Source organism: Nycticebus coucang, chromosome 11 (assembly GCF_027406575.1).
Source record: "Nycticebus coucang isolate mNycCou1 chromosome 11, mNycCou1.pri, whole genome shotgun sequence".
NCBI lineage: Eukaryota > Metazoa > Chordata > Mammalia > Primates > Lorisidae > Nycticebus > Nycticebus coucang.
Window position 1 is genome coordinate 35,310,323 of NC_069790.1, and position 72,089 is coordinate 35,382,411.

The 72,089-nt window shown below is 39.7% G+C and overlaps 1 protein-coding gene and 2 pseudogenes across 6 annotated transcripts; all 3 read right to left on the reverse strand.

Moving 5' to 3' along the window:
- Positions 1-559: 559 nt before the first annotated feature.
- On the reverse strand, positions 560-32,483 carry CCDC126 (coiled-coil domain containing 126). 5 transcript variants are annotated; one of them, XM_053609080.1, is made up of 6 exons: positions 32,261-32,468; positions 31,788-31,870; positions 22,946-23,065; positions 21,852-21,920; positions 17,849-18,229; positions 560-2,617 (listed from the first exon to the last, which is right to left on the reverse strand). In XM_053609080.1, the coding sequence occupies exons 5-6, from the start codon at positions 18,084-18,086 to the stop codon at positions 2,433-2,435; spliced, it is 423 nt and encodes a 140-aa protein (XP_053465055.1). In that variant the 5' UTR covers positions 18,087-18,229; positions 21,852-21,920; positions 22,946-23,065; positions 31,788-31,870; positions 32,261-32,468; the 3' UTR covers positions 560-2,432. The 5 variants fall into 5 exon arrangements, with proteins under 5 accessions (XP_053465055.1, XP_053465054.1, XP_053465056.1 ...); XM_053609079.1 differs by having other exon boundaries at positions 22,946-23,084; XM_053609081.1 differs by lacking the exon at positions 22,946-23,065.
- LOC128598560 (cytohesin-2-like) lies at positions 27,913-28,831 on the reverse strand (annotated as a pseudogene). Its single transcript, XR_008383658.1, has one exon. The product of XR_008383658.1 is annotated as a cytohesin-2-like (transcript).
- A 29,802-nt stretch (positions 32,484-62,285) lies between the features above and the next one.
- LOC128560120 (mitotic spindle assembly checkpoint protein MAD2A-like) lies at positions 62,286-63,051 on the reverse strand (annotated as a pseudogene).
- Positions 63,052-72,089: the final 9,038 nt, after the last annotated feature.

Below are 72,089 nucleotides of genomic sequence, written 5' to 3' on the forward strand. Positions count from 1 at the left end.
TGTAGTCCCAGCTACTCGGGAGGCTGAAGCAAGAGAATCACTTAAGCCCGGGAGTTGGAGGTTGCTGTGAGCTGTGAGACACCACAGCACTCTACTGAGGGCAATAAAGTGAGACTCTGTCTCTACAAAACAAAAAGAACAAAAAAACTAATTAGACCTAAGTTACCCTTAAGTACTCAAAAAATAATGTTAAAATTATTTATAATCAGTATATATGTTTCTTCAAAGTAAACCCACAGTAAACCAAAGATACCCTAATAGAAATTTGAAAGTTTTTAGTACCTTTAGTGATAACATCTGTATAATGTCCCAATTAAGTATGGTTAAATTAAGACCAGTAAACTTCAGCTTGAGGGTACAAACTTAGGAACTACCTCCAATCACAATCACCAGACTTGTTCCCACCTATCTTTGCACTCAGACTCTCCAGTCATAGGCATCAAATAAGAGGCACTACTGGGTAACCTTGAATATTTCTTTTTTGAAAAAGCTATCTGGGAATTGATGAAACAAACCCCCAAATTATCCTAAGATTCTATTCAATCATTTGTCATTTATTAAATGCACAACTATTGTGAAAGAAAAAAACACTTCATAAATACAAATGATATATTTTATTTCATCCCTGAAAACAAAAACTAAAAATGTCTATGTCTGATAAAAGAGACTGAACACTATTCCAAGCTTCACCTGGCAATGGTATATAATTAATTTCTTCACATAAAGGTAAAGTACAGAGAACAGAGTTTGGAAATTATCTTTCATGAAATAGTATTTTCACATACTTATTTTAATAAAATATTACAATTATTGCTACTTGTGGTAGCATATTATATAATAACGAACAATATAATATCCCAAACTAAATCCAATATATTCTGAATCTAGAAGCTAGCTGCACTTAAGCAGTTATTACAAAGAATAAATATTATAACATACAGGGCACCATATGGCAATTAGATCTGCTAAAAGAGAAATTTAAATAAAGGTGTACTTTATTCTATACTAGAATTACCCAAGATCATAATTTCTTATATACAGCAGCTTTTTTTCTTGAAAAGATAGTCAATCTTCATAATTTATATTTTAAATGTTCTTAATTAAGTGGTCATTAAATAAAATGATTCTTTAATGTATTTTATACAAATCCAAATTTCATAAAGCAGGATACTCTTATACAATATAATGTTAACATTTTCCAAGCAATTTATTGTAGCACAAGTACCCTTATTATATACATCTGGCCAAAGAGTCCCTTCTTCCCTTACCAACATAATAAAAGCAAAAATTACTCAAATATGGAAATAATGTGCTTTCTTGATAGCACAGAAACTTGAAGTGTTAAACTTTTAACATTCACGTAAGTGAAAAATCATGAATACTTTATTTTTAATCTCATGATAAAAAATATCTTTTACTCTTCAGAATATAAGAAAATTTTTAGTATAAGATTACTGTTTACTACTTTTTTTTTTTTTTTTTGTAGAGGCAGAGTCTCACTTTATGGCCTTTGGTAGAGTGCCGTGGCGTCACACAGCTCACAGCAACCTCCAAATCCTGGACTAAGTGATTCTCTTGCCTCAGCCTCCCGAGTAGCTGGCACTAACAAGCGTCCGCCACAACACCCAGCTATTTTTTTGTTGTTGTTGTTGCAGTTTGGCCGGGGCTGGGCTTGAACCCACCACCCTCTTTATATGGGGCCAGCGCCCCACCCACTGAGCCACAGGCACCGCCTTGTTTACTACTATTTTAATGTTGTTAATAAACTGCCCCAGTATTTGGAAAAGTTTACACACAGTGGCTGCTACCCACTTCAGAAAGATTATAAATTACAAATGCAATTTTTTTAATAGACAATAATTAAACCTTCAGTTATTGTGAAGAATAGTGCAAATGAACACATTCTTTGGGTCATGGTTTCAAAACATTATTTTCAACATTATATTTCATTCCTCTGCTCATACACTTACTAACAAAACATAGTACTGGAAGTAAGCACATTTTCTAATAGGCTTTATCTAACAGTTCTATCTACTGAGAACAAATAACAGAAATGATCAAACAATATTCTTCACTTATCTGAAAAACATGTTTTATACTTAAATAAATATTTTACTGAAATGAATCCACATCTTTTAGTGTTTTTGTTTCAGCTTTATCTCAAAACACAATAGATTTAAACAAAATCATCTATATCTGCTCACTATGTCAACCATGTTACCAAATTCCCTTTAAGGTACAGTACAGCTGTGAAGAGACTTGCCTGAAAGCAAACTAATTACTTTTAAAATTTTATATACAGAATTAGAGTTCCATGAATCCAGCATATTCCTTGAAAGCATGTAGAACTGTCCTAGCCAGCGATTAAAAAGCTTTTCTGCCAAAGGATACAATCCACAGTGGATATAGCAGCACAAGGTGATCTTCGACTGCTATCTGATGCTGCCTGACGCATTTGTTCTTTTATTTGCAGTTACTGGCACCAAATTCCCACTAGTCCCATTGGTACTGTTGGCTGCTGAGCCATTCACAACAATATAGTCGACTTTGTTTTCTAGCTTCACCAAGCGCTGCAAAATATCATCCAGAAGGACAGCAATTGTTCTTTTCAGGTCCGCTAGGGGAAAAAAAATCAGAATAAAACATATTAAACATTAATAAAGCACTTATTTGTATTTTTGTAGTTTGAGAGGAAAAGACGAATCCAAAAAGGGTTATCCAGGAAAAAACATAGGCTCATACCACAAACAGGAAAAAGTCTACATTTTAATCACATACGGAATTCCCAAAAAGGCATTTCAGAGTTGCAGATGTGGGGGAAATCCTCATTTTCTAGTGCAACGGATTTACAGTCTGGTTCAAAATGATATCTCTCTCTAACCCATTTACCTTAAGTTTCTTGAGAACTCCACTACTGTGGATGAGGCAAGTAAAATGAAAAGCTAGCTAAGTAAGAAAGTCAATGAAATGCAGAAACCGGGAACCTAGGGTCCCAGGCAAATGCCAGGTAGTGCAGTAAACACAGTAGTAGTAGTTCTGACTTAAATTTCCTCTAGAAAAATGATGCACAAGACTGTATCTTCTAACATCTTTGGAAAGTTATGGGGTGTTGGAATTTACCTTGCAACAATAAAATTATGAGCTTTTTGTCTTAGAATTCACTTTCCTCAGACTTCCCAAAATCACCTACCTAGCCTATATCAGGTACATAGTTAGTGGTGAGAGAGCCGGAGTGATGCCATTTTGTCTGTAATGTTAACCCACCATCTTAAGCTTGCCTCTGCAGCAAACCCAGAAGCTTGGCCAACGACCACCAGTTCCTGGAAAAACCATAGAATGCATCCAGTGCACCCCTCCCTAATCTGCCCTAGGCTTAGCACCCAGTCCAGACCTATCAGGGACTACTACCCATACCCGGCCCCTACCGGCCTATCAAGAACACCAGAAGCTTGAAGTCTAACTCCCAAACCCCCCCCTCCCCACAGAGGGAGCCTATAAATAGACACCCAAAACCTTCCCTGGGCCGACCACCTGGACTGTGTCTGTGGTCTCGGCCAGAGCATATGCTTGAATAAAACTTCGCTCCTTTGTACTTGCATGTGTGTCAAGTGGTCTCTCAGGGGCGGCAAGGTCCTAACATTGGCAACTAATATTGTTATTTTTTGTTGATCCTAGACCAACCAGATAAGCAGGCCACACCCTAACCTGTGATCACCAGCGGGTGTATCACCTAACAACTGGTAAATCTGCTAATGGTTCTGTTACTAAAGTATCAAAAAAGCATGAGCAACAAAAGAAAAAAATAGACAAAGTGGACTTCATCAAAATTTAAAACTTTTGTGCACCAAAGGACATTATGAAGTAAGTGAAAAGACAACCTACAAAATGGGAAAAAATATTTGCAAGCCATATATCTGATAAAGATCTACTACCCAGAACATATAAAGATCTTTCACAACTCATGAACAAAAAGATAAACCAGTTTTTAAAATAGGCAAAGGACCTGAATATACATTTCTCCAAAGAAGATATGCAAATGACCAATAAATACATGAAAAGATGGCCAACATCACTAGTCAACAGGGAATGCAAAGCAAAACCTCAGTGACATAGCACTTCATACCTAGTAGGATAGCTATAATCAAAGTAATGGAAAATACGTGTTGACAAGGATTTGGAGAAATTGCAACTTTCATGTTACCAGTGGGAATATAAAATGGTAAAGCTGCTGTGTAAAAGTCTGGAAGTTCCTAAAAAAGGTAAACATAGAATTACCTTATGATTCAGGAATTCCACTCCTAGGTATATACCAAAAAAACAAAATCAAAAGCATGGACTCAAAGAGATACTTACACACCAATGTTCATTTCAGCTTTATTCACACTAGCAAAGAAGTGGAAACAACTTGGGGTCCATCAATGGATAAATGATATGCAAGATATACATATATTAATCAGACACTGCTCAAACACAAAAGGAATGATATTCTGATATATGCAATAACATGGATGAACTTTGAAGATATATGCTAAGTGAAGTAAACCAGACATCAAAGATCAAATATTGTACAATTCTATATATATGGACTATCTAGAATAGGCAAATTTATAAAAATAGAAAGTAGATTAGAGGTCACCAAGGGCCAGGTGAAGGAGGGAATAAAGATATTGCTTAGTGGTTATAAGTTTCCTATTTGGAGTAGTGAAAGTTTTGGAAAGAGACAGTAGTGATGGTGGTACACACTATGAATGTAGTAAGTACCAACGAACTGTACACTTAAAAAGGATTTAATAAAAATTTTTATGTTACAGATAATTTACCACAGGTTTTTTTTTTTCTTTTTAAGAGACAGAGTCTCACTTTGTTGCCCTCGGTAGAGTGCCGTAGCATCACAGCTTACAGCAACCTCCTGCTCTTGGGCTTAGGCAATTCTCTTGCCTCAGCCTCCCGAGTAGCTGAGGTTTTTAAAAGAGAAAAAAAGATACGAGGAAAATGTAGTAGAGTAGTGGCAGCAGGTGGTACAAAAGGATGATCAGAAAATGCTTATCAAAAAAATATAAATTAAAGGCCAGGCGTGGTGGCTCACACCCGTAATCCTAGCACTCTGAGAGGCCAAGGTGGGTGGACTGCCTGAGCTCATGGGTTTGAGACTACCCTGAGCAACAGTGAGACCCCATGTCTAAAAAATAGCCAGGCATTGTGGCGGGTGTCTGTAGTCTCAGCTACTTGGAAGGCTGAGACAAGAGAATCGCTTGAGCCCAAGAGTTTCAGGTTGCTGTGGCACTCTACCAAGGGTGACAAAGTGAGACTCTGTCTCAAAAAAAAAAGAATATATATATATACACACACACACACACACACACACATATATAAAACTATTTGGAGGAAATCTAGTCATGAAGAATGAGACTTTCCAAATAGTAACAAAAAGAAATAAGCAAAAATATTTGTATATGGAGAGAAGAGAGATAAAGCAGACATGGGAAAAAAAATGTTAACAAATGGTGAGTCTACACGAAGTATATACGATGTTTACCATACATTTTTTTAAGTTTTCTATAGAGTTCAAAATTTTTTAAATAAAAGATTGAAGAGAGGAGACATTTATTTCTTTTTTTCTTTTTTTTTAAGAGACAGGACAGAGTTTATTGACAGAGCAGGGGAACCCAAGTAGCAAGTCCCCTAAGACATTTCTTTATTAAGACTTTTCAGTCAAGATGTGCAATCATATTTGGTATATAGGGAACTACATATTTTTTTAATCCTTCAACAGTAAGACAAAAATGATAGGGCCGCACCTGTGGCTCAAGGAGTAGAGCGCCGGCCTCATATACTGGAGGTGGTGGGTTCAAACCCAGCCCCAGCCAAAGACTGCAACAACAAAAAAAGTAAGACAAAATGATAAATATTAGATCTCACCTCCTCTGTAATATTTGAAGAAGTAGCAACGTAGGCCAAAGAAAGCTACATAGACTAATGGGACACACTATTAATAAAACATAGACATAAAATGAAGCTAAAACTCTAAGGAAGTTTGACACCAAGCTGAAATGTGACACGGATTATAAAGGTATAACCTAATCATCGATTAGAGTTAGGGTTAGGAATTAGCAATTAAAGAAAAAGTTAGGGGCCGGGCACAGTGGCTCATGCTTGTAATCCTAGCACTTTGAGAGGCTGAGGTAGGTGGAGTGCCTGAGCTCACAGGTTCAAGACCAGACTGAGCAAGAGCGAGACCCCCGCCTCTAAAAACAGCCAGGCGTTGTGGCAGGTGCCCGTAGTCCCAGCCACTTGGGAAACTGAGGCAAGAGAATTGCTTGAACCCAAGACTTTGAGGTTGCTGTGTGCCGTGACCCCATGGTATTCTACAGAGGACGACAAAATGAAACTCTGTCTCAAAAAAAATTTTAGGGTAAATGGGAAACAACTATATGATTACTTTAACAATCTTCTAAATGATTATTAAAGAACTCCTTTTAAATTTTCTGAATCAATTGTTGTAATAAAATATTACAAAACAGGAGACTAAGAGATTATAACTACTTTGCTCCATGATATCAAAGCACTTAGTTGAAAAACCTGAACAAAACTACTGTTTTGTGAACTTGGGAGTTCTCCAAAAGTCCCCCTTTCTCTATATTCACAACTTATGTTCACATGTGTTGGGACTACATATTTATGGGAATTATATGCTTATATTATATGGAAGTTCATAATACTCCCCCATAAGGCCTGTCTCACCCATCTTTACCCATTTGGAAAAAAGAACCTACATCTCTTACTGTTTGCACCAGAAATCCCAACTGTATTACAATAAATGTAAAACGAACAAACAAAAAGCAATAATATATGGAAGTTCTAGAGAAAAAAATTTAAGCATAAAATTAAACCACCACAAGTAACACTTTACTACATAAAATTTGTTTGTTTTTGATACAGTCTCGCCCTGTCACCCTGGGTAAAACAAACAAAAACCATAATATATGGAAGTTCTAGAGAAAAAAATTTAAGCATAAAATTAAACTACTACAAGTAACACTTTACTACATAAAATTTGTTCGTTTTTGAGACAGTCTCGCCCTGTCACCCTGGGTAAAACAAACAAACAAAAACCATAATATATGGAAGTTCTAGAGAAAAAAATTTAAGCATAAAATTAAACCACTACAAGTAACACTTTACTACATAAAATTTGTTTGTTTTTGAGACAGTCTTGCCCTGTCACCCTGGGTACAGGGCCATGGCATTGGGTTCAAGCCATCCTTTTGCTTCAGCCTCCTGAGGAGCTGGGACTAAAGGTGCTTGCCACAACATCCAGCTACATTTGTCTATTTTTTAGTAAAGATGGAGTCTGGCTCTTATTCTGGCTGGTCTTGAACTCCTGAGCTCAGGCAATCTACCCACCTCAGAGTGCTAGGATTACAGGCATGAGGCACATGACAGCACTAACATCTTTATAAAGAATCAATAAATTAATAAACACATATCCCACTCAGCACCCATAGCTTAGTGGTTAGGGCACCAGCCACATGCACCAGGGCTGGTGGGTTCGAACTCAGCCCAGGCCTGCTAAAACAACAATGACAACAACAACAAAAATAGCCGGGCATTGTGCTAGGTGCCTCTAGTCTCAGCTACAGGCTAAGGCTTGCAAGAGAGCCGCTTAAGCTCAAGAGTTTTAGGTTGCTGTGATCTGTGATGCCACGGCACTCTATGGAGAATGACATAATGAGACTCTGTCTTAAAAAAATAAAATTAATAATAATAACACATATCCCGTTGAAAAAATTATTGAAGGACTCAATTCATTCTCATACATACAAAAATACAAATAGCTAACAAACTTATGAAAAATCTTTTAATCTCCTTTGAAAAAAAATAAGTGCAAAGAAAATAATGAGATGCCATTTAAAATTAAACAAAATTGGTTACAATCGCCAAAATGTGGAAACAGCCTAAATGCCCACCAACCCAGAAATGGATTAACAAGCTGTGGTATATGTATACCATGGAATACTATTTATCTATTTAAAAAAATGGAGACTTTACATCCTTCGTATTAACCTGGATAGAACTGGAAGACATTATTCTTAATAAAGAATAATTTATTATTCTTCTTCTCCATTCTCGTAAAGCATCACAAAAATGGAGAAGCATGAATCCTATGTACTCAATTTTGATATGAGGACAATTAATGACAATTAAGGTTATGGGGGGAGAGGAAAAGCAGAAAGAGGAATGGAGGGAGGGGGGTGGGGCCTTGGTGTGTGTCACACTTTATGGGGGCAAGACATGATTGCAAGAGGGACTGTACCTAACAACTGCAATCAGTGTAATCTGGCTTATTGTACCCTCAATGAATCCCCAACAATAAAACAAATAAATAAAATTAAATTAAATTAAACAAAATTGGGAAAGTATGCATAAACTGACATTTGTCCACTGGTAAGAAAGTGGTAGTATGACGGTAAATTAATAGAACCATTCTAGAGGACAATCTGACACATGTATAATAAATTTAATGTATGCATATCCTTGACCCCAAAACTCCACTATTAGAAAAAATCTATCCTGAAACACTCACACAAATATGAAATATACACACACTTATATGCATATATTTCATATACATACACACACACGTACATTGTAGCACTGAATAAAACACACAAAAAAGGGCAGCACCTAATTCATCATTACAGAGTAAGTGAAAGAAAGGCATATTTATGAAACAATGTAAGTCAAGAAAAAGGATGGGATAGACTTACATGTATAACATGGAAATATATCCACAGTTATTAAGGAAAAATAAGTAATTTGCAAACCGGTATGCATCTTATAACCCCATTTTTGTTCAAAATAAAGCAATATATTAGAATATACATATACACTATAAACTGGCAAACTACACCTGGCTACCTATCTTTGAAAAAAACAGTTTTTTGTTTTTTGAGATAATCTCAAGCTGTCGCGCTGGGTAGAGTGCTGGCGCATCACAGCTCACAGCAACCTCAAATTCAAAATGCCTGGCTATATTTTGGTTGCAGTTGTCGTTGTTTAGCAGGCCTGGGCCAGGTTCGAACCTGCCACCCTAGACGTATATGGCTGGCGCCCCGCCAACTTGAGCTACAAGCACCGCCTGAAAATAAAAGTTTTATTGGAACACAGTCATGCTCATTTATTGTAACATATACCACTGAAGGGCCCAGGGGCAAATCCTAACCCTGAGGTGGGGTGGAGGAGTGGGGGAAAAGCGCTATGGTTTTAAAAGACCTTTCTTTTTCTCTAGTTCTAAATGAGTAATTGACCTTGGGTCTTCTGCGGAATGCCAGCACCTTATCTCAAAACTACTTGTAACATAGCAACCACAGTTTTTTTAGCAGCCAGGAAAAATAGTTTTTAGTTGCTAGAAAGAGAGGGTTCTGACTGCAACACTACAATGTTAACTAACTCCCACCCACCCAGAGATGTTAAGGGCAATGGGAGACATAGGGGATATAAGAGAGAGAGAAGATAAAAAGGCTAGTTAGCAGGGTGAGGAAGGTGGGGAGGGGCAGAGTTGGTCATTCACCAGGGGCTGAGAGATTCTCAGCGGCCACCCCCTGGGTGAAATTCGGCCCTGGTGCCCCAGCCACACCCAGGGAAAGCCCGCCCTCCTGAGTCTCACAGCCTCCAGGTAGGACCAGTCCCAGATAAAGCCAGCCAATCCTAAACCTCCTAAGTTACCTCAGTCCCTGTGCCAACCAACCCCCCAACTTATTCCCGGTTTCCCTCCAGGAAACCCAAAATGCATCATGCCAAAGAATATAAAACCTGCCATCATTTCTACCTTGGGGTTATCCCCTCTGAGAAGAGTTCTGCCGGAGGTACAGCCCAAGCATGCTTGAATAAAGTCACTCCTTTGTTTTTTGCATGTGTGTCTGGTGATCTCTCAGTGGCAGAATTTGGTCTTAACACCATATGACCCACAAAGTCAAAATATTTACTATTTAGTCCTTTAAGAAAAAAGTATGCTGGCTTGGCGCCTGTGGCTCAAGCAGCTAAGGCGCCAGCCATATTCACCTGAGCTGGCAGGTTCAAATCCAACCTGGACCCACCAAACAACAAGGACGGCTACAACCAAAAAAATAGCCAGGCATTGTGACAGGTGCCTGTAATCCCAGCTACTTGTGAGGTGGAGACAGGAGAATCACTTGAGCCCAGGAGTTGGAGGTTGCTGTGAGCTGTGATGCCACAGCACTCTACCCAGGGCAACAGCTTGAGGCTCTGTCTCAAAACAAAAAAAAAAGTATGCCAATCCCAATATATACCAAATGAACTAAAATTTTCTCCACTCTACTTTTGCTTATCTGTCATGTATTTCTGTAATATTTGAATATTTATAATAAACATTTTAAAATCAGAAATTTGTAAAAAAAATTTTCAAGGAACTATTTAAATACCATGTGGCCATTAAAAATATATATATATATATCTGCACTGACACAGAAATATCCCTGCCATATACCAAGTATTAAAACACCGTTTCTAAAATACGATGTGTAGTGCAGAGTTCCAGTTCTGAAATAATAGCACAGAAGCAAACTGGTTTCATTTCCTCTCAAAAGAAAACTAAAAATAAACATGCAGTGCCAAAATTATAAACAGAAATATCCCTGAACTCAAATATGAAGGTAAGACAGTTCCTGAGGCCACCAAGAACTGAAAAAACTCAGAGGAGAGTAAGGAAATAGGACTTCCATACCTATGATACTCCTCTCTCTAATCTGCCCCGCATAGATGTGGAAAACTTCCCCCAACACATGGTTTCTACACTGGAAAAAGTGAGATTGAAGTAGATAGCCAGCTTAACTACCATCCCTGGCAAGAAATCTGTCCCTCTTCAATCCACAGGAAGCATCAGGAGTGCCTGATGGGAGAAATATCCTGATGACAACCAGAGACAAAAAAGGGAGACAGGACAACCATTTCCAGCTCTGGAAATTTTGTCCTATAATTTCGCTAAAGAAGATGCTAATCACAGTGGCTGTTCAACAGCACCATACTGTAGGTTTGTTCTACAAGTCCCCTAGGCATGAACCTCTCCCCACCAACCCTTCCATACACCAGGCTATCCCCTTTGGGACTTTCCCATTCCAGAAGAAGGGTACTCTGTTCTCTATAACCAAGGCAATCCTGGATTTAAGATGCCACCTAGCACTGAAGCAGCAGCAACCAAGTGAGAAAAAATAAAAATACATTTTTAAATTTAAAGTTAATATGAGGGTACAAACAACTAGGTTACTATATTCGCATATGTTAGGTAGAGTTTGTGCTACATACTCTTACATTGTGCCCAGTAAGTGGGAGCACACCAATTCCCCCATCTCTCTCCCGCTGAGATATATTTTTTGAAGGGAATAAAGCAGTTGAGGGCCTGGGTACCACACTTGAAACTAGGGGAGTAAATGAAAGCTTACACAGTGAGTGCTGAGACCACCCCTTCTCAACCACCTCTTCTCACTCAGATCCCAGAACAGGTCTACGCTCTCCAACAGCACCTTAGAAGTACTTCTCTATGGTATCTAACCAGTTCAAGAGGAAAGACCTAAATATGCTGATATTAGAGATAATTCCAAAGAATAAAACACACCAATACTGTATAATAAAGAATTTAGCTGGTCTTTGTCTCTGGTTCCTGGGAAGTAGCCACTAAATGCTTGGAATTTCCTGAGGGATGAATGTCTTTGTTAGTCATGGTGGGTGGACCTCTGAGACTACACCTATTAGCTTACATCAAGGAGGTGACTCAAAGTAAGCCCCTAGATATTTTATGCTAATAAGATAACCCAGGGAGCTGGGGCTGGCCATGCCAGAAAGACAAACCAGGTGATCAGAGGGCTGAAGGATTTTCAGCCAACTTCCAGGTTTGGGAGGAGAGCTGGAGAATGAGTTTAACCACAGGGTCAATGATTCAATTGATCACACCTACATAATGAAACCCCAATAAAAACTCCATACAGAGAAGTTTGGGAGAGCTTCCTTAGATAGCAATACTCTGCACATTATCATACAATGATGTGTCTTGATGTGCCAAGAAGGTAATGTGTCCTGACTCCATGAGAAGAGGATAATAGAAACTGCATTTGGAACTCTTCCAGACCTTGCCCTATGCATGCCTCCCCTTGTCCAGACTTTGCCCTATGCATGCATCTCTCTGGCTGGCTTTGATTTCTACCCTTTTGCTGTAATTAATAGCTTCATATCTGCAGATGATTGGTTCCAGGGCTTCCCATGGATACCAAAATCCACAGATATGTAAGTCCCTTAATTAGCCCTCCAAATCCATAGGTTCTGCATCCATAGAGTCAACCAACTGCAGGTTAAAAATTCAGTATTTACATTGAAAGTGCTACATGGTACTTTCAGTGAGTTCTGTGAGACATTCTGGTGAATTACCAAACATGAAGGGGTAACGGGAACTCATGAATTTGTAGCCATTTTGTCAGAAGGGAGAGTGGCTTGGGAATGAATGCTCAAACTAGTGGCTGGCTTCTAAAGTGAGAAAAGTCTTGTAGAAGACTGTGCTCTTAACCTATGAAATTTGGCCTAACTCCAATAGCTGCCATCAGAAATCATTACAAATATTAAAGATATTCCTAAGGAAATGTCTCAGCTAGATCGCCTTATGTTGAATACCACCCAGCAACTCAGCACTTGCCATCAACCGTTTAGTGTCCCACTCTTAAATATGGGCAAAAGGCTAAGGATCACCAAACATTCTGGAAGAAACATAAAAACACTTCAGAAAAGCTACTACTAATAACCTCAGAGAGAAAACAAAAAAGAACTCTTAGAAATTAAAAATAAAAGAGGCAAAATGAAAAACTCCATAAAGAGTTATAAAAATAAAGCTGAAGAAATTTCTAAAAAAAATTTAAGAAAAAGAAAGACAAAGAGATGGAAAATAAAGTAAATAAGGGAAAATTAGAGGACTTCAGAGGGCTCAAATGCAGAATAACAAAATTCCAGAAAAAACAAAAAATAGAAAGCACCTAAATAATTTAAGAAAGTCTCCCCTAATTGAATGACATCAATTGCAGGATATAACATATCCACTGAGAACCCAGTATGTGTATAAAAGAAATCCACATCTAAGCACACATCATTGAGAAGTTTCAGAAAATAAGTCACATACAGAAGACAAATTGGAATGGCATTCATTCTCAAAAAGAACACTGAAAGCTAGGGGGATAAAAAGAAAAAAAAAAAAGAACAGAACAAAACCTTTAAAAGTCTAAGGGGAAGTGATTGCCAACTTAGGATGCTATGCTCAGCCAAACACATAACTAAGCACACGGGTCAAGTAGGAAAAGATCTTTTCAGATAAACAAGGACGCAAAACTTTTACTTCTCTTCCACCTTTCTCAAGTACCTACTGAAGGATGTGTTACCCTAAAATCAGGAGTAAACAATAAAGGTGAAACTACAGAATTCAAGGAAACAGGATATCCAGCCCAAGAGAATCCCCAGGATGATGAGATCCATTCACCCACTGCTGCAAGCCTAGAGAGCAAACAGTCCAGACCAGAGCCTATCAAAAGGCTCCCTACAGATTTCTTCAAGATAAAGTGACAAAATACCTTATGTGTCTGAATACACCAGGAGCGTATCTGAACGACTATACAGAATGAGGTAGAAAACTAGGCAAAGAAATAAAAATTAATATTTATTAATTCTAGGGTAAAAAATAAAGTACAGGAAAGGGAAAATAATCATAATGTAATACAGGAATACCTCATTTTATTATACTTTACGTACTTCACATACTGTTATTTTTTACAAATTGAAAGTTTGTAGCACTGAGCAAGTCTATTGGTGCCACTTTTCCAACAGCACATACTCACTTTTGCGTCTGTCACTTTTTGGTAATTCTTGCAATATTTTAAGCTTTTTCATTTATTATGGTGATACATGATCTTGAACATTACTATTAAAATTGTTCTGGGAGGCCTAAAACCATACCCATATAAGGCAAACTCAATCCATAAATGTGTGTTGTTGCCCCACCAACTGGCTATTCCTCCATCTCTCCACCTCCCTTTGGGCCTTCCTATTTCCTAAGACACAATAATAGTGGTGGCTCACACTTGTAATCCTAGCACTCTGGGAGGCTGAGACGGGAGGATTGCTTGAGCTCAGGTATCTGAGAGCAAGACTTCATCTCTACTAAAAATAGAAAAAACTTAACCAGGCATGGTGGCAGGTGCCACTTAGGATGCTGAAGGAGGAGGATCACTTGATGCCAGGAGTTAGAGGTTGCAGTGAGCTATGAGTATGCCACTGTACTGTAGCCAGGGTGACAGAGCAACACTCTATCCCTAAATAAAGAAAGAGAGAAAAAATGAAATTAATCCAAGCAATAAGCCTACAATGGCCTCTAAGTGTTAAGTGAAAGGAAGAGTGACACATCTCTCACTTTAAACTAAAAACTAAAAATGATTAGACTTAGTGAGGAACTCATATCAAAAGCCAACATAGGCAAAAAGCAAGGGCTCTTATGCCACATGTTCAAGTTGTAACCGTAAAGAAAGTTCTTTGAGAAAATAAAAACCGCTACCCCAATGAACACATGAATGATAATAAAGTTAACCAGCCTTACTGCTGATATGGAGAAAGTTTTAGTGGCTTGGATAAAAAATCAAATCAGCCACAACATTCCCTTAAGCCAAAATTTAATCAAGAGCAAGGCCCTAAATCTCTTCAATTCTATGAAGGCTGAGAGCAGTAAGGACCTGTAGAAGAGAAATCTAAAGCTAACAGAGGTTAAGGAAAGAAGCCATCTCCATAACATCAAAGTGCAATGTAAAGCAGCAATTGCTGATGTAGAAGCTATAAAGCAAGCTATCTAGAACTTCAAGCTAAGATCATTGATAAAGGGATAGACTAAACAACAGATTTTCAGTGCAGACAAAAACCAGCATTCTATTGGGAGATAATCATCTGGAACTGTCATAGCTGGAGAGAAGTCAATGCCTGGCTTCAAAGCTTTGGAGGACAGGCTTACTCTCTTGTTAGGAGTTAATACAGCAGGGGGATTTTAAGTTGAAGCCAATACTCATTGACCATTCCAAAAATCCTAAGGTCCTTAAGAATTACGCTAAATTGGGCGGCGCCTGTGGCTCAAGGGGTAGGGCACCTGTGGCTCAAGGGGTAGGGCGCCGGTCCCATATGCCGGAGGTGGCGGGTTCAAACCCAGCCCCGGCCAAAAAAAAAAAAGAATTACGCTAAATTTACCCTGCCTGTGCTCTATAGATGGAACAACAAAACCTAGATAACAGCACATCTGTTTACAGCATGGTTTACTGAGTATTTCAAGCTCAATGTTGAGACCTACTGCTCAGGTTCATTCATCTGAAATGAATATTTGTTTCAAGTTCATTTCAAAATATTATCGCTCATTGACAATGCACCTAGTCATCTAAGAGCTCTTATAGAGAAGAAATGTATGGAAAGACTAATGTTTTCCTGTCTGCTAACACAATTCTGCAGCCCATGGATCAAGGAGTCGTTTCAACTCTCAAGTCTTAATATTTAAGAAATATGTTTTCATAAGACTGTAGAGGCCATAGATAGTGCGTGATTCCTCTAACGGATCTGGGCAAATAAACTGAAAACTTTTTGGAAAGATTCACCATTCTAGATACCAGTAAGAACATTCGTGATTCATAGAAGGAACCAAAATATCAACATTCACAGAGGTTTAGAAGAAATTGATTCTAATCCTCATAAATGATTGAGAGGTTCAAGATTCAATAGAGAAAGTAACTGTAGAATTAGAAGTAGAGGCTGAAGATATACTGAATTGCTTCACTCATGATAAAAACTTGAATGAATAAGGAGTTGGTTCTTACAGATAAATAGAGGTAACTTTTTGAGATAGAATCTATTCCTAGTTTTGAAGATACTGTGAACATTGCTGAAATGACAACAAAAGACTTAGAATATTATATCAATTTAGTTCATATATCAACAGCAGTGTTTAAGTGGACTGACTCCAGTTTTGAAAGTTCTACTGTGAGTAAAATGCTATAGCATCACATGCTACAGAGAAATCCTTCCTGAAAGAATAATCAATCAGTGCAGCAAACTTCACTGTTGTCTTATTTTAAGAAATTGCCACAGCCGCCCCAACCTTCAACAACCACCAACCAATCACCAGCCACCAGCATCAAGGTAAGACCCTCCACCAGCAAAAAAATTATGACTTGGGTGGCTCTTGTGGCTCCTGTGGCTCAAAGGAGTAAGGCGCTGGGGCCCCATATACCAGAGGTGGCAGGTTCAAACCCAGCCCCAGCCAAAAACTGCAAAAAAAAAAACAAAATTATGACTCACTGGAGGCTTAGATGATTAACATTTTTTAGAAATGAAGTATTCTTTAAGGTATGTACATTTTTTACATACATAATGCTGTTGCATACTTACTAGATTATAATACAGTATAAACATAACTTTTATATGAACTGGAAAACCAAAAAATGTGTGTGACTCCTAGCTTTACTGCTAGGAGTAAAATATTCATTTTATTGCAGTGGTCTGAAACACAACCTGCAGTATCTCTGAAGTATGCCTGAACATGGCTCAGTAATGAATACCATTAACACAGTAATAACAGTGCAAACGCTGAATATTAGCCTAATAAAAACTATGAAGGTAGCTCAGCACCTGTGGCTCAAACAGCTAAGGTGTCAGCCACATACACCTGAGCTGGAGGGTTCAAATCCAGCCCGAGCCCGCCAAACAACAACTACAACTAAAAAATAGCCAGGCGTTGTGGCAGGCACCTGTGGTCCCAGCTACTTGTGAGGCTGTGGCAAGAGAATCGCTTAAGCCCAGGAGTTGGAGGTTGCTGTGAGTGGTGATGCCACAGCTCTCTACCCAGGGTGACACCTTGAGGCTGTCTCAAAAAAAAAAAAAAAAAAAAAAAACTATGAAGGTAAAATGGCAAGACAAGAAGGGCATGTACATGCATTCCAGCCTTGGGGTGGATGGAATGCATTTCTGAGTGAAAAAGAAAACTGAACTCTTGCATAGTGGGAAGTTAACAGATAATGCTTGTAACTGAAAACCAAAATGTACCTCACAGTGCACATTATTTAGATATGCAGTAAATGCCAAAGACATGAAATAAAAGAATTTAAAATGGGTGGCTCTAAAAATGAGAAATCTGTGGACTATTTGGAGTGGGAAAAACTACCTTTTTTTATTATAGAAATTACAAACAGAACCATTCTGTTCTCTTTTTCTTTGAAGTCTTGCAGGCAACAGATAACATGGCATGATAAGGAACTAAAAACACAGCAGGAATCCAGCATGGAAAAGAGAGAATAGCAATATACAATACTGGTGATACAGGCAAATCCTCCTTCTTAGAAATAATAAATGCTATACAACTAATTGCTTATATTGGGATAATCAGGAAAATTTAAATGTAAACTAGGTACAATAATGTTATTGTATTAAGTAGAAGGTTCTTTTTAAATATATAGGTTAAAGAGATACATGTCTAGCAATATAAAGTTATCATTTCTATAATTTATTTTAAAAATTCTTGAGCCACAGGGGCTGCCCTATTTTAAAAATTCTTCAGTTAGATTAAAAAGTATAAAATGTTAATAATTATTAAATTAGGTGATGAACATATGAGTATTTATCATATTATCTCTGTTTTTCAGGACGTTTGAAGATTTTCAAAATAAAAACATAAAAACTACTTTATAAACACCTATGCAGAAAGTAATGAGTTCAATTTCCATGACTATCTTTAAATGGGGACAGAAGGAAACTAAAAATATTCTAGTTATCTTACCATATCCTGCCATAGAAGCACCATTCTCGACATCCACTGTGTTCTTGTTTTCCTCTGCTAGAGCTTTAACATATCTTTTGCTCAAATCTAGTATTTGTTCACGTAACTTGACACTGCTTTGATGTCTTGGTTGTTGAAAAGTATAGTGTAGTAACATCAATCCCCAAATGAGTCCAAATACAAGCAACAGTAAACTCAATTTCTGAGACATATTTTTTCTTGAGATTGTAAAAAACATTTCTGATGGAGCAAACAGACTTGGCTGAAAAATGATAACTGGAGACAAGCCACCAAACTACACTTTTGAAAAGAAAAAAAAAATATTTCCTCTAATATTGTATACTCTTCATCTTCACCAAGGTTGTATCCATTCTATTATCTCTGTAAAATTAAGGGGAAAAAAAGTGATTAGTCTTAATCTCTATCAATAATAAAACAGACAATGATAAAGAAAAGATCCTACAGTTTTGATTTGGAACTCTATCCTCTTCTTTGACAACTTTCTCCAACACTAAGTAAGCTTTTTGGTCTTTTATCAATTTTATTTACATACCTTTTCAAAATTTAAATCAGAAATAAATGTTAATTCATTGAAAATATCTGGAAAAATGTCCCCATCGTCATAAAAATCTTTGTTGTTTTTTTTTGAGACAGAGTCTCATTATGTTGCCCTCGGTAGAGTGCCATCGTGTCACAGCTCATAGCAACCTCAGACTGTTGAGCTTAAGCAATTCTCTTGCCTCAGCCTCCCAAGTAGCTGGGACTACAGGAGCCCGCCACAATGCCCAGCTACTTTTTGGTTACAGTTGTCATTGTTGTTTAAGCAGGCCATGCCAAACTCGCCAGCCCCAGTGCATGTGGCCAAAGCCCTACCCATTGAGCTACAGATGCCAAGCCAGTCATAAAAATCTTTAAATGATTTCTCATTTACAACTAAAACCATGAACATATAGTAAGATTTGTAAGAGATCTCAGTCTATTCAAATAAACGTCACCAATGTAAATGCCAAAAACTAGAGCGGGATGTGGTGGCTCACTCCTGTAATCCTGGCACTCTGGGAGGCCGAGTCGGGTGGATTGCCTGAGCTCACGGGTTACAGACCAGCCTGAGCAAGAGCAAAACCCTGTCTCTAGTTGTGGCAGGTGCCTGTAGTCCCAGCTATGTGCAAGGCTAAGGCAAGAGAATTGCTTGAGCCTAAGAGTTTGAGGTTGCTATGCGCTATGACGCTATGGCACTCTAATAAGGGCAACAAAGTAAGACTCTGTCTCCAAAAAACAAAACAAACACCTGGTATAGTATTCAATCAGCAAACATTTATTGAGCTAGCCCTTAGGCTAGGCATTAGGGATATCCTAGAAATTAGCTTTCAAATCAATTTTTTAAATGAGAAAAAAATATTTTTTAGGCTCAGCACCTGTAGCTCAGCACCTAGGACACCAGCCACATACACCAGAGCTGGCAAGTTCAAATCCAGCCTGGGCCTACCAAACAACAGTGACAACTACAACAAAAAAATAGTCGGGCGTTATGGTAGGCGCCTGTAGTCCCAGCTACTTGGGAGGGTGAGGCAAGAGAATCGCTTGAGCAAGCAGTTTGAGGTTGCTGTGAGCTGTGACGCCATAGCACTCTACCAAGGGCAACATATTAACACTCTATCTCAAAAAAAATAAAATAAAATGACAGGCTGCTCACCACCTTGCACTCTGTTTAAAGGATGAGTGGTGGTACTAGCACCGGAATAGAAAGCAAGCACACGTAGAGGAAAAGGCAGAGGCCCAGCTGGTGAACATACAATAAATTGTAGGGAATAAAGAGGCCTAGTTTCAACCAAGTGTTATTCAATGTTAGGGGCCCAAAGATCTATGTAGCAAGCTTTACATAAAAAGCTCATATTGCTCTATGTTGATTGTATATTTAGGACTGATTGTGCCACTAGATTCAGAAAAGAGGCCTTGATGAATGAAAGGTCTCCACAGTCTTGACTATATGGACTGTGTCTGCTCAGCACAGACCTCAACAAAATAAAAGCATGCCAGATGCCTTTCTTGGAGGGAAATCAGACCTGGCATGGTGGCTCACGCCTGTAATTCTAGCACTCTGGGAGGAGGAGGTGGGTGGATTGCCTGAGCTCAGGAGTTCAAGACCAGCCTGAACAAGAGCAAGACCCCCTCTCTAAAAATAGCCAGGCTTTGTGGCTGGTGCCTATAGTCCCATCCATTTGGGAGGCTAAGGCAAGAGAAATGCTTGAGGCCAAGAGCCTGAGGTTCTTGTGAGCTATGATACCATAGCACTCCAGTGAGGGTGACAAAATAAGACTTATCTCAAAAAAATAAAGAAGGAAGTCAGGAACTTCTACATGGGCTACTACAGTAACCAATTTAAGTTTTTAGTGTTTGTTACTAACTTTTTAGTGTTTGTTACATGTTTTTCTATAGTAGTAAGAAGTAAGATGTTTAATACAAAAAGAGTCTGTCTTTGGGAATAGCAAACAGGTAAGAAGTTGGAAGCACTTAATCCCTTTTGCGCTAGAACACCAAGGAATAAAAGGGGTTATAGGAACTACCAAGAAGAAAGGATACTCTGGAGACTTCTCCAAGTTAAAAAGATGGCTCTGAGTCAATCTGTGCCTGATAGGCTAAGCACTTCAAAAGCTCATAAGGATTACCTAAAGCAACCCAAGAAAGCCTGAAAACTACTGTATCTAAGGTTTACTTCCACAAGCAATTCCAAGCAAGGCCAGTAGAAGTGACAAAGATTTCTAAAAGGAGACAATCCTGCCTTTGCTTTCTTCTCAGGGAGTGCTTCTCATTAAAATCACCTAGACAGTTTTTTGTCTTTAAAATTACATCTTATACAAATTAAATTAGGATGTCCGGGTGTCTACCCAGGGTGATGTGAGTCAGGCATCAGTATTTTTTTTTTTTTTTAGGCATCAGTATTTTTTAAAGAACACTAAGTAACTCCACATACAGCAAAGTTTGAGAACCACCATCTAAATCTCAAATATTTTCATGAGGCAGCAATGAAAGCTGTAGTAGGGCTACTACTACAGTTCATCAACTGTGACACAGGCATCCTGCTATTAGACTTCATAATGACCTCAAAGGCAAAGGGGGAGGAGGACAAAAAACAGGTGACCTTTGCTGGTACCAAAGTCATTTCTGCCAGAGCAGTCCAGTCCTCATATTTACTAGGCAAGGGTGGAGGCAGAGTGAAGAGAAAGCAATCTCGACTGGTACCTCTTCAGTGCTTAATATCACCCTGAATACACTTGCTCTATTCTCTGAAAGCTATGTCTCTGATTTCAATAAAAAGAGAGAGAGACAATAAGTTTTAAATTCTTTAGCAACTGCAGGTAATTTAATTTAGTGATTAGAAAGAAAAAATAATTCAAAGCCTCAATCTTTAGGAAAGACTCAATGTCTCTTCTTTCTGTTCAATGTTCAAAGCTGCAAATAAGAAAAAAGAACTTGTACTTTGAACCTCTCCAATTTTTCTTTTTCTTTTTTTTTTTTTGTAGAGAGTCTCACTGTACCCCCCTCCGGTAGAGTGAGGTGACGTCACACGGCTCACAGCAACCTCTAACTCTTGGGCTTACCCGATTCTCTTGCCTCAGCCTCCCGAGCAGCTGGGACTACAGGCACCCGCCACAATGCCCGGCTATTTTTTTGTTGCAGGTTGGCGGGGGCTGGGTTTGAACCCACCACCCTCGGCATATGGGGCCGGCGCCCTACTCACTGAGCCACAGGCACCGCCCTCTTTTTTTTTTTTTTTAATAGAGACACAGTGTCACTTTATCGTCCTAGTTGAGTGCCGTGGAGTCACATAGCTCACAGCAACCTCCAACTCCTGGGCTTAGGTGATTCTCTTGCCTCAGCCTCCCAAGTAGCTGGGACCACAGGCGCCCGCCACAACACCCAGCTATTTTTGTTGGTGTTGTTGCTGTTTGGCTGGGGACGGGTTTGAATCCATCACTCTTGGTATATGGGGCCGGATCCTTACTGCCACGGGCGCCATGCTCCGCAATTTTTCTTTATGTTTCAAGTATTGACCCAGCGCCAGGAAGGCCACCTAGATCAAGACAAAGTCACTAACTAAAAATGAGCTACCATTTAGGCACAGTCTTTAATACAGAGTCCTTCTTCCACCAAAATAGTCTACACTCTTAATAAATTTTTAATCTTAACTTCCAGACCACTGTATTGTTTACTAATCACTAAGCAAACAAACAAACAAACTTACTTCAAATTCACTCCAAATAACAACTGGATTGTTTTAAGGCAAAAAATAAAATCATCACCACCTTCATCATCTTTATTATTCTGGCCTAAGATAAACTTCTGAATATTTTTAAGATTCCCAAGAGAAAGTTCTTACCCAGCTGCATAAATTACAAAAGAAATTAAAGTCTAAATGGCACAAAGGTAGAAGAATCAAGGAGAAGAGCCACACTTAAAATGAAATGCCAGGAAAGAAGGGCAACAGAGTGTGGTCCAAGTATCATCACCTCCAACTGGATTCCTAAGCTGCATCTCAGATGATTTCCCAGATTTACTCTCCATCCCCACTTCAACCCATTCTCTTCAGAATAGTCAAAATTTCTTTCAAAAGCAAAAGTCGTGATTTGAAAAAAACATTTTGCCAATAAAAAATACTCAACATCACTAATCACTAGGAAAATGTAAATTAAAATCACTATGACATAGCAATTCACACCCCTTAGGATGGCTTTTTTATCCAAGACAGAGTCTTACTTTGTCACTATTGGTAGAGTGCCGTAGCATCTTAGCTCACAGCAACCTCAAACTCCTGGGCTTAAAAGTGATTCTTTTGCCTCTGCCTCCCAAGTAGCTGGGACTACAGGCGCCCGCCACAATGCCTGGCTATTTTTAGTCACCCTCGGTAGAGTGCCATGTCCTCACACTGCTCATAGCAACCTCCAACTCCTCGGTTTAGGCGATTCTCTTGCCTCAGCCTCCAGAGCAGCTGGGACTACAGGCACCCACCACAACGCCCAGCTATTTTTTTGTTGCAGTTAGGCCAGGGCCTAATTTGAACCCGCCACCTTCGGTACATGGGGCTGGCACCCTATTTACTGAGCCACAGGTGCCGCCCAAGGTCTTGCTCTTTATAGGCTGGTCTTGAACTTCTTAGCTCAGGGTATCCACCTGCCTCAGACTCCCAAGTGCTGGTATTATAGGTGTGATCTATGGCACCTGGTCCCCATTAGAATGGCTATTAAAATAAAAATAAAAAACAAAAACAAACAAAACTCCCCCAGAACAACAAGTATTGGCAAGGATATGAAGAAATTGAAACTTCTGCACCTGAGGTGGGAACGTAAAATGGTGCAGCTCCTGGGGAAAACAGTCTAGCATTTCCTCAAAAACTTAAACACAGAATTAAGATATGATCCAGAATTCTATTTCAGAATATATACATAAAAGAATCAAAAGAAGAAACTCAAAGGGATGTATACCTTTACGCCAATGTTCACTGCAGCATTTTGGGGTGGGGTACCTGTGGCCTCCTAAATCCTTGAATGTGGCCTTTTGACTGAATCCAAATTTTGCGGACCAAATATTTTCTTTTTTTTTTTTGAGACAGAGTCTCAAGGTGTCACCCTGGGTAGAGTGCCACGGCGTCACAGCTCACAGCAACCCCAAACTCTTGGGCTTAAGCAATTCTCTTACCTCAGACTCCCAAGTAGCTGGGACTACAGGTACCCACCACAATGTCCAGCTATTTTTTGGTTGTAGTTGTCATTGTTGTTTGGCAGGCCAGGCTGGATTCGAACCCGCCAGCTCCTATGTATGTAGCTGGCACCCTAGCCACTGAGCTACAGGCGCCAAGCCTGAACCAAATACTTTTAATAAAGGGATCTCTTCTATGAAGTTTGGATTTGGTCAAGGGGCTGCACATGGGGATCTGGAGAGAGCCACATGTGACCTTGGGGCCACAGGTTCCCCACACGTAAATGGAGAGTTATGATTTAACAGATATAGAAGTTCAGTGTGAAATGATGAAAAAGTCCTAGAGATGAATGGTGATGATGGTGGCAAAATGATGTGAATGTACTCAATGTCACTAAATTGTACACTTAAAAAAATGATTAAAATAATAAATTTTAGGTACCGTATTTTTTATCACACATACCCATAAAAGCGTATCACTTTTAAGTAAACTGCTTAAAATCTTTCAACAGTTTCCTACTGACCTTAAAATAACATTCAAACTCTTTACTAGAGGCCACAAGGCCCTACATAATCTGACTTCTACCCACCTCTCTGTGTCTTTCCCTTTGGCTCACAGTGCTGTAGCCACACTAGGCAAAACACACTACATTCTTTCTGACTTGCCCAGCTCAGGGCTTCTACCTGTAATCCTAGCACTTGGGGAGGCTGAGCCAGGTAGTTTGCTTGAGCTCAGGAGTTTGAGACCAGCCTGAGCAAGATTGAGATCCCGTCTCTACTAAAAACAGAAAACTAGCCGGATGTTGTGGTGGGTGCCTGTAGTCCCAGCTGCTGGTAGGCTGAGGCAAGAGGATCACTTGAGCCCAAGAGTTTGAGGTTGCTATGAGCTACGACCGCATAGCATGCTACCCAGGGTGACAAAGTGAGACTCCGAAAATTAAAAGAAATAAAATTAAAATTAAATTAAAAATAAAATAAAATAAATTCTTTCTGACCTCAGAGTCTACACAATTGCCATTCCTTGCCCTGAATGTTCTTCCCATGACATGTTCCTTTGCATCCTTTAGTACTGAGTTGAAATATCAATTCTTCAAGATGTAGCAAGCACTCTCATTCCCATCCCACCTCCAGCCTCAAGGTATTCTCTATCGTTTTCCATATACATTACTCCCTAAATCCTGATGTCCTCATTTATATAATGGGGACAGTAGTACCCACTAATACTGGTGAATATTAAATGGCACTTCATATTAATCAATAAATATTAATCTTTATTATTAATACTCATGTAACAATGCTACTAATTCTTATTAATATTAATAACTAATATTAATCTGAGCAATATTAGTTATTAACAATATAAGAGATGTGGAGGTTTTTGGTTTTTAATTTCAGATTAATATGAGGGTTCAAACAGTTAGGTTACAAAGTTTGCATTTGTTAGCCAAGATCCCTGTTGTAGCTGTGCCCCTCCCCCAGGAGGTATGCCATATATCCCTTACATTGTGCCCATTAGGTGAGAGCACACCAATCCCCTCTCTCCCCCTCTCTTCATCCCTCCTCCCCCCAACTTGAATTAAACTGAGATTTTCTCTTGTGTGGGCATGCATTAGTTCATCTACTAGCTTCATGTTAGTATTGAATACATTGGATACTTGCTTTTCCATTCTCATGATACAGAGAATCTTCTCCAACTCTATCTAGGTTAATACAAAAGATGTAAAGTCTCCATCTTTTTTTTTTTTTTGGTAGAGACAGAGTCTCACTTTATCACCTTTGATAGAGTGCCGTGGCGTTACACAGCTATTTTTTTTGTTGCAGTCCGGCCAGGGCTGGATTTGAACCCGCCACCCTCAGTATTTGGGGCCAGTGCCCCCAGACTGAGCCACAGGCACCACCAAGTCTCCACCTTTTTATGGTTGAATAGTATTCCATGGTAAACATGTACCACGGTTTATTAATCCATTCATGGGTTGATGGGCACTTGGGTTGATTCCACATCCTGGTAACTGTAAACTGAGCTGCAATAAACAATCTAGTGCAAATGTCCTTATGATAAAATGACTTTTTTTCATCTGGGTAGATACCTAGTAATGGGATTATAGGATCAAATGGAAGGTCTATTTTGATTTATTTGAGGATTCAACAATGTAGGAGATGTTTTAATAGATCCAAATAAAACTCTTCTAATTAGTTCTCATGGGCCTCCATAATCTGGTCCCCAAAGACCACATTTATTTCTCATTAGTCATAAAAATATCTCCCTCAATCAAGCCAGTCTTCTCTGTGCCTCATACAATAGTTATAATTATACCTTATATTTATATGATATTTTTATTTACCCAGCATGTTTCCTTACATGTTTCCTAATATTCTCTCCTTTAGTTCGTAAGAGTCAGCTCTCAGAGAGGTTGCAGGCTTGAAAAGGTTTTGACTTAGAATTTGTGGACAAATGAAATATTTCATTAGTATTAAGTCACTGAAGAATTATCCAGTCCTAAAAGATAACATAACGCCATGCTGCTGCTAAGAACAATTCATTCTCCAAATAGCCTAAAAGGGGACTAGAAAGATTATCTGTTTAAGTGCTACCTCAGCTGGAAGGACTTCAAAACCTCATTACCTTATTCCACCCCACATTGATCTTCTAACTTCCACAGCACATTTGCTCTCTACCAATTGATTTTACATATCATATCATCCAATCATGTGTGTGAGCCTTGTTTCCTTAATTAAGTACCAGGTCCCTTACAGACAAGAATATCATGACTTACACTGAGGCCATATCCCACTAAGAGCCTGGTAAACAATCAGCAGTCACTAAGAAACACCTTATTATTTACTTTTAAACACAACCCTGAACCTACTCCCACCTTCTCCCAAGCAGCAATGTGACCTTCCTGCAATGATTTTGGGGAATAGAGATGCAGAGGACAGAAATCTTCAATTATCCATTTGGGAGCTGGAAGAACCTGAGAAGAAATTCTAATCCTCTCAGATTTCAAATAAAGAAACTAAAAGCCCTGAGATGTTTAAGGATCTTGCCTAAAATGAAACAACCAGTTAGTAGCAGAAACTGTATTGACTAAGAATATAGGCCCTGACTCACTGTCTAGTTTTCTTCTACACCAGAGTACCTCTCTCCCTTATCTCCACTATAAAGATTATATTTGTAAAGACTGGAAGAATTATAACATCAAATGAAGCTTTATTCTGTTTTGCTTTAAAACAATGTAAACAGAAAATGTAAAGGTAGTTTAGGACAATGATCCTAAAATCCTGAATATGCTGAACTTGGGCTATTTATTAATTGGCCCATTTATCAATTGGCCCATTAAAGATTCAAATATGCTTTATCCACACAAATCAAACTATCACAAAGTAGCTACAAAAAAGACTTAAAAAGTCTTAGTTGAGGGGCAGCGCCTGTGGCTCAAGGAGTAGGCTGTCGGCCCCATGTGCGGGGGGTGGTGGGTTCAAACTCGGTCCCAGACAAAAAACTGCAAAAAAAAAAAAGTCTTAGTTGGTTAAACTGGTAAAAAACTAAAATAGAAAAAATAGGAAATAAAACAAGGATAAGTACAAGATCTTTTCAAGGTAGAGAACTTCATCATGATCAGCAAAAACACACTACACATTATCAGAAAAAAGAATTTGGAAAGGGGGGGTCCAGAAAGGCCCAGACTCAAACATAACCTTTACTACATGCAGTTTCTTTTAAAGCATAAAAGAACTTGGTTTATTTATTCATTTTCTCACTTATTCATTCACAATATCTAGCAAAGCAACTACTATGTGACAGAAACTGGAAAAGCGAAAGGTGAAGCAAGACAGGATTCCTGGCTCTTCTGGAAACTATGCTTTTAGTAGCAGTGGGACAATAAACAAAAAAACAAGTTAATTTCAGGTTGTGATAAACTTCTATGAAGAAATTAAGGTTGACACGTCTGGGGACATCGACATGAAGTGTGGGGTCAAGGAAGGCCCTCTGAGGAGGAAATATTTGATCTGAGAAAGAGAAGGAAGTACAAACTCTGGTCCTAGTTTCCTTCAAAATAAAACTTTTAGAATTCTTTTCAGACAGAATCTTGGGAGCAGGCAGTAAATTCTTCAATAAACAAATGAGATGAGAATCCCCAGTAAGGAATGGCCTGGTCTGGAGAAATCATTCGAAGTGAACAGAAGGAAACTCACAGGCAAAGAAAGATTTGTGTTCCCCTTTCCTATGTGAATGGCAGTTCAACCATTTGGTAAATCACAAAAAGTAATGATCCCATGATGGTGGTCTTTACACAGAAAATCATATTTTTAATAGTGTTTTCTGATATGAAAGGGCCAGTAGCAGGAGGAATAAGACCAGGCTGTTTTTTTTACCAACAGCATGTTAATTACAAATAATGAGAGGGGAGCTAGAGATGGTGATCTTTCCAAACTGGGAAACATGATCCACAGCCCCAAGGCCCAAGGGTCCGGCCACCCAGGCAGGGCAGCTCCGTAATAAATAATGGAGTTGGGGACAGGGGGTCAGGGCTGTTCCTGCTTCTTCTTGACAGAAATCTGCTTCTCTCTGGCTGCCAACATCTCATAGAAGGGGTCTACACTCACAGCTGCCTGGATGGACCTGATCCACTCATCCTTTTCCTCCTGCATGGGGGCCGAGATCCAAATCACCATGTGGTTCCCTTCAACCACCCAGCCATCTGCCTCTGTTTTGCAGGCTTTGATGAGCTGCCCCTTGTTGTTGGGGATGTAAAGCTCAAAGCAGTTCGGCTTCCTCAGGTCATCCACCTCTTGGATGCTCAGATTCTCCAGGGGGATAATTCGGGGCTCCTTGTCCGTGGTTTACTCAAAGTAGTAGAGGCAGTTGTCTGTGAGGATAAACCAGCGCTGCTTCCAGGTTTTCACCCGGCCCTCCAGCTTTAGAAGCCAGCCCTCCCAGTCCAGGTTGAAGAAGGTATAGGTCAGATCATTCCCATCATCCTCAGGAATGTTGAAGGGTTCGTTTCAGATGCTGTTGTAGAGGTTCCTGAGCAGCTCCTCAGGCAGGTCCCCACCCTCATTGATGCCCCGGTTCATGGCCACAAAGCGCTCCAAGCCTGGCTTGTCCTGGACGTTAGGATTGTGAAGGCTGGTGTTCACAATGATTACACCGAAGGACAGCACATAGCACGTGTCTGTGGACTGGAAAACCCCAGGGTTGCACAGGCAGTATCGCTGGGCAAAGGCCTCCATCATCCGGTCAATTTTCTGGGCCTCTCCGGGGAGGCGAAAACTCCACAAACATTGCTTAATGTTTACTTAAAACTCATATGAAGCTTTAATTTTTATTTTTTAGAGACAGGGTCTCACTCTGTCACTCAGGCTGGAGTACAGTAGCAAGATCACAGTTTAATCACATCTCATTGCAGCCTTCAACTCCTGGGCTTGAATGATCCTGCCTCAGCCTCCTGAGTAGTTAGGGCTACAGGCATGCACCACAGTACCTAGCTAATTTTACAAAAAATAAAAACAGGTTCTTACTGTTTTGCACAACTTGGTCCTGACCTCCTGGCCTCAAGTGATCCTCCCCCCATCAGCCTCCTAAAGTGCTGAGATTATAAGTATGAGCCACCATGCTTGGCCCATATTAAGGATTTACAACTTCTAAAATATTCCTTGTTAAGAAACACAAAATAGAAAACAAACATGGATAATTCTTTTTCCTGAATTTTCATATTTATTACATACACTGATGTCTACTCCAACTTACAAGCTCTTTGGAAAAAAGTGCTGTTCAAAGCTCTATAATGCTACTTTCCAAACAGTACACTGCATAAGTAATCAAATATTTAAGCCATTTTTCAGTAGTTTTTCCTTAGCCAGAGGCCTAAAGGCAAATACATTATTACTCCAACATAATTAATTACTAGAGAAAAGTAAAGACAAAGAATCAATGAGTATTTAAACTAGAACACCTTTATTAAAAAGATAAAGAAAATGAAGCACAGAAAGGATTAATGACCATCCAACACCAACAAATGGAGAAATTAGGCATCCAAATTCTTAGCCCAAGACTCCCATGTTTTTCAAAAAGGAGAGAACAAAAATCAACTAGCTAGTTTGCAACCAGCACTTAAAAAAAAAAAAAGATGAAAGAAAAACGATCAAACTATACACATTACAGTTTTGTGAAACTTTTCTTTTAGTATGCTCTCCACAGCTCATAGGTTCTAATAGTTATTTCCAAAAAAGACTCAGAAATAAACCCTCTCCAGACTAGACTCCGGAATATTATTTCAAGAGAAAAGGCCCATTCTTAAAATATTTTCTCTACATAATATGGCTAAGACTAATGGGGAGGTGAGGAGGAGGCTGGTTTTAACATAAGACTCAGCCTATCCACTCCATAACTAGGTGTAAGATTTAAACACACTGCCTTAAGAGAAGGTACAATAAAATTCCAACTAAAACACAGAAATATGTATTTCAAGGTATCAGATCATTTTTAGATGGTATATTTGGAAAAGGGAGGAAAGGCTTGGTGCCTGTAGCTCAGCAGCTAGGGTGCCAGCCGCATACACGGGAGCTGGCAGGTTCGAATTCAGTCCCTGCCTGCCAAACAACAGTGACAACTACAACCAAAAAAATAGCCAAAAGTTGTGGCGAGCACTGTACTCCCAGCTACTTGGGAGAATCACTTAAGCCCAAGAATTTGAGGTTGCTGTGAGCTGTGACACCACAGCACTCTACCAAGGGCCACATAGTGAGACTCTGTCTCAAAAAAAAAAAAAAAGGAAAAGACAATAGCATTGAAGATTACAAAGATAAATAAGAATAAAATGGTAAAATAAGGATAAAATAGAAAATATTAGGACAAAAGAAAAACTACCTACTTTAAAAGGTTTTGTTCTGTAAAATTCGGATTCAGTCAAAAGGCTACACTCAAGGATCCAGAAGTGTATCCTAAACTGCGCTAAATAACACCAATATAGAAGCACTTTCCTCAAAACAAGTATTTTTGCAACACATTTAAAAATGTATCAGAAACCTTTAAGTGCATATGCCTTCTTGCACAGTTTAAATAAGTTATCCACTTATTTACTCTCTGGCTCTCTGTTATCTTTATAAAATACATTCATTAGATTTCTCCTTTTCTTCCATATATACGTATATATGTATACATACACACATATATGTGTATATATATATACACACACACATACATATATATTTCATCTGTCACTAAAGAGTACATTCACAATTTGTCAGGCCCCTTGCTTTTCTGCCTTACAGCTGTATATTTGAAAATAGCATTTACTCAGGACAAGTTATTGCACATATTGCACAACAGTGTTTGAACTCAAAGAGCAAACATTTTAAATAAAAGATAAATTTCAATTAAAGATCATGAAGATTTCCTTGAAGAGAAACCCATCACCAATATCAGGAAAATTCAGGAAAAAACAGTGCAAGCAAGAACCACCAAAACTGAAAAGGGACAAACGTGAAATTTTTCTAGTCATTCTTATCAAATTTATTGCATTCACTCAGCAAGTCTGGAAAACAAAAACTACAACTTGGGAACACCAGTCTTACAGGGGGAGAAAGTATTAATCAGTGTGAAGGTGCAAAGAGAGGTAGAAAAAAAGTTGACCTAGGGTAAGGACAGTAAAGCCCGGTGACAGGACTGCAGCACATCTAAATGCTCACTCTGACAAAACAAACACGTAAGCTCCTCTAAGTAGCCCCAAAGGACAGTTGAGGGGGAAGGGAAGAGGTGAATAAATCCTTCTATCTTTAAAGCTGATCCACAGAAAAGCAGAGTCATCAGTTTCCTAAGAACATTCTCAGCCATTTTAAAACGGTGGCATAGTTTTAGAATTAAGAGGATGGCATAGTTTATGAAGAATTCTTTGCTTACGTTTAAGGTGAACAAAGTATAAATTTCAGAATACACAACTTAGGGTGTAATAATTAAACAAAGAAAAGCACAACTCTTAAGTCCCGAGGCCACTTCAGTCATAGCTAATAAAAGTATCACCTTCGAGTATCTTTTAATCGAATAAGCTAGTGACGTCATAGGTGTATTATTTCTTAATTCTAACAAGTTAAAGATGCGTGTTTTGATAGATGAGAAAATTCAGGCTTTGGGCCTCTAATTAACCAGGACCACAAAGGTAAGCAATCAGGATTCGAATCCGCCTATCTGAGCCACTCAGTACCATCACAGCCAACAATCAACATAGTAGTTTAAGTTCATCCTTACCAGCCACCGAAGAGATGAGTTTTGAAGAAGGAGTATAAAAAGGGCATATGACTTTCTCTCTCTTAAAGTAGAACAGAACTAAGCTGTCAAAAACAGAAAAAGAAGTGAGAGTGGCAGCAGCCCGGGCTCTCCATCCTCGTAGCTCGGGACCGAGACCGCCACGTTCGACTCCCGCAGCTCAAGCCAGACTCGGTTCTCCACCCCGGGCCGACGGGGCAGCTGCGGCTGTCAGACTCGGACCCGCAGGGACGCGGCCCATAGGAAGGGACAAAGAGCCTTCCCGGCCGCAGCTGGGGATGCCGGCCCGTCCAGTAGCCGGGTTTCCCCGGCAGGGGCCGCGGCGGGGCGGGGATCCGGCCGGGGGCGCGGCGGAGGAGGAGCGGCAGCCCAGCGGAAGGGCTGTGCGAGGTGCTCGAGCGGCGCCGGCAGAGACGCCCACACCCGCCGCGTCCCCTTGGCCCCCTCCCCATTACCTTGCCTGTGGGCTTCCCGTCTCGGGCGCCGCAGCCACTGGGCTTCTGAGCCCGGGAGGCACAGCGAAAGCTGATTAGCCGGCGTCAGCTGAGTCCGGCACTCGTGAAGCAGCCTCCAGGTGTGGATGGAGAAAGCGGAGGTGGGAGTTGGCACGCTGTTGGGTCCCAGCCTGTGGAAATCTTACTCTTCTCGTCCCTCGCACTCCGCTTCCGCTCCGCCTCCTGGCCCGACCCTTCCCTGACTTGGGGAGGGCCGCCCGCGGCGCGCAGCATTGTGGGGGATGTAGTCCTGGAACGACGAAGAGGAGGCACGTGCTTCCAGCCTCCGTGCACCTACTGCGGGTCAGGACGACGCCGTTGCGCGGCAACCAGGGAGCGGCATCAGGCTCCTTCTTCCGCATTGGAAGATGAGCCTGTTAGAGTTGTATCCCGCACCTTAACTCTTTGCTGCGCTGGAAGGAGGGCTCAGGCAACTTACTCCCAGCCTCCATCAGCAACTCAACCCCCGTCAATGCTGTTGACTTGAGACTGAGGAGTTTAGTGGTGATCAGTGTGCTGCAGACGAGAATGTCCATTATTGCCACTCAAGGTCTTTAGCCAATGGAATAAGGCAAGAAAAATAAAAAGAAAGAAAATGATTTTTTCACAGATGCTATAGTTACATAAGTGACAAATCCAAAAGAATCTACAGGTAAATTGTTACAATTCATAAGAGTTTAACAGTTTTTAGATACAAAAAATCAAAAATGTTTTAAACTTTATATTGATTTGTATATGCCAGGAAAAGAGACTTAATTTCTTAAAAACATAACATATACAATAGCTCCAAATAAATAGCAAGTACCTAGGAATAAATCAAAGTACAAAAACTATATGAAGATGGGCGGTGCCTATGGCTCAGTGGGTAGGGCACCAGCCCATATACCAAGGGTGGCAGTTCGAACCCAGCCCCAGCCAGCTAAAACAACAATGACAACTGCAACACAAAAAAAGAAAGAAAGAAAGAAAGAAAAGAAAATAGCCTGGCATTTGTGGCAGGCGCCTGTGATCCCAGCTACTCAGGAGGCTGAAGCAGGAGAATCACTTAAGCCCAAGAGTTGGAGGTTGCAAGCTAATTTAAAATTTAATGGAAAAGCAAAGAAACAAGAAGAAGGGTGGAGCAAAATGGCTCACGCCTGTAATCCTAGCACTCTGGGAGGCCCAGGCAGGTGGGTTGCCTGAATTTAGGAATTTGAGACCTGCCTAAGCTCAGGAGTTTAAAACCAGCCTGAGCAAGACCTAGACCATCTCCAAAAAACACATGCCTGTAGTCCAGCCACTGGGGAGGTTGAGGTGAGAGGATCACTTGAGCCCAAGAGTTTGAGGTTGCTGTAAGCTATTGACACCATGGCATTCAACCCCAAGGTGACTGAGACTCTGTCTCACAAAAAAAAAAAAAAGAAAGAAAGAAAGAAAAGAAAGAGGAGGAATAAGAAAAAGAGGAAGAGAAGGAAGGTTAAGGCTCTATTATAAAGCAGTCATTCTACATAACAGAGAATCTGAGAGAAAAAGACATTTATTTGGAAATGGGACATTGCTATGGAAATACATTTGCCATAGTAAACTATGTGTGTATTCAGGGAGGAAAACAAAGACAAAGATTATTTTGAAGGAAAAATTAGAATTACATAACTTTTAAAATGATCATCCTTGGCTACAAGGATCAATAATAACAAGAGTGATTCAGTTCTGAGACTGGACAGGCAATTGCTGGGCAGATGTCCTTGGCAAAATATTTTGTGTGTAAGGTTGTGATGGCCTTTAAGTAAGGTTGTAGTTTTTGCAGTCTTTTGTAATAATTTTAGCAGGCATGCAAGTTAACACTTCCTCCTCCCCTTAGCTTTACCTGTCTCAATTGTCAGGGTGTGTGTTCTTTTCTTTTCTTTCCTTCTTCCTTTCTTTTTTTTTGGGGGGGGAGGGGTTTGAACCCACTACCTCTGGTATATGGGGCCGGCGCCATACTCCTTTGAGCCGTAGGCCCTGCCCTCCTTCTTTCTTTCTTAACACAAGTGACTCCATTTTGATACTGACAACTTTCAGATTTCATTTTATAGATCAAGACCTTTCCCTGAAAGCATCACTGATCATTTTGTAGTTAGATTTTGATGTACCTCAATGCCAGAATGGTCCTGTCCCTGAGTGATCTCATCCCACATTGAAGGGAGTGATTGGCAACTAGGTGTCAGTGTCAAAACTCTTTTAGCCACATTTGAGCAACAAAGGATGTTTGATGGAAGTGGCCTTCAGGCTAACTCTTCCTGAAGTTTATTATTAAGTTCAATTTTATTTATTCTATAGTTTTTGCTATCATCTCAAAGTGCTGCCCAGCATTATTTTGTTAGGAGTTAGTTGTACTTCTGCAAAAATTTGACAAATAGAGGCAGTGCCTGTGGCTCAAGGAGTATGGTGGCAGCCCCATACACTGGAGGTGGTGGGTTCAAACCCGGCCCTGGCCAAAAACTGCAAAAAAAAATTTTTTTTTACAAATAATAGATAAAAAGTTTAAGAAGGGGAAAATACAAAGTAAAATGATAATCTCAGTTAGCCTAATAGTTTTGAGTCGCCAACCTAGGCTTAAAGACAGCCAATTGAATATTTCAAATTACCACAGGTAACTAGTAAGACCTATTGTAACCGTGTGGCCTGTTTTTTTATTTTGTGTATATGGATCTCAACTTTCCCAGAGAAATTTATCTAAGCACAACATATAGTATTAGGAATAGCACAACATTTCCTTATTTCATCAATGGACACTAAAGGATCTCTACGGTCATGGTCTGTCAAGTTCCTAGCAGAAGCTACTAATTGAAATTTCAATTCGTTTGCCATTATTCTACCAAATGAAACAAGGGTAACATGGGCAGGGTAAGACTCCCATTATGATAGAATCTTATTCCAGTGTCTTGAGAAAAGCTGTCTACGGTGTGAAAACATCAATTTCTCATCCTGGTTTGCATTTTGGTTTTTGCTTTTCTGTGTCTTCTTTCTTTTCTTTATTTCTTTCTTTTTAGTTTCAGATTAATATGAGGGTACAATTAGGTTACAATGTATGTTTGCATTTGTTAAGTAAAGTCCCTGTTGTAGTTGTGTCCCTCACCCAACATTGTGCCCATGAGATGGGAGCACACCAATCCCCCTATCTCCTTCCCTCTCCCCGCAAGCTGAATGGAACTGAGTTTTTGTTTTGTGTGGGCACATATTGATTCACCTACTGGCTTCATATTAGTATTGAATACATTGATACTCGCTTTTCCATTCTTGTGATACTTTACTAAGAAGAATGTGTTTCAACTCTATCCAGTCTATGCATATTCTCAAATATGACATTTCAGTCAAAGCCTTAGTAATATTTGGCAATGTTTTCAACTGTATCCTGCCATACAAGAGAAAATATTGTTATTGAAATTATGCAAATAACCATATTTTCATAAGAATACTCACAAATAGTTTCCAAACTTTGGAATAATCAAATAGGGAAAAAAAGCAAATGTTTCCACCTTTGTTCACAAAAGTATACCAGTATACCAGTGAACTATAGATAATGTAAAAGAGAATATTTTTTTAAATCTGGAAAACAAAACACATAAGTAAAGAACCAATAATCTTTCAAATGAAAATCATAAAAATGTTATCTTCATCAGTTATTCAGTCTCATGTAATTAATTTTTGTTGTGTTTGATCTTGTTTAGCAGTTTTATGAACTCATCATTTCTTAAAATGTGCATGAGAATGGGCCATAATATATAGCCAAATAGAGTCCCAGAAAACCTAGCATGCTTTAATGTTTGAGAATCTAATTACATTTCTTATTACTCTCCCAAGAACAAAGAAAACCCTATAAATCCTATGAGAGAATGTCAGAAGTTTTGACCAAGGTTTTAAATGGGAGTAACTACCTTAATGGCTTTTAATTTGGCCATCCTTAATCCATCATTTAGAATGTTTATTTTTGCTCTCAGAAGATTCTCAGAAACAAGTAAGGGAAAAGAGCTGAATCATATATGCATAACCAAAATGAAATGAAAATGAAAGGTAAGAGTGTTCACAGAAATTTTAATCCAGGCATGCAGATCAAAATATTAGGCATGCAGAATAAAAGTAAATTCACCAAAAGAGAAATGTCTCACATACAGAATGAGAATGTAAATTCCACAGAAATCAGAGTACACAATACTGAAAGACACTTAGCTGTATACCTGAAAGGACTTACCAGAAGAAGCAAAAGGTCTTTTATCATCCCAGGAGGGGATGTAAAGTCCTTTATTTTGGGTGGCCTTATCCAAATCCAATCCCAAATAAAATCAAAAGCTTCTACCAAAAAGAGGTAGAGGTGGCCTTCAAGAAGACCCCCAGGACAGAAAAGGCAAGCCATGGAAGCAGAAAGCTCAAAAGTCTTCAGTGAGTACTACACACCATGTCTAAGATCTGCTGTTTCCTTGTGATAGTGATCTTTTCCCAGGTACTATTTCTGATAGCATTTATGTCAATTTATGTCTACCTAAATAACAAAGAAAGGCTCTCTAAAAGAAAAAGATCTATTTAGGAACTGAGCATTTCCATGAGAATACACATGTCACTGTAAAATATATGCCTATTCAGGAAATAAAGGAAGACAAAGATTTTCAAAGGAAAAATGAGGAAGGTTGTAAAATTTTCTTGAAATGATTATCCTTAGCAACAAGGATCAATAACAATAAAAATGATGCCAGTCTGAGGCTAGAGAAGCAGTTGCTAGACAGATATCCTTGCAGAAGTATTGTTTATGTAAGATTGTAATATCCTTTGTGGAAAGTGGTGGTTTTTGCAGTCTTTAGTGATAGTTTTGTTAGCAGGCATACAAACATGAGAACCTTCTTGTCTTAGTTTCCCCAAACTCTGTTTATCAGAGTTTTGGAGGTTTTTACACAAGTGACTCCATTTTGGTTCTCTCAACTTTGATAGTAGTTAAGGCAGTGATGTAGATCAAGATTAGACAAATATATTAGTGGAATAGAATAGAGAGCACAGAAAGTCTCGCCCATATGTAGGAATTTAATTTATGTTGTCCTGGTGGCAATGTAAAACAATGCCTAAAGCATAGTTTTTAATAATTAATTGGTGCTAGGACAAATAGTTTTCCATTTGGAAAAAAAGAATTAAATTGGACTCCATGTTACACACAAAAATCAACTATAGGCAGATAATAGGTATAAATTGGAAAAGCAAAAACTAACTTTTATTGTTTTTAAAGATAATACAGCACTGGTAGCACCTGTAGCTCAGTGGGCAGAGCACCAGCCACATACACCAAGGCTGATGGGTTTGAACCCAGCCTGGGCCTGCTAAACAATAATGACAACTGCAACAAAAAATAGCTGGGTGTTGTGGTAGGGACCTGTAGTCCCAGCTACTTGGGAGGCTGAGGCAAGAGAATGGCTTAAGCCTGAGAGTTGGAGGTTGCTGTGAGCTGTGACGTCACGGTACTCTACCCAGGGCAACAACTTGAGACTCTGTCTAAAAATAATAATAATAATACAGCATTATATATCCATAACTTCAAGGACAGACTTTTTAAACTAATCCAAAAGTACTAACTATAGTAGAAAAATAAATAAAATTCGCTAAATTAACATTAACATCAGGTTTTATCAAATTATACTATTAAAAGAGTTAAAAATCAAGTCTCGAAAACAAATAAGAAATTTGCAACATGTATAACCAAGAAAGGTCCTGTGGGTGGCGCCTGTGGCTCAGTCGGTAAGACGCCGGCCCCATATACCGAGGGTGGCGGGTTCAAACCCGGCCCCGGCCAAACTGCAAAAAAAAAATAGCCAGGCATTGTGGCAGGTGCCTGTAGTCCCAGCTACTTGGGAGGCTGAGGCAAGAAAATCGCTTAAGCCCAGGAGTTGGAGGTTGCTGTGAGCTGTGTGAGGCCACGGCACTCTACTGAGGGCCATAAAGTGAGACTCTGTCTCTACAAAAAAAAAATAAATAAATAAAAAAGAATAACCAGGCATTGTGGCAGGTGCCTGTAGTCCCAGCTACTTGGGAGGCAGAGGCAGGAGAATCGCTTGAGCCCAGGAGTTGGAGGTTGCTGTGAGCTGTGATGCCACGGTACTCTACCCAGGGTGACAGCTTGAGGCTCTGTCTCAAAAAAAAAAAAAAAAAAAAAAGAGGCGGCGCCTGTGGCTCAAGGAGTAGGGCGTCGGTCCCATATGCTGGAGGTAGTGGGTTCAAACCTAGCCCCGGCTAAAAACCACAAAAAAAAAAAAAAAAGAAAGGTCCTGTATGCAGAGTATGTAAAGAAAAAGACTTATAAGAAAAAGACTTGAACAGCCCCTAAGGATGAAATCCAGATAACCAGTAAATATATGGAAAAGTATAAACCTCATATGAAAACCGGGTAATTCAAACCACAATGAGAGAATAATACACCCACCAGAATGGTCAAAACAAAAAAGACTGATAATTACAAGTATGGCCTGGAGGGGAACAATGGGAATTCTTATACTTTGCTACCAGGAGAGTAAATTACAGTAGTTTAGAAAAAAGAACAAGCTACATTCAACACTATAGATACATCCTAAAAACATCATATAATAAAAAATATATATTGGTGGTGCCCATAGCTCAGTGGGTGAGGCACCAGCCATATACAGCGGGGCTGGCAGGTTCGAACCCAGTGGGTGCCTGCCAAACAACAACAACTACAACAAGGAAATAGCCACCTGTAGTTCCAGCTACTTGGGAGGCTGAGGCAAGAGAAAAGCTTCAGCCCAAGAGTTTGAGTGAGGTTACTGTGAGCTGAACACCAAGGCACTCTACTGAGAGTAGCATAGTGAGACTCTGTCTCAAAAAAAAAAAAAAAAGATCAAGTCCTGTGGAAAGGATTTGATAGTGAAAAGAGGCATTGGGTTGGAATTCTACAAACCTGTTTCTTGGTATAAGTGGTAGTTACATTATTGTGGGTAACCCAGAGTGCAGTGGCCCAATCATAACTCACTGTAGTCTTCAACTCCTGGGCTCAAGTGATCCTCCTGCCTTAGCCTCCCAAGTAGCCAAGACCTCAGACATGTGCCACCACATCTGGCTATTTTTTTAATTATTTGTATAGACAGGGTCTTACTCTGTTACCCAGACTGGTCTTTCTTCAACTCCTGGCCTCAAGTGATCCTCCCACCTGAGGCTCCCAAAATGTTGGTATTATAGGCTTGACCCACCACAGCTGGTCAAAATACATTATTAAAATTATCTTTTTTTTTTTTTTTTTTTACTTTTTAGGTATGACTACAAGCAAAAGAATCACAGATGTGGTTTGCATTATATTTCTGTTGGCCAATGCCACTCTAAAGACATATGAGAAAACTAAAAAGGTAGGCTAGAGCAAGAACTTAGAAGGCCTTAAATGCCAAACTAAGGAACTTCTTAATTTAAGGAACTATACAAAGCATTAAGGTGGTGAGACAGTTCTGCATTTGTCTATGAGACTCTTTTCCTACCTAATATTTATGTATGTTAAACCAATTTCCTGTATTAGATTCTAAACACCTCACTATGCACTGTTTCCAAATACAGGTAAAAGCAGTCAATAAATACATGGTGAATAAATGAATCTTTGTAGTGACCCTAGTACACAAATCTCTCCATACTGTATGTATTTAATAAATGCAGTTTGACTCTCTGTCGGGGGTTTCCCTGGACTCTAATAATTCATCTAATGCTATTTTCACGATTTCCTGACACCTCCATTCTTTCTCTAATCTTAGTAGACAAAGAGTAAATCATGTTAGAAGGCTAGGCTAGATGGGTGGCTCCGGCCTGTAATCCCAGCACTCTGAGAGGCCGCGACACAGAATACCTTGAGCTCACAAGTTGGAGAGACTAGCCTGAGCAAGAGCCAAACCCGTCTCTCCTAAAAACAGAAAAACAAGCCGGGCGTTGTGGCACAAGCCTGGAGTCCCAGCTGCTCTGGAGGCTGAGGCAAGAGGATTGGTCAGGCCCAGGAGTTTGAGGTTGCTGAGAGCTATGACACCATAGCACTCCAGACTGAGCAACAGAGTGCGACTTTGTCTCCAAATTTTTAATAAGTTAAAAATGAAAAAAAAAAAAAAAAGTCATGAGGGGAAGGGAGCGAGAAGGAGCTCCGGATGTGGGGGCTCCAGCGCCCGTTTGGCCCTTAGGTGGGGAGAACCTGGGAGCAGAGTCAGCCGGGCCCTGCCCCTCCGCACGCCTGCGGGGCCGCGTGGGCGCAGGTGAAAGCTCTGCGGGCGTCCGCCCCACCCCCGTCCCGTCGAGTTACAGCCGCTCCCCGGGTCCAAGTGTCGACACACCGAGGCGGTTAGGGAGGGTGGGGTCCTAGAGAGCTGATGCAGGCCGCGGAGCTGTCCCCGGGGATGCGGCAGGGGACTGGGCTCTGGTCTGGCTTCCCTGACTTGCGGGGCATCCGAGACCTTTTCCCCATTTGCCACAGGGCTGCCAGGCCAGAATTTTCAGACGCCTGGTCCGCTCGGCCTCTGGGGAATAGAAGTGCGGTCGCAGCAGCTGAGGGAAGGGATGGAGGAGGGGAAGGGCCCCCGGGAGTTTGCACAACTTTCCTCTCTCTTAATTTGGGCCCGTATTTGAAAGCTTGTGGTATTTATGTGTCCAACAGCTGGAGTTCTTCCTTTATCTCTCTTGCATTTGGTTTTAAGTTATGTTCCTTGTTTAAAAAAGAGGTATGTTGTCACTTTAACATGAAGTTGAAGTTTTATCCCTGGTGCAGAAAGGTTAAACAAACAAAAAAAATTAGGGAGCTTCCCACTTGCCCCAAGTGTTATTTGAAGGACTTTAAACCCAATTAGTAGGTGTTTAAAAAACAAAACAAAAGCCATCTCTTTTAGTCATATCTTTGCTTTAAAGCAAAGATACATGCCAGTTGGAAATCGGAGTGTTTGTTCCATTCCAAAAATATTTTGTACTCTACTATGTCCCTTGGAACTGGGATTTGCACAGAGGTCTCAACTGTCCTACTCTAATCATAGAAGTGCTCATTCTAGCCAGGATTGGTGGCTGTGCTCCCAGCACTTTGCAAGGCCCAAAAGATAGAAAAGAGAAAGGAAAAAGTCTTTAAAAAAAAAAAAGTTGGAAGGCTCAAGAGATTAAAATAATGATTATTATTATTATTGTCTTTTATAGCACTTTTCAATTTAGAAACCATTTTCATAGAAGTAGTAGGATGTATTGCCAAACTCTTCCTACTCATCTGTCAAAGAGAGGCCTAGAATGAAAAGAACATAATTTACTGCGCAAATGAATTCTATCAGAGTTGAAGCCATTCCTTTCTGGAATCAAGAAGAAAAACCACAGCCCACCAGTACCAAGCCTCAGATAGGAAAGTGCCCCCTTCCTCAGTGGCACAGTACAGGAGAAGGCTGTCTATTCCTAAAAAGCAACACTAGTAATATCATACTAATAAGAAAAATAGCCTTTCCAGGGGTTAATGGTGCTATCTCTGAAAACGAGTTAGAAACTGACCTGGAGAAGGAATTAGAATAGAGTGCATATTTTCCATCCTTATTTATGAGGCAGAGTATGACATAGCTTAGGCCTGAAGTATTGCTCTGATTTGCTGAGACTATGAAAAGAACTCTTGGCTAAATTTATGGGGCTCTTTCCTGAAGGTAGAGGTGGTGCTTCCCTGAGAATCTGAAGTGGGAGAAGAACAGTAGGAGAAAGAAACAAGTTGGAAGTGAAGTGAGCCTCCCTCAAAGACACCATTGCCAGGAAAGCCTAAGTCTGAAGGTACACACCTTCCATTGAGCTGTGAGAGGCACCTGATCTTATATGGAAAGTTTTATTTTTCGACACACAATTTCTACACAATGATCCAAAAGGTTTAGTCTGGAGGAGTCTGACAGGCTAGGGGAGGGAAGGGTCTAACCTGGCTCTTTTCCCTGGGGTTTGGAAAAGTTAAGAGGGGCCTGCTAACCATGAGAAAAGTTCCTAGTTGAAAGTATCATAGTTGGGCTGAGTACATTGAATACTTTTTCTTCCATTCTTGAGATAATTTACTAAGAATGGGGAAGGGGGAGAAGGGGGGGGAGGATGGGCAGAGGGAGGGTGATTGGTGGAATTACACCTGTGGTGCATCTTACAAGAGTACATGTGAAACTTAGTAGATGTAGAATATAATTGTCTTAATACAATAAAGAAGAAAATGCCAGGAAGGCTATGTTAACCAGTGTGATGAAAATGTGTCAAACGGTCTATAAAACCAGTGTATGGTGCCCCATGATCGCATTAATGTTCACAGCTATGATTTAATATTAATAAAAAAAAGAAAGTGTCATGAACAGTTTAGACAAAGACAAATATTTTAATTCACCATCCCTTATGCTGGGAACTCATCATATTTTGTTCCAATTCAAATTTAGGCTCTCTTTACAGAAAGCAGATCTTTTTTTTTTTTTTTCCTCACTTTCTTGCCCTTGGCAGTATGCCAGGCATCACAGCTCATAGTAACCTTAAACTCTTGGGCTTAAGTGATCTCTCACCTCAGCCTCCCAAGTAGCTGGGACTATAGGTGCCCGCCACAATGCCCTGCTATTTTTGTTGTTGTTGTTTAGCAAGCCCTAGCTGGGTTCAAACCCACCAGCCCCAGTGCATGTGGGCCAGCCCCCTAACTACTGAGCTACAGGTGCTGAACCATGCCCAGCTATTGTTTGTTTTTTTTTAACAGAGTCTCACTATGCTGCCCTCCATAGAGTGCCATGGCGTCACAGCTCATAGCAGCCTCTAACTCTTGGGCTTAAGGAATTCTCTTGCCTCAGCCTCCCAAGTAGCTGGCCCACCACCACACCTGGCCATTTTTCTTTTGTTACAATTGTCATTGTTGTTTAGCTGGCCTGGGCCGGGTTCAAACCTAACAGCCTCAGTGTATGTAGTTGGCACCGTAACCACAGTGAAATGAGCGCAGAGCCCATGCCCAGCTATTTTTAGAGACAGGGTCTCACTCCTGCTCAGACTGGTCTTGAACCTGTGAACTCAGGCAATCCACCCGCCTTGGCCTCCCAGAGTGCTAGGATTACAGGTGCGAGCCACCGTGCCTGACCAGAAAGCACAACTTATTCATTAAAACTCCCAGCCATAAATTGCAAAAAAGGCAAGAATGAACATTCAGATTATCAAAATCATAATAACTATAATATTTCCTAGCAGACTCAAGGTCATCATACTCACATTCAGTGAGATGTATTTTAACCAAACAGAACACATAAATATGTATCTTTTCTTGCTAGGTTGGCTAACTACAAAAATTACCTACATTGTGTTCACTATTATAAAATTCAGAGTAATCACCCCATATAAAGTACATGCAGTGATGAATGCTGTTGCATTCAAAACTTGTTACCATGCCTTTTTTTTCACATGAGAAGTTAGATTTACAAATTAAGTTCTGAAAATATTCTAAATTAGGTAGAATAGATTCAACTTTTTAATAGTTGTGTTTGATTAATCTCTTTACTTAGCTATGTCTTAGTTTACCCATTCACTAAAAAATTTATAGTTACCACTCTACAGGGTGTCCAGAAAGTCGTCATACATAAGGTGTAATGGGAAATGGTAGCTAAATGTACCTTTATTTACAAAATATGTAGAAAATATTCTCTCTGTGTTGGCCACCTATTTGTAAAATTTTGTAATGAATATTGTAAATAAATGTACATTTAGCTACAATTTCCCATTCTCCTATACATATGGGACACCCTACAGTTACTCTTTCTCAAATAGATTGAGGTCTAATTAATCAAGATTTAAAACCCTGAGAATTTAGAGAAAAGATGTTATATAGCGTAGTTATATTAATATTTCGGTCTAAGCATTACCTAACTTTATTATATTTAATTCTTACAATCCCAAGAGGTTTGTCTGTCATGCATTCCACTTTAAACATGTTCTATAAAATTCACATATTCTAATACACTCTACTTTATATACTACTCAAATCAATCCTTTAGAACAAATAATCCTTTAGCAGAACAGATAGATGCAGCTTTGAAACTCTACTCCCTGTCGGTTTCATCTATTTCCACCCACGTCCTGTCAGCCATCTCTCTCAGATCCCACAAAAAGTGAGAGGGAGGGGAAAAAGGGAAAAAATGGCAAGCATTAACTATACTGTCTCGTCATTTGGCTGCTGATAACAAACAGGGCATATGCTCTGAGTTATACAAGTAACTCCATCCATTTAATCACTTCATTAAGAAGTATTTTGGGGAGCACTCACTGTCCAGGTTATGCCTGGTGCCTTGGAAAATACATGGCAAGCACAAAACAGGCCCACACCAGATGATTTTACGAGGAGGTTAGGAAAACAAATCCAACAAAGATAGCAATTTAAGACCAATACAAGATATTATTAAATGATATTATAGAAATTCAAGGTTATACAATGTTTATAATGTGCCGAAGAAAGACCAGGTGGTGACAGGTAAAGTATGAGTCATAAAAGGACATTCAATGTTAACTTTGGAAACCTGTTCTTCTGTTAACATAATTGTTGGGAACTCATAATCAAAATTTTCTATAAATGTTCTAAAAATTTCTATAAAAATAGAAACTATACAATCTATAGAAACAACATAGTGGCTGACGTCTGTATCATTTTCAAAGCATTTTTGCATTATCTCATCTACTTGTTATACACCCTGAGAAATACATGGGTAAAATATCATCTCAGTCATAGTGAAATGACTTGCCCAAGAAGACAGCATGAATATAGTAGAAGCAAGATTAGAAACTACATCTTTTGGCATCTCATCTACTCTCTCTTTTTTCAGTAAGAGCACCGATCTGTTTTCTAGACACTTCAGAAACAGTATGGATGGAAAAATCCATCTTATTGGTTTTCTAGTTTTCAGTATTCAGGAAAAGGGAAAAGGGATAAAAATAAAAATCCCTTTTCCTTTGTATGGGATTAACCACAAGGATATCAGCTGCATGAAATCAGGGATTTTCTTTTCTTTTTTTCTTTTCTTTGAAACAGTCTCACTTTGCCACCCTTGGGAGAATGCCATGGCATCATAGCTTACAGCAACCTGAAACTCCCAGGTTCAACCAATCCTCTTGACTTAGCCTCCAGAGAAACTGGGACTACAGACACCTACCATGCCCGCTCTTTTTTCTTTTTTTATTAGAGATGGAGATCTTGTTCTTGCTCAGACTGTTCTTTCTTTTTTTTTTTTTTTGAAAGTCTTTCAAAAATAGTTTAATTAATGATCTTTAAAAATTTTTGCAGCACACTTAATATCTTCTCACCATCAGTTGAAAATCACTGATTTATTTTTTTTTTCCTTTTTTTATTGTTAAATCATAGCTGTGTACATTAGTGCAATCACCTGTACCCATTCTAAGATGCACCATAGATGTGGCCCCACCCATTACCCTCCCTCCACCAAAACCTCCCCCCTCCCTTCACCTTCCTTGGCCCTTTCCCCATAGTCTTGTGCTATAGTTGGGTTATAGTCTTCATGTGAAAGCTATAATTTAGCTTCATAGTAGGGCTGAGTACATTGGACACTTTTTCTTCCATTCCTGAGATACTTTGCTAAGAAGAATATGTTCCAGCTCCATCCATGTAAACATGAAAGAGGTAAAGTCTCCATCTTTCTTTAAGGCTGCATAGTATTCCATGGTATACATGTACCACAATTTGCTAATCCATTCGTGGGTCGATGGGCACTTGGGCTTCTTCCATGACTTAGCAATTACGAATGGGGGTGCAATAAACATTCTGGTACATATGTCTTTGTTATATTGTGACTTTTGGTCTTTGGGTATAAACCTAGTAAAGGAGTTATAGGATCGAATGGCAGGTCTATTTTTAGGTCTCTAAGTATTCCCCAAACATCCTTCCAGAAGGAATGTATTAGTGTGCATTCCCACCAGCACTGTAGAAGTGTGCCCTTTTCTCCACATCCACACCAATATCTCTGGTTTGGGGATTTTGTTATGTGGGCTACTCTTACTGGGGTTAGGTGGTATCTCAAAGTAGTTTTGATTTGCATTTCTCTGATGATTAAGGATGATGAGCTTTTTTTCATCTGTTTGTAGATTTTGCGTCAGTCTTCTTTAGAGAAGTTTCTCTTCAAGTCCCTTGCCCACCCTGAGATGGGATCACGTGTTCTTTTCTTGCTAATACGTTTGAATTCTCTGTGGATTCTGGTTATTAGACCTTTATTGGAGGTATAACCTGCAAATATTTTCTCCCATTCTGAGGGCTGTCTGCTTGCTTTACTTACTATGCTCTTGGCTGTGCAGAAGCTTTTTAGTTTGATCAGGTCCCAGTAGTGTATTTTTGACACTGCTTCAATGGCCTGGGGAGTCCTCCTCATAAAGTATTCACCCAGGCCAATTCCTTCAAGAGTTTTCCCTGCACTTTCTTCAAGTATTTTTATAGTTTCATGTCTTAAGTTTAAATCTTTTATCCAGGGAGAGTCTATCTTAGTTAATGGTGAAAGGTGTGGGTCCAGTTTCAATCTTCTACAGGTTGCCAGCCAGTTTACCCAGCACCATTTGTTAAATAGGGAATCTTTTCCCCACTGAAAGTTTTTAATTGGCTTGTCAAAGATCAAATAAAGGTAAGTAGCTGGATCCATCTCTTGGTTCTCTATTCTGTTCCAGACATCTACTTCTCTGCTTTTGTGCCAGTACCATGCTGTTTTGATCACTATGGATTTATAGTACAGTCTCAGGTCTGGTAGCGTGATTCCTCCTGCTTTGTTTTTATTGCTCAGTAATGTTTTGGCTATTCGAGGTTTTTTCTGATTCCAAATAAAATGAAGTATTATTTTTTCAAGATCTTTAAAGTATGACAATGGAGCTTTAATAGGAATTGCATTAAAGTTATATATTGCTTTGGGCAGTATGGACATTTTAACAATGTTGATTCTTCCCAGCCATGAGCATGGTATGTTTTTCCATCTGTTAACATCTTTGGCTATTTCTTTTTTTTTTTTTTAGCCATATTTTTATTTACAGTTTGTGTTCAATGCAAATCAACTCCATAACATGAGAAATTACTATGAATCAAAGCATAAATACACAAACACAATATACAATTCAAAATAGTTGTATGGCATTCAGGTACAAAGCAAAGGGAGTGTTCATTCACACACACAGCAGCTTCAGATCTGTCCCGTCTGTCTAGTTGTTCCCATGTAGGTTTCTAAAGATGGAAAAAGAATGACTTTGGTCACCACGACTACTGTGGCCATATTAGATATTGGAATATCTAAGCATCAGTGGGTGACCATGTGAACAAAAGTCTTCATGGAGTGTCTATTTTTCAAAAGGTTTCTGTGTATCCAGGCAGTGGTAAAAGATTTACTGCAGAATTAAGCCTACTTTTAGGCTTAGAACCAGGTTCCAACTATCTAAAAATATTGACTGATTAACAAAAAGGTGTTCCAAATGTGGCTATTCTGACCCAAAGTTGTCGTTGATTTAAAAAATATATATATTTACAGAAAGAGTATAAAAGTTTTTGCAAATTTAATGAAAGTTAGCTTCCAGTCTTAACTTTTCCAAATACTTGATTTATACCTTTGGCTCCTTCAGATCTTTGCCTTATTTAATTTCAAGATTTGTAATTTTGCCTTCAAAACAGATCCTTCCTTAAATTATAAAAAGTATTCAACATATGCAGAAATAAAACTCACTTTGACATTAGTTGAAATCAATGCAATTCTACCTACTCTTTGGAATCAGTTCAACTAAAAGGAATCAGTTCATTCAGCTCTTGTTGAATGGCAATAGATTCAAGGAAATGCCTACCACTTGACTCTATAAGGATATGCAAGAGTTACTCAGGATGCTTGGCCTTGGGGGAGATTCCAATCCTTTATTGCTCTGGCACATGTCAATTACTACATAAAAGGTCAAATGCAATGTTAAATCCAACGCCTCAGAGGAAAAAAAGTGTTCAGTTCCCAACAGAACAGTGATAACTTAACAATGTAAATTTTCATCTAGAGTGTCTCGGCGGCATTAAATTAGTACTGCTGAAACAATACACTGAGGATTTACAGTAACAACTGGAAGTTCCTTCTAAAGTACATATAAATAGAATCGTGGAAGCTTTTTTATATTACCTGTTTTTATGGCCTTATAGAACAAATGAACCAAATGAAAACTGAATCCCCATTCCACATCATATCCTTTATTTCTAGACAAAGATATATAATCTATTCTTATTTTCTCAGTAGTTTTAAGTGTCCGTATTTCTTAAGCCACATTCAAGGAAATCACATTTTTGCTAATTTTGGATGTTGCCACTCTTCCTCTTGTACATGAAACTCCAGCAGCCTTAATACTGGCAATCCATCATCTAGTCAAACCCTTCACTTGTTCTTCAAACCAATCCATTTGGGTTCTCAACATTTTCTGTGTTAATCAAAGGAGGTGTGGAATTAGTAGATTCGATGAAGACCTGTTTTTTCCTTGCCACACTGGACTTCTAGATGTCGTTTGGATTGGATTTAGAAGATGGGGAAGTACAGATGTTTCTTGGCCTGAGTCTTTTAACAGCAGAGATGTAGTAGAGAGAACAAGACCATGAGGAGACCGGCTGTGGACTGCAGGGCACTGCCACGTGCGTTGGTGGCATTAGCTGGATTTGCAGCAACCAAGGTACTCTGGGAGGAGTTACTTGGAATTGTTATGGTTATTTGATTTGAATAAATCTGTGTGGGTAGGAGCAGTGCCAGGAGCAGCAGCCCCAACCCGAGCCTGGCCACCATCGCTCTCCCATGTCCCTTCCATCCGTGTGCGGCACGTCTCTTGGGATGCTGGCTGCGTGGAGAACCGTTGGCTCCGCGCTGGCACAGGCAAGGTCATCTTTGGCTATTTCTTTTCTTAGAGTTTCATAGTTCTCTTTGTAGAGATCTTTCACATCCTTTGTTAGGTATACTCCCAAATATTTCATCTTCTTTGGCACTACTGTGAAAGGAATAGAGTCCTTGACTGTTTGTTAGGCTTGGTTATTGTTGGTATAAATAAAGGCTACAGATTTATGGGTGTTGATTTTGTAGCCTGAGACATTGCTATATTCCTTGATCACTTCTAAAAGTTTTGTAGTAGAATCCCTAGTGTTTTCCAGATATACGATCATATCATCTGCGAAGAGTGAAAGTTTGATCTCTTCTGACCCTATGTGGATACCCTTGATCGCCTTTTCTTCCCTTATTGCAATGGCTAAAACTTCCATTACAATGTTAAAGAGCAATGGAGACAATGGGCAACCTTGCCTGGTTCCTGATCTAAGTGGAAATGATTTCAATTTAACTCCATTCAATATGATATTGGCTGTGGGTTTGCTGTAGATGGCCTCTATCAGTTTAAGAAATGTCCCTTCTATACCAATTTTCTTAAGTGCTCTGATCATGAAGGGATGCTGGATATTATCAAATCTTTTTCTGCATCAGTTGAAAGAATCATATGGTCTTTATTTTTAAGTTTGTTTATGTGTTGAATTACATTTATAGATTTACGTATATTGAACCAGCCTAGAGACACTGGGATAAATCTGACTTGGTCATGGTGTATAATTTTTTTGATGTGTTGTTGGATCCTGTTTGTTAGGATCTTATTGAGTATTTTAGCATCTCTATTCATTAGTGATATTGGTCTATAATTTTCTTTTCTTGTTGGGTCTTTCCCTGGTTTGGGGATCAAGGTAAAGTTTGCTTCATAGAATGTGCTGGGTAATATTCCTTCTTTTTCTATATTTTGGAAGAGGTTTAGTAGTATAGGTACTAGTTCTTCTTTAAATGTTTGGTAGAATTCTGACGTAAAGCCATCTGGTCCTGGGCTTTTCTTTTTAGGGAGATTTTGTATAGTTGATGCTATTTCAGAACTTGATATAGGCCTGTTCAACATTTCCACTTCGTTCTGGCTAAGTCTTGGTAGGTGGCGTGCTTCCAGGTATTGGTCGATTTCTTTCAGATTTTCATATTTGTGAGAGTAGAGTTTCTTGTAGTATTCGTTAAGGATTTTTTGAATTTCTGAGGGGTCTGTTGTTATTTCATCATTACCATTTCTGATTGATGTAATTAGAGATTTTACTCTTTTTTTCCTGGTTAGGTTGGCCAAAGGTTTATCTATTTTATTGATCTTTTCAAAAAACCAGCTTTTGGATTTATTGATCTGTTGTATAATTCTTTTGTTTTCAATTTGATTTAATTCTGCTCTGATTTTGGTTATTTCTTTTCTTCTGCTGCGTTTGGGGTTGAAGTGTTCTTCTTTCTCCAGTTGCTTGTGATGTTCCATTAAGTTATTGACTTCCTCTCTTTCCGTTTTCTTGAGGAAGGCTTGCAGTGCTATAAATTTCCCTCTTAGGACTGTCTTTGCAGTATCCCAGAGGTTCTGGTAATTCGTGTCTTGATTGTTGTTATGTTCCAAAAATATGGTGATTTCCTTTTTAATCTTGTCTATAGCCCATGTATCCTTCAGCATAAGGTTGTTTAGCTTCCATGTTTTTGTATGGGTATGCAGGTTCCTGTTGTTATTTAGTTCAACTTTTATTCCATGATGGTCTGAGAAGATGCAAGGAATAATTTCTATTTTTTAAATTTGCTGAGGTTAGATTTGTGGCCTAGGATGTGGTCGATTTTGGAGTATGTTCTGTGGGCTGATGAGAAGAATGTGTATTCAGTTTCTTTGGGATGAAATGTTCTGTAGATGTCTGTTAAGTCCAGATGTTGAATGGTTGAGTTTAAATCTAAAATTTCTTTGCTTAGCTTCTTTTTGGAGGATCTATACAGGACTGCTAAAGGGGTGTTAAAATCTCCAACTACTATGGAAGTGGAGGAAATCGAGTTGCTCATGTCTGTTAGAGTTTCTCTTATAAATTGAGGTGCGTTGTGGTTGGGTGCATAAATATTAATAATTGAGATCTCATCATATTGAGTATTACCTTTAACAAATATGAAGTGTCCATCCTTATCCTTAATTATTTTGATTGGTTTAAAGTCTATTGTGTCTGCGAACAGGATTGCAACGCCTGCTTTTTTCTGCTTTCCATTTGCTTGGAATATAGATGACCATCCCTTCACCTTGAGTCTATATCTGTCTTTTAATGTAAGATGCGATTCTTGGATGCAGCAGATATCTGGCTTAAGTTTTTTTATCCAGTCCGCCAACCTATGCCTCTTTAGAGGACAATTTAAACCATTCATATTAATTGAGAGTATTGATAAGTCTTTCAAGAAACCAGTGGACATTTTTAATCCTTTTGCGACTGTGGAAGTTGGAATTTGATCAAAAATTTTTTGGGTGGGTTTACTTTTGTGGTGGAGAATTACACTGGTCTTTATGGAGGATAGGTCTAAAAATGTCCTGGAGAGCTGGTTTAGTTGTGGCAAATTTCTTCAACATGTGAATGTCATTGAAGTATTTAATTTCTCTGTCATAAATGAAGCTCAGTTTAGCTGGGTACAGGATCCTGGGTTGAAAGTTATTTTGTTTTAGGAGATTAAAAGTTGATGACCTCCCTCTTCTAGCTTGAAAGGTTTCAGCAGAGAGATCTGCAGTTATTCTGATATTCTTCCCCTTGTAGGTAATGGTTTTCTTTCGTCTGGCAGCTTTCAGAATTTTCTCCTTCATATTAACTTTAGTGAAATTGATTATGATGTGTCTGGGGGATGTCTTACTTGGGTTGAGTCATGCTGGATTTCTGAAACTGTCAGCTGTCTGAATTTCGGAATCTCTTGGCATGTCTGGAAAGTTCTCCTTCATAATCTCATGGAGAAGAGACTCTGTGCCTTGTGAAGCCACTTCGTCACTTTCGGGGATCCCTATAAGACGAATATTGGTTTTCTTCAAATTATCCGAGAGCTCTCTGAGAGAGTGGTCTGTTTTTGCTCTCCATTTCTCTTCTTCTTTGAGGGTTTGGGAGTGTTCGAAAGCTTTGTCTTCAATGTCAGAAATCCTTTCTTCTGCTTGCTCCATTCTGTTACTGAGGGATTCTACTGTGTTTCTCAGATCTTTGAGGGATGCAACTTCTTGTCTCAATGTGTCGAAATCTTTGGTCATTTCGTCTTTTAATCCGTTGAGTTCTTGAAATAACTTTTGGAATTCTAATTCAATCTTATTTGCTATCCAGATCCTGAATTCAATTTCTGACATCTCAGCTATTTGTTTGTGCATAGGGTCTTGTGCTGTTTCTGCCCCATTGATCCTTGGAGGAGTTGATCTACTCTGATTATTCATATTGCCAGAGTTTTTCTGTTGATTTCGCCTCATGATTGTTTTTCACCATTGTCTCTGGCTGTCCTCGGGGTTGGGGAGGTGTCTCTCCAAGATTAGACCCCAGTGGGATCACTCTATTGTTGTTGGATCTTTGTAGGGAGTGACCCTGTGTAGTTCCTCTGGGGCTGCTCTAGCTAGGGAGTTCTGGTTGTGGAAGCAGCTCTGGTTTGTGACACAACCAGATCCAGCAACAGGGCTGGGGGTGGGGCACACAGTTCTGGGAGTGCCAGATGCACAGTGACTTTGGCACAGAGAGCCCAAGGCTCCAGCAGTCTCTGGCCAGGAGAAGAGCTCTGTGCAGAGGCAGGGAGGGCTCCAAAGGGCACGCAGCTACCAGAGTCCCTGTCCAGATGAATGGGCTAGTGTGGAAGCTGGGAGGACACAGGAGGGAGGATGCAGGGTTGTGTGGCTCCCGCAGTTCCTGGTCAGGGAATGTGGAGGCCTGGTGGGTGTGGGTCACCAGTCAGGGTCGCACAGCACTTATGGAGGTCTGGGCGGCACCAAGCCCAGGAGTTTGAGGTTGCTCTGAGCTGTGACGTCACGGCACTCTACCCAGGGCAACAGCTCCAGTGTGCCAAAACCATCTCACTCTGCCCCTAAGGATTAAGGCTGTAAGGCAGCTCAGTCCCCATCTTTAGGCTGCTCAGTCAGTAGGTTACTTTGACCCACCCAATCCTTGCTCTGAGACCCTGAGGGCGGAGCTTGCCAGGGCAGTTCTTTCACAATGGCTTCCTGCGCCCAGCTCAGTGGCTCAGTCTGGGGCCCCAGACAATGCCCGAAGTTCTCCACACTCCTGCTCAAGCTCTCCCCAAGGCAGTTCAACTGAGTGCCAAGTCCAAGAACACTGAAACAGTTCACAGGTAAGGCCTTTCCGGTTTGCAGTCTCACTGCTGCTTGTACTCACGGTTGCCGGCTTGATTAGGTCGATCGAACACACGCAACCAATTGCCAGTTTTCCACTGTTTTTGTCCTCCTCTTGGGGTCTAGAAGTCCCTTGCTGGCTCCCTGTATCCTCAAAGGGATAATTATAGGCAGATCCCATCGGCCAGAGATGCCTGGAGTTTTGTCTCCCCAGACTCGCTGTTCCCAGTTGCAGGGAAGCTGTTACTCAGCTGCCATCTTTAATCTCTCTCCACTCAGACTGTTCTTGAACTCATGAGCTCAAGCAATCCTCCCTCTTCAGCCTCCCATAGTGCTAGGATTACAGAGATGAGCCACTGCACATAGCAGGGATTTTCCTTTTCTTCCCTATAGTTTCCCAGCACCTATACCAGGGATTGGCTCATATTAGGTATTCTCAATGATTATTCGTTGAAGTCAACTCTATACAATATTTTGCGGAAAGTGTCCTGGGCCCAATACTTCATGCCTGTAATCCTAGTACTTGGAAGGCTGAGGTGGGAGGATTACTTGTGACTAGGAGCTTGAAATCAGCCTCAGCAACAAAAAATAAAAAATAAAATTGTTACCCAGGTGTGGAGGCATGTGCCTCTAGTTCCTGCTACTTGGGGAGCTGAGGCAGGAGTTCTAAGTCACAGTGAGGTATGATCATGCCACTGTACTCCAGCATTGGTGACAGGGTAAGACCCTGTCTCAAAACAAACAAACAGGCTCGGCACCTGTGGCTCAAGCGGCTTAGGTACCAGGCACATACACCTGAGCTGGCGGGTTCGAATCCAGCCCGTTCCCGCCAAATGACAATGATGGCTGCAACCAAAAAATAGCCGGGCATTGTGGCAGGTGCCTGTAGTCCCAGCTACTTGGGAGGTGGAGGCAGGAGATTCACTTGAGCCCAGGAGTTAGAGGTTGCTGTGAGCTGTGATGCCACAGCACTCTACCCAGGGTGACAGCTTGAGGCTCTGTCTCAAAAAACAAACAAACAAAAAAAAACCAGCCACTTATTTTGAGAAAAGTTCGATTTGCTTAGAGCAGAGGTTATCAGAGAAGCATCTACAAACCAGTGCCTGGCTGGCTAAATGTGGACTTTAAAACTATAGACTCCAGAGCCCTGTCCATGGAAATTTTGATCAGGGGACCTTGCGTGAGGCCTAGGAACCAAAGTTTTCTAAATGATTCTAAAACACCACAAGATTTGGAAGCCTCTGATTTAAAGCATTTTATTTCTCTGTATGCTTCCAGCACCACCACCACCACCCCACTTCCTAGTCTATACAGAGAAGCAAAAAAACAGATGAGAAGGGAAAAGTAGAAATGAGCAAACATATGACTCTACAAAGAGTCTCTTGGGAAAGAACCAAGGTTCTGATGATTTTCCAGTTTTCAGTTCCAGGCTCTCATGAGTTTTATTCTGTTTCTGCCTTTGACTTCATTTATTTAAGTATTCACTCAGCAATATGGCAGGTGGTGGAAAATAAGCAGTAAGCCATCAAAATCTCCGCTCTTAAGAAGCTGACATCCAATAAAAGGAGACAGGCAATAAGCAAACAAATGGATGCTATATCAAGAGATGACAAATGCTATGAAGAAAAGTAAAACAAGAGGATAGAGAATGGGGGGGCGGCTATTTTATTCAGGATGGACAGAAAAGGCCTACTGAAACTGGTTCCACGAGACAGCTCTGTATAAATTTGTCTTACCAGAAGCCACCTTGATTGATGGGATCATTAGGAGTTCTTGAATGCAAGCAACAGAAACTGACTTTATCTTAAGAAAAATAGGAAACTTATAAGGGGTTTGATAAGTAGATAAGAGGCCACAGACCCAAAACGAGAAAATTGGTATGAATCAAGGTACCACTGGAACATGGTCCAACTGTCTTTTAACAAAGATAGTCCGGCCAGAACACCTCCATCACTGCTGTGTGACACTGCTAGCCTCTGCAGTTTCAATGAATCTTAATTATTTTCTTGCCTTGCATCATTTGCTCCAGAACTAAAGCCTAAGGTAGGAGAGGCTGAAGAATGAAGTCAAGGCCCCCTGCCAGTACCCTGGCTGCAAAGGGCAGAAGAAGGAAGTGGGGCCACCAGGCAGGCAGGAAGGGGAACACAGCATAGTCACCCCAAAAAGCTGCCATCTAATGAGGAATCCCCCAAATAGGAAGGGCTTAGATACTAGACTAGCAAAAGAGGACAAAATTCTATTATTTCTTGCAACTAGGTGGGCCCTGATATAGCATCCAGAGAAAGGCTGTAACCTAAGTCTGTACACAGAGTGTAAGATTCTGTTCTGTCTCAGGACATTTACTATGCATCAACCAAGTGCAATACTAGGATGTGAAAGGCCAAATGTAAGGCAAAAACAAGAGAAAACTAAACAAAAATATGATTTGTAACTTAAAACCTTGAATCTAGATAGGGAGAAAAAATATACATATAAAAAGAAAAAAATCGGCTTGGTGTCATAGCTCAGTGAGTAGGGTGCCAGCCACAAACACCCAAGCTGGTAGATTTGAGCCCGGCCTGGGCCAACTAAACAACAATGACAACTGCAACCAAAAAATAGCCAGGCATTGTGGCAGGTGCATGTAGTCACAGCTACTTGGGAGGCTGAGGCAAGAAAATCACTTAAGCCCAAGAGTTTGAGGTTGCTGTGAGCTGTGACATCAGAGCACTCTACCCAGGGCAACAAAGTGAGACTCTGTTTCAAAAAAAAAAAAAGAAAAGAAAAGAAAGAAAGAAAGAAAGAAACAATTCAAGAATCTCATGCCTACAATCCCAGCAAATGGGGGAGACTGAGGCAGGAGTATCACTTAAGCCCAGGAATTCAAGATCAACCTGGGCAACAGAGACAGACCCAGTCTCCAAAAACATGAAAAAATTAGCCAGGTTAATTGGGAGGATGATAATGATTTGGTCACTGTTCTCCAGCCTTAGTGACAGAGTGAGACCTCATCTCTTAATAAAAAAGAGAAAGACGGGTGGCGCGTGGCTCAAGGAGTAGAGCACCAGTCCCATATGCCAGAGGTGGCAGGTTCAAACCTAGCCCTGGCCAAAAAAAAAACACAAAAAAAAAAAAAAAAGAGAAAGACAAAGGGGGGAAGGAAGAAAGGGAGGGAGGGAGGAAGTGAAAGAAAAAGTTTCAAAGATAACATATGCTATGGCCCACAAAAGTGTTTCTGCTAATGGAAAGCAGTTCCATGTGGTGCTTTAAAACCCTTGCACTTGTAGATGATATGATTGTATATCTGGAAAACCCCAGGGATTCTACTACAAAACTCTTAGAAGTGATCAATGAATACAGCAGCATCTCAGGTTACAAAATCAACATTCATAAATCCGTAGCCTTTATATATATCAACAATAGTCAAGCTGAAAAAATAGTCAAGGACTCTATTCCGTTCACAGTAGTGCCAAAGAAGATGAAATATTTGGGAGTTTACCTAACAAAGGACATGAAAGATCTCTATAAAGAGAACTATGAAACTCTAAGAAAAGAAATAGCTGAAAATGTTAACAAATGGAAAAATATACCATGCTCATGGCTGGGAAGAATCAACATTGTTAAAATGTCCATACTACCCAAAGCAATATACAGTTTTAATGCAATCTCTATTAAAGCTCCACTGTCATACTTTAAAGATCTCGAAAAAATAGTACTACATTTTATATGGAATCAGAAAAAACCTTGAATAGCCAAGACATTACTCAGAAATAAAAACAAAGCAGGAGGAATCACGCTACCAGACCTCAGACTATACTATAAATCGATAGTGATCAAAACAGCATGGTACAGGCACAAAAACAGAGAGGTAGATGTACGGAACAGAACAGAGAAACAAAAGATGAACCCAGCTACTTAATGTTATTTGATCTTTCACAAGCCAGTTAAAAACATTCAGTGGAGGAAAGATTCCCTATTTAACAAATGGGGCTGGGTGAACTGGCTGGCAACCTGTAGAAGACTGAAACTGGACCTACACCTTTCACCATTAAGTAAGATAGACTCTCACTGGATAAAAGATTTAAACTTAAGACATGAAACTATAAAAATACTAGAAGAAAGTGCAGGGAAAACTCTTGAAGAAATCAGCCTGGGCAGATATTATATAAGGAGGACCCCCCCTACCCCGGGCAATTGAAGCAGCTTCAAAAATACACTACTGGGACCTGATCAAACTAAAAAGCTTCAGCACAACCAAGAACACAGTTAAGTAAAGCAAGCAGACAGCCCTCAGAATGGGAGAAGATATTTGTAGGTTATGTCTTCGACAAAGGTTTAATAACCAGAATCCACAGAGAACTCAAACGTATAAGCAAGAAAAGAACAAGTGATCCCATCGCAGACTGGGCAAGGGACTTGAAGAAAAACTTCTCTGAAGAAGACAGGCGCACACCCTACAGACACAGGAAAAATGTTCATCATCCTTAATCATCAGAGAAATGCAAATCAAAACTACTTTGATATATCACCTAACTCCAGCAAGATTAGCCCATATCACAAAATCCCAAGACCAGAGATGTTGGCATGGATGTGGAGAAAAGGGAACACTTCTACACTGCTGGTGGGAATGCAAACTAATATGTTCCTTTTGGAAAGATGTTTGGAGAACACTTAGAGATCTAAAAATAGACCTGCCATTCAATCCCATAATTCCTCTATTAGGTATATACTCAGAAGACCAAAAATCACATTATAGCAAAGATATTTGTACCAGAATGTTTACTGTAGCCCAATTCATAATTGCTAAGTCATGGAAAAAGCCCAAGTGCCCATCGATCCACGAATGGATTAATAAATTGTGTCATATGTACACCATGGAATATTATGCAGCCTTAAAGAAAGATGGAGACTTTACCTCTTTCATGTTTACATGGATGGAGCTGGAACATATTCTTCTTAGTAAAGTATCTCAAGAATGGAAGAAAAAGTATCTAATGTACTCAGCCCTACTATGAAACTAATTTATGGCTTTCATATGAAAGCTATAACCCAATTATAAACTAAGAATATGGGGAAAGGGGAAAGGTGAAAGGGAGGGGAGGGGAGAGGATGGGCAGAGGGAGGGTAATTGGTGGGACTACACCTATGGTGCATTTTACAAGGGTACATGTGAAACTTACTAAATGTAGAATATAAATGTCTTAACACAATAACTAAGAAAATGCCAGGAAGGCTATGTTAACCAGTGTGATGAAAATATGTCAAATGGTATATAAAACCAATGTACAGTGCCCCATGATTGCATTAATGTGCACAGCTATGATTTAATAATAAATAAATTTTTAAAAATACAAATAAAAGTAAATCCTCAAAAAATAAGAATAAAATAAAACCCTTGCTCTGGGAACAGACCACTTACCTTTAAATCCTGCTTTCATCCCTTACTAGGAGTGAAATCCCAAGAATGTTGGTTTCTCTGGGCCTCAGTTTGGCAGCTGAGGTGGGAGGGTCACTTGAAGCCAGGAGTTTGAGACCACCCTGGGCAATATAGCAAGACTCTGTCTCTACAAAAATAAAATAAAAATAAATTGTCCTAGCATAGTGGTGTGAACCTGCAGTCCCAACTACTCAGAGGATAAGGCAGGAGAATCACTTAAGCCCAGGCATTTGTAGTTACAAGCTATGATTGTGCCACTGCACTGCAGCCTGGCTGAGAGAGCAAGATCCTGTCTCCAAAAAACAAAAAATTAAAAATTAAAAAGTGGGTACTAAAAGTACCTACTAGGTAGAATTCCAGTGAAAATTAAACTGAGATAATCCATGTCAAAGTCTTTGTAAAATTCTGGTCAACACATAGGAAGTACTAATACAGGTTAGCTAAATTAATAGCAACTCTGTTTCATCAGTATTAATAAATGCAATCAATTATGCATCATTATTTTATAAATTATAATGAAAGAAAATCATGTATATTTAAACTATCACACAATGTTTTTCTATAAGTTAAAAATTTTCTACTCAATCATCTTCCATGCCATAAAGAGTATTAGTAATGTAGCATTTCTTTTTTTTTTTCTTTTTTTTTTTTTTTTTATTGTTGGGGATTCATTGAGGGTGCAATAAGCCAGTTACACTGATTGCAATTGTTAGGTAAAGTCCCTCTTGCAATCATGTCTTGCCCCCATAAAGTGTGACACACACTAAGGCCCCACCCTCCTCCCTCCATCCCTCTTTCTGCTTCCCCCCCCATAACCTTAATTGTCATTAATTGTCCTCATATCAAGATTGAGTACATAGGATTCATGCTTCTCCATTCTTGTGATGCTTTACTAAGAATAATGTCTTCCACTTCCATCCAGGTTAATATGAAGGATGTAAAGTCTCCATTTTTTTTAATAGCTGAATAGTATTCCATGGTATACATATACTACAGCTTGTTAATCCATTCCTGGGTTGGTGGGCATTTAGGCTGTTTCCACATTTTGGCAATGGTAAATTGAGCTGCAATAAACAGTCTAGTACAAGTCTCCTTATGAAAAAAGGATTTTTTCCTTCTGGGTAAATGCCCAGTAATGAGATTGCAGGATCAAATGGGAGGTCTAGCTTGAGTGCTTTGAGGTTTCTCCATACTTCCTTCCAGAAAGGTTGTACTAGTTTGCAGTCCCACCAGCAGTGCAAAAGTGTTCCCTTCTCTCCACATCCACGCCAGCATCTGCAGTTTTGAGATTTTGTGATGTGGGCCATTCTCACTGGGGTTAGATGATATCTCAGGGTTGTTTTGATTTGCATTTCTCTAATATATAGAGAGGATGAACATTTTTTCATGTGTTTGTTAGCCATTCGTCTGTCATCTTTAGAGAAAGTTCTATTCATGTCTCTTGCCCATTGATATAAGGGATTGTTGGCTTTTTTCATGTGGATTAATTTGAGTTCTCTATAGATCCTGGTTATCAAGCTTTTGTCTGATTGAAAATATGCAAATATCCTTTCCCATTGTGTAGGTTGTCTCTTTGCTTTGGTTATTGTATCCTTAGCTGTACAGAAGCTTTTCAGTTGAATGAAGTCCCATTTGTTTATTTTTGTTGTTGTTGCAATTGCCATGGCAGTCTTCTTCATGAAGTCTTTCCCCAGGCCAATATCTTCCAGTATTTTTCCTATGCTTTCTTGGAGGATTTTTATTGTTTCATGCCTTAAATTTAAGTCCTTTATCCATCTTGAATCAATTTTTGTGAGTGGGGAAAGGTGTGGGTCCAGTTTCAGTCTTTTACATGTAGACGTCCAGTTCTCCCAACACCATTTATTGAATAGGGAGTCTTTCCCCCAAGGTAAGTTCTTGTTTGGTTTATCAAAGATTAGGTGGTTGTAAGATGTTAGTTTCATTTCTTGGTGTTCAATTCGATTCCAAGTGTCTATGTCTCTGTTTTTGTGCCAGTACCATGCTGTCTTGACCACTATGGCTTTGTAGTACAGACTAAAATCTGGTATGCTGATGCCCCCAGCTTTATTTTTGTTACTAAGAACTGCCTTAGCTATACGGGTTTTTTTCCGGTTCCATACAAAACGCAGAATCATTTTTTCCAAATCTTGAAAGTACGATGTAGGTACTTAATGTAGCATTTCTTAAAAGAGTGCTCCCAATCATCTCTGAGATCTTCTACCAAGCTACCGGCATTCATACTGTAAATCACTCTGAATAGGAATTACAATCAACATGTGATACTTAATAATGCATTTAACTCAGTTGAAGTGATGTTAATATGCACAGCTATGACCATGTTTGTGAATAATTGTATCTATGTCCTAACTGCCACTTGGATGACCATGGTTATGGACACATCCTGATTTCCAGAGATATTAACATGAAAAAAATGAATCTTAGAATTTATAAAATTCCAGTGGACTCAGAAGAAAACAGGAGCTTGCTCAGGAGCTCAAACTGCAATTTTATAAACTGAAAGGACAAAAAGCAATAGTTTTGACAGATGTTTGCAATGAATCATCTTTGTTGCTGTAAACTTTTAGAAAACTGTTAAAATTGTTACTATTGTGAATAATAAGAGGAAAGTATTTTCAGAACTGCCAGGCCAAACTGATGTGTAGAGAAGTTTTCTCAGACTCCAAAACTGTAAGGGTAGAATGGACCCATATAAAACTTGAATCCATTCCTTCCATATCATCCCTGACATCTAAAGGTAACCCAGTGTTTTTTTTGTTTTTTTTTACAAAATAAGCTTTATTTCCTCACTTTCATTTAAAGCTTGATTTTATAAACTGCAAACTAAAAAATTTTAAGAGTTCTGTATCATAGTAAATTAAACATTTGAAACACCAATGGCTTCATAGGTTCAATTTACATAAATTAAAATAGATGAAAATGTATTCAATATGGAAACTCTACAGTAAAATAAATGACAAAAGGACCTAATAAAGAAGTAATCTCATTACTTATGAATCATTACTTACTTTTAGGATCTAAACCTGAATATTCATTCTTCTTTTGCTGTATTTTATATATTTCAATTTCTCCCTACCTTTGTTGAATCAAGCCACTTGACCAAAATGTCTGACTTAGGAAAGCACTTAGCTTTACAGCAAGTTTTTCCATCTACAGTTACCACCTTTAAAAAAATTAACATTACAATGCTGACAAAGATTTGCTGGCTCCCTCTGAACACTGTGCCATAAACTACATCAATCCCATGGTTAAGTCAAATAGGTACCCCCAAAATGGGACAATTACACATAGTTCAGTAAAGTATAACGGTTTTCCTTGTTTAACAATTAACCAATGAAATAAAACATTCAACCATATATGGTTGATCTGGTTTCAGGAAAACCACATTTAAAAATTACATAGTACGTGATCTGCCTCATCTCATCCTCAGTCACAGACAGGAATTTTGTAGGCCACCATGCTGTTTACTTTGTGGATTATAGTGGTAAATGAACAAAGACACACTTCCTCAGAATTAGTAATGAACTGGGGTCCAGACTCTTCCCATTCTTCAGGTACAACCAAATCTTTGTATAGATCAGCAGATCCAATGAACATTGAAAATGTCAGGAGTGGGTATTGTGAAGTACTTTTTCTTTCCTTTTCAGCATTTGCAAATTTTCTAGACAGCATATACAATTATCCCCCTTCATTTGTGGTTTCACTTTCCACAGTTTCAGTGTCCTGTGGTCAAGTCAACATTGGTAAGAAACTTTCAACAGTGGCAGAAATGTCACTGTTGCTGTGATCTGTCTGATCACTGAATGGAATTCATCCTGGATAGCTTTCTGAGACTTTTTCTCTGGGTGCACTATCATCTTTTGCAGTCTTGTCACACTCAATATCAAACTGCCATCTTTCAAGGACCTCACCACTTTCAATATCTGAGATAACTACAACCAGTTTCTGAACTGAACACTTGTACAGCCAATCTTTTAGCTGTTCCACCACATTGTTTAGGTACTTTTTTGAGCACAAGATCAGTAGTTACAAGCAAAGTAAGTCCATATTTCTGCACTCCAGTAAAAGTTTCAGATGGATATATGCTACACTGATATAAAATGCTATTGATGCCAAATGAGAAGAACTCAGCAACGATTTCGGCACTCCAGCGCAGGGTGATGCCCTACTCCTGGGACAGCTGCAGCGCCATAGCCAGGCCCACAGACAAAGGCACATGCTTCCAGCCTGCAAACAGCAACCACAGCAGTCGCCGCAGCCGTTCCCCGCCAATCATTTCCAATAACCCAGTTTTTTATAAAAAGAAACAAAACTCAAGTGATAGTCCATTCACTGCTTTCGAAGAAAGTTTATTTCATCTTCATGAAGCTTCATCTAAAATTCTTTCTTTTTTTTTTTTTTTTTTTTTTTTTGTAGAGACAGAGTCTCACTGTACCGCCCTCGGGTAGAGTGCCGTGGCGTCACACGGCTCACAGCAACCTCTAACTCTTGGGCTTACACGATTCTCTTGCCTCAGCCTCCCGAGCAGCTGGGACTACAGGCGCCCGCCACAACGCCCCGCTATTTTTTTTTGTTGCAGTTTGGCTGGGGCTGGGTTTGAACCCGCCACCTTCGGCATATGGGGCCGGCGCCCTACTCACTGAGCCACAGGCGCCGCCCTAAAATTCCTTCTTTTTTATTACTATTTTTTATTAAATCATAACTTTGTACATTGATGCATTTATGGGGTTCAGGGTACTGCTTTGATATACAATGTGAAATGCTTACATTGAACTAACACATCCATCACAATTATACTCATTTCTTAATAGTTTTGAAATGTACCATTGCATCATGCACCTTAGGTGAGGTCCCCCCAAATGCCCTCCCGCCTCCCATATTTCCCCTCCCCTCTCTCTCCTCTTCCCTTCTACTTTCTGGACTATAGTTATGTTTTGCCATTCATATGAGTGTGTAGTTGATTATATATTGATTTCATAGTAGTATTGAGTACATTGGATACTTTTTTTCCCATTCTTGAGCTACTTTACTAAGAAGAATATGTTCCAGCTCCATCCAGGTAAACATAAAAGATGTGAAGTCTCCATCTTTTTTTATGGCCATATAGTATTCCATGGTGTACATATACCACAATTTGTTAATCCATTCATGGGTCAATGGGCACTTGGGCTGTTTCCATGTCTTGGCTATTATGAATTGGGCTGCAATTAAAAATTGTGGAGCAAATTTCCTTGTTGTAAAATAATTTTTGATCATCTGGGTATATACCTAGTAGAGGAATTGCAGGATTGAACCATAGGTCTACTTTTAGCTCCTTGAGTGTTCTCCAAACCTCTTTCCAAAAAGGTTGTATTAGCTTGCATTCCCACCAGCAGTGTAGAAGCATTCCCTTCCCTCCACATCCACACCAACATCTGTAGTTTTGGGATTTTTGTAACGTGGGCTAATCTTACTGGAGTTAGATGATATCTCAAAGTGGTTTTGATTTGCATTTCTCTGATGATTAAGGATGATGAGCATTTTTTCATGTGTTTGTAGGCCATGCACCTGTCTTCATCAGAGAAGTTTCTGATCAAGTCTCTTGCTTACATAGAAATGGGGTTATTTGTTATTTTATTATTGATTAGTTTGAGTTCTCTCTAGATTCTAGTTATCAGACCTTTGTCAGAAGCAAAAATCTTCTTCCATTCTGAAGGTTGTCTGTTTGCTTTACTTACTGTGCTTGTGGCTGTGCAAAAGCTTTTTAGTTTGTTCAGATCCCAGTAATGTATTTTCGGTGTTGCTTCAATTGCCCAGGAGGTCCTCCTCATAAAATATTCTCCCAGGTGTTTCCCCCACACTCTCTTCAAGTGTTTCCCCCACACTCTTCTAATATTTTTCTAGTTTCATGTCTTAAGTTTAAATTTTTTATCCAGGCTTGGCGCCAGCCACATACACCTGTGCTGACAGGTTCGAATCCAGCCCAGGCCACCTAACAACAATGACAGCTGCAACCAAAAAATAGCTGGGCATTGTGGCAGGGGGCTGTAGTTCCAGCTACCTGAGAGGCGGAGGCAGGAGTATTGCTTGCGTCCAGGAGTTGGAGGTCACTGTGAGCTGTGATGCCATGGCACTCTACCTAGGGCAATAGCTTGAGACTCTGTCTCAAAAAAAAAAAAAAAAAATCCTTTATCCAGAAGGAATGAATTTTTGTTAATGGTGAAAGGTGGGGGTCTAGTTTCAGTCTTCTACAGGTTGCCAGCCAGTTCACCCAGCACCATTTGTTAAATAGGGAGTCTTTCCCCCACTGAATATTTTTGAAAGGCTTGTCAAAGATCAAATGACAATAAGTAGCTAGGTTCATCTCTTGCTTCTCTATTCTGTTCCATAAATCTACCACTCTGTTTTTATGCCAGTACCATGCTGTTTTGATCACTATAGATTTTAAGTGTAGCCTAAAGTCTGGTAACGTGATACCTCCTGATTTGTTCTTATCTCTGAGTAATGTATTGGCTATGCAAGTTTTTTCTGATTCCATATAAAACAAAGTACTATTTTTCAAGTTCTTTAAAGTATGATGATGGTGCTTTAATAAGGATTGCATTAAATCTGTAGATTGCTTTGGGTAGTTTGGACATTTTAACAATGTTGATTCTTCCCAGCCATGAGCATGGTATGTTTTTCCATTTGTTAACACCTTCAGCTATTTGTTTTCTCAGAGTTTCATAGTTTTCTTTATAGAGATATTTCACGTCCTTTGTTAGGTAAATTCCCAGATATTTCATCTTCTTTGGCACTATTATAAAAGGAATAGAGTTCTTGACTGTTTTTTCAGCTTAACTATTGTTGGCATATATAAAAGCTAGTGACTTGTAAATATTGATTTTGTATCCTAAGACACTGCTGTATTCCTTGATCACATCTAAGCGTTTTGAGATTGAGTCCCTGGGATTTTCCAGGTTTAGGATCATATCATCAGTGAAGAGTGAGAGTTTGATATCCCTATTTGGATACCCTTGATCACCTTCTCTTGCCTGAATGTGATGGCTAAGACTTCCACTACTATGTTAAATAGTATCCTTGCCTCGTTCCTGATCTGAGTGAAAATGTTTTCAATTTTACACCATTCAATATGATATTGGCTGTGGGTTTGCTGTAGATAGCCTCTAGCAGTTTAAGAAATGTCCCTTCTGTGCCTATTTTCGTAAGTGTTCTGATCATGAAAGGGTGCTGGATATTATCAAATGCTCTTTCTGAATCAATTGAAAGAATCATATGGTCTTCGTTTTTCATTTTATTGATGTGATGTATTATATTTATAGATTTGCATATGTTGAACCAACCCTGTAACCCTGGAATAAAACCAACTTCATCATGGTGTATAATTTTTTTGATGTGTTATTGAATTCTGTTTGCTAAGATCTTACTGAATATTTTCACATTGATATTCATTAATGGTATGGGTCCATAATTTTCTTTCTTTGTTGGATCCTTTCCTGCTTTGGGTATCAGGGTAATATTTGCTTCATAGAATGTGTTGAGAAGTATTCCTTCTTTTTCTATGCTTTGGAAAACGTTGTATAATATAGGTAGTAGTTCCTCTTGAAAGGTTTGATAGAATTCAGATGTGAAGCCATCTGGTCCCAGACTTTTCTTTTTTGGGAGATTTCATATTGTTGATGCTATTTCAGTGATTGATATAGGTCTATTCAGGATTTCTAATTCTTTCTGGTTGAGTCTAGGAAGGTGGCATGCTTCCAAGTATTGGTCCATTTCCTAGAGTTTTTCATATTTCTGGGAATAGAGATTTGTGTAGTAATCATTGAGGATTTTTTGAATTTCTGAAGTGTCTGTTGTTATTTCTCCTTTAGCATTTCTGATAAATGATATTAGAGATTTTACTTTTCTATTTCTGATTAGCTTGGCCAAAGGTTTATCAATTTTGTTAATTTTTTAAAAAACCAACTTTTTGTTTCATTACTCTTCTGAATGATTCTTTTGTTTTCAATTTCATTTCATTCTGCCCTAATTTTGGTTATTTCTTTTCTTCTGCTGGGCTTGGGGTTGGAATGTTCTTCCTTTTCCAGTTCCTTGAGATGATCCCTTAAGTTGTTGGCTTCCTCTCTGTGTGTTTTCTTGATGAAGGCTTCCAATGCTATAAATTTCCCTCAAAGGACTGTCTTTGCAGTATCCCACAGGTTTTGATAATTTGTGTCTTCACTATCATTTTATTCCAAAAATTTGGTGATTTTCTTTTTAATCTTGTCTTTGACCCAGCTATCATTCAGCCTAAGATTATTTAGTTCCCATGACTTCTTTCGAGTATGAAGATTCCTGTTGCTGTTGAGTTCAACTTTTATTCCATGGTGGTCTGAGAAGATACAAGGAATAATTTCTATACTTTTAAATTTGCTGAGGTTAGACTTGTGTCCTAGGATATGATCTATTTTGGAGGATGACCCATGGGCTGATGAGAAGAATGTAAAATCAGTTTTACTAGGGTGAAATGTTCTGTAGGGGTCTGTAAAGTCCATTTGTTCTAGGGTCAGGTTTAAATCCAATATTTATTTGTTTAGTTTCTTCTTGGAGGATCTATCCCAAACTGTCAATATTATAGTCAGGAAGATATCAAGTTGTTCATATCCATTAGGTTCTGCTTTATGAATTGAGGAGCATACTGGTACAGTGTATAAATGTTAATTATTGAAATCTCTTCATGTTGGGTGTTTCCCTTGACAAATATATAGTGACCTTTCTTATCTTTCTTTATCTTTGTTGGTTTAAAGCCAATTGTGTCTACTACTAAAATTGCAACCCCTGCTTTTTTCTGGTTTCCATTTGCCTATATTATACAAGTCCATCCCTTCACCCTGAGTCTATTTTTATCCTTTAAGGTAAGGTGAGATTCTTGTATACAGCCAATATCTGGTCTGAGTTTATGTATCCAGTCAGGCAGCCTGTGCCTCTTTAGAGGACAATTTAAACCATTCACATTAATTGAGAGAATTGAAAAGTCTGGTTGTGTTTGGGGTGTCGTTATTTTCAGATGTTCAGTGGACATTTTTAATCCTTTCACCACTGTGGAAGTTGGGTTTTGTTCAAAAATTTCTGGGTGAGTTTACTTTGGAAGTAGAGCATTGCACTGGTTATTGTGGAGGACGAATCTGAGAATATCCTGGAGAGTTGGTTTAGTTAGGGCAAATTTTTTCAACATGTCTATGTCATTAAAGTATTTGATTACTCTATCACAAATAAAACTCAGTTTAGCTGGGATCCTGGGATGGAAGTTGTTTTGTTTTAGGAGACTGAAGGTCAATGACCATTTTCTTTTGGCTTGAAATGTTTCAGCTGAGAGATGTGGAGTCATTGTGTTATTTCTCCCTTTGTAGGTGATGCTTTTCTTACATCTGGCTGCTTGCAGAATTTTCTTCTCCATTTTAACTTTGGCAAAATTAATCACAAAGTGTCTAGGAGATGCTTTATTTGGATTGAGTCTTGCTGGGGTTCTGAAACTGTCTGCTATCTGAAGTTCTGTATCTCTTGCCTGCTTGGGAAATTCTCCTCCAAAATCTCTTGGAGTAGAGCATCTGTACCTTTAGGACCATCCTCTTCTTCAGAAATTCCTACCCTGTTTCCCCCAAAATAAGACAGTGTCTTATTTTAAGGTGTGCTCCCAAAGATGCGCTAAGTCTTATTTTCAGGGGACATCTTATCGTTCCTGTAAATAGGTCTTATTTTCAGAGGATGTCTTATTTTCGGGGAAACCGGGTATAAGATGAATGTCTGATCTTTTGGATTGATCCCACAACTCTCTCAGGGAATGATCAGTTTTTGCTCTCCATTTGTCTGCCTCTTTGAGTGTTTGGGAATGTTCAAAAGGCTTTGTCTTCAGTTTCAGAGATCCTGTCTTCTGCCTGATAAACTCTATTACTGAGGGATTCTACTGTATTTTGAAGCTCCTCAACTAACTTTTTCATTTCCTTGAGCTCTGCTATCTCTTTTCTCATTATTTCTGTATCTTTGGTGACTTGGGCTTTGAATTCATTAATTTCTTGAGACAACTTTAGAACTACTCTTTGGAATTCAATTTCTATCTTTTTTTCCATTCTATTTATCTTATTTGCAATCCATATTCTGAATTCAATTTCTGACATTGCAGCCATTTGTCTATGCATAGCATCTTCAGCATCTACTCTGGTTACTCATGTTGCCAGAGTTCTTCTTTTAGGTCTGCACCATGTTTATTTTCCACTGTTTGGTTATTAGAACTGGTAGGGCGAGATTGAATTGGGGTCCCCAGGTAGTAGAGATAGCCCCTTACCAAAGCGCTAGGCTTTGTAATTGTGGCTTATCTCCTACAACTTTACAAAGGCCCCTTTCAGAGTTGTGGCCAGAGACTCTGAGGACCTACTTGGTGAGATAGTGCAAGCTAGCTCTGTTTTGATATCAGCCAACTTCTACCCTATCTTAAGAAGCCACAGTATTAGCTTTAAATATCGACTATGAAGAGATAGAAACAGCTGTGGCACACAGCCCCCACCCTTCAATTCTTTTCCCCTACAGAACTTTGAAGGTCAACCTCAGAGTGTGCCTGAGTGAACAGCCCCAGACACAGGTTCCAATTGAATTGTCTTAGGCAGTGCAAACCCTGCACAACAGAGAGGGGTTTAAGGGTCTCTAACAGCACAATTGGAGCCAGGGATCCACACTCCCACCTGCCAGACTCAGTCCACATGTTGTCCACTTCTCTGCTCACAGACCCAGTTGGAGCCAGGGGCCACGTCCCTGCCCACCAATCTCAATCCACACCCAGCTAACCTCTGCTTGCCAGACCAGTCGGAGTCAGGGGCCCACACCCCTGCCTGCCAGTCTCAGTCCACTGCCTGGCAAGCCTCTGTTCACAGGCTCTGTTAGAGTCGGGGCACAGCATCCCACCTGCAGATCTCAATCCTCACCCAGTAAGCCTCTGCTCACCAGCCCCACTGGAGACAGGGGATCATGCCCTAGCACTCAGGTCTCACTCCACACCTAGCAAGCCTCTGCTTGCAGGCCCAGCATGGGCTGGGGACCAGCCCTGTCTGCCAAACTCAGTCCACATAGGGCAACCACTTTCCCATTGTAGGTGCCGTCAGAGCCAGGGATTCTGCACCTTGTCCAGCCAGACACAGCCCAAAGTAAGGGTCAACACCACCACTGGCCAGGCATAGTCATAACCAGGGGACTGCTCCTCCTCCTGCTGAGTGTCCCTTTCTTCTCTCACTCTCTTTCTTCCCCATTAGTCACAGATTCTGTCCTGATGGTTGGCAGTCCACGCTATGCCCAAATCTCTCAGGACAAGAGCAAATACTCTGTGCTCTGCAGGGGGCAGAACTTTAGACTGCCATGCGAGGGGGAAGGGTGGACTGGGAGTTTGGACTTGTGGGGGAAAATATCTTTTCAATTTTATGCCCAGCAGGGTGGTGTCTAGGTTCATAAGTGGGATCTCCCTGGAGAAAGAGACCTGGAGTTTAGTGGCTCTCTCCAGTGAGATAAAATGAGGGGGCTTTTGTTCCCTGCTCATTCACAGATAGCCTGCTGCAGGCCTTCTGCTTGGGGGAGGGGTCTCCCATCCTCTAGTCAATAGGCTTTGTACCTAAAATTTGTTTTCTGAATGCTCATCCTTGGAGTTACAGCTTGCCATACTTCTTTCTTGGTTCAGCTCCCCACCTTTGACTTCATAGAGTCCAATTCCATCCAGTTTTTCTTCCTCTGCTCAGGAGCCTCTGCCAAAGGTTGCTACCAGTTGGCCATGTTCCCAGAATCTAAAATTCTTTCATATATTGGGCCAGATGCTGTGGCTCATCCCTGTAATCCTAGCACACTGGGAGGCTGAGGCAGGTGGATCACCTGAGCTCAGGAGTTCTAGATCAGCCTCAGCAAAAGGAACCCCTGTCTCTAAAACATAGCCAGGTGTTATGGGAGGCACCTGTAGTCCCAGCTACCAGAAAGGCTGAGACAAGAGGATCGCTTGAGCCCAAGAATTTGAGGTTGCTGTGAGCTATGACACCACAGCATTCTACCAAGGGCGACAAAATGAAACTCTGTCTCAAAAAAAAAAAAAACAAGAAGAAGAGGAAGATGTTGGAGACCTGCCTGAGTGAAACCCTGTCTCTACTCAAAACAATAGAAAAACTGAGGCCAGAGGATCACTTGAGCCCAAGAGTTAGAGGTTGCTGTGAGTTATGATGATGCCATGGCACTCTACCCAGGGCAACAGAGTGAGATTCTACCTCAAAAAATAAAATAAAATAAAATTCTTTCATATACTAAAAAGAAATCTTACTTCCTATGCCATCTACTTCTTTGCCTGAGTTCTTGACCATACCCTCAGAAATAATCACTGTTCGTAACTCCCTCTGACTGTTCTGTTCCAAGGTTTATCACTTCTGGGGGTGAACAAATTGAGTTGAGCTTAGCAATGTGGTTCTTCTGCTGGTATTATTTGGAATTACTTAGGCAGCTTCAATCATCTTTCAGCTTAATGGGGGACAGGTGGTATAAGATGGCCTCACTCACACGCCTGGTGGCTATCATGGCTATCAGTTTGGCCTCCTTCTCTACAGGGTCTCTTATCCCCAAGGAGTCTAGACTTTACCAATAGTGTCAAGACAGCAAGAAAGTAAGAACAGAAGCTGTAAGGTCTCTTAACACCCAGGCTAAGAACTCCCACTATAACAGTGCTGTCACATTCCATTGGTCAAAACAATAAACAGGGCAGCTCAGATTAAAGAAAGTAGAGAAACAGAATCTACCTATTGGAGCAGCAGCAAAGTGATAATGCCAAACGCTATGTATACCAGGATGGAAGAAATGTTTGTCTGTTTTTGTAAATATCATACAAAGTAATAATTATCAACATTCCCTTCATGAGACATGATTTTTGGTCACCTCCCCTTCTGGCTACTGTTTTTCAACATAATTCAGTTGTTTTTGTTCCTCCTAAAGTGAAAGGCACTCACTTTAATGGTGAAATGCGAGATATTCTCTAAATATGTATATCATTTCTTTTTTCAGATCTATACACACTATTGGTTTTGTTAAACTTAGAGTCAACCAAAATGTCTAAATTCCTTTAAATAATATATATACTGCTACAGTTAAGGGAGATCTCATGCTGGTAATTATTTTGGACTTAGGGAAAATAGTAATAGTAAAGCTACATTAACTGAGAATTCATTAGTGTATTAAACACTGGGCTTAGCATTTTTTTTT

Bases quoted from the DNA above. Each gene is read 5' to 3' on its own strand.
- CCDC126 (XM_053609078.1), bottom strand. From the start codon at position 18,086: ATGTTTTTTACAATCTCAAGAAAAAATATGTCTCAGAAATTGAGTTTA. The intron at 2,618-17,848 runs GTAAGATAACTA...TTTTTCCCCTAG, and splicing joins TGCTTCTATGGCAGGATATG to CGGACCTGAAAAGAACAATT.